General features: G+C 41.2%; 3 protein-coding genes and 1 pseudogene across 3 annotated transcripts; 3 read left to right on the forward strand and 1 right to left on the reverse strand.

Moving 5' to 3' along the window:
- Positions 1–12,593: 12,593 nt before the first annotated feature.
- Positions 12,594–13,145, reverse strand: LOC147436563 (uncharacterized; annotated as a pseudogene).
- Positions 13,146–33,391: 20,246 nt separating this feature from the next.
- On the forward strand, positions 33,392–34,607 carry LOC147436564 (uncharacterized). The gene has a single exon (XM_086489436.1). It carries the CDS (start codon positions 33,407–33,409, stop codon positions 34,586–34,588), a length of 1,182 nt encoding a protein of 393 aa, XP_086345562.1. The 5' UTR covers positions 33,392–33,406; the 3' UTR covers positions 34,589–34,607.
- Positions 34,584–37,701, forward strand: LOC147436565 (uncharacterized). The gene is made up of 2 exons (XM_086489437.1): positions 34,584–35,617; positions 36,366–37,701. Exons 1-2 carry the CDS (start codon positions 34,598–34,600, stop codon positions 36,672–36,674), a joined length of 1,329 nt encoding a protein of 442 aa, XP_086345563.1. The 5' UTR covers positions 34,584–34,597; the 3' UTR covers positions 36,675–37,701.
- A 20,909-nt stretch (positions 37,702–58,610) lies between these two features.
- Positions 58,611–60,654, forward strand: LOC147436566 (uncharacterized). Its single transcript, XM_086488183.1, has one exon. It carries the CDS (start codon positions 58,623–58,625, stop codon positions 60,006–60,008), a length of 1,386 nt encoding a protein of 461 aa, XP_086344309.1. The 5' UTR covers positions 58,611–58,622; the 3' UTR covers positions 60,009–60,654.
- Positions 60,655–72,089: the final 11,435 nt, after the last annotated feature.

The following is a 72,089-nucleotide window of genomic DNA, read 5'->3' on the forward strand; positions in this document are numbered from 1 at the left end:
GTTCCTTGGAGGTTTCCGATTTGTGAAGTGCATGTGCTGAGGGCGGACAAGCTTGCCAACGAGGAGAAGCTCTATGTTGAAGCAAACCAGGATGCAAAAGTGGTAGTAGATGTTGAGGTTTCGGTGCAGGTTAAATAGGTAAAGCCTGTTCTTGTGAAAAATTCGCATGAAATGGTAGCAGAATGCAATAGGGTTGCAGATGCCGAGGGTTCAAAAGTTGATGAAGAAAGTGAGCGAAGCCATGGTGATGGTCAAGCTTTTGTGGAGTAGCAAGCGGATGAAGATGCGGATATGGAGTCTATATATGGTGCCGGTGATGATGAAGATACAAGAACAATTTGCTGGGAGACAAGTGAGGAGGATAGAGCGAATGAGTCCACATAGTATGGCAAGGAGACGGAGTCTGACGAAGCTAAGCTGGTAAAGGTAAAGCTGCCGTATTATGTGTTTGATGATATGGTAGTAGCCAATGTGCGATAAGAGCAGGGAGCAGAACAAGTCAAGATGCATGATGGAGACCAAGTGGAGCGGTCTAGGCCTACAAATGATGGTATTCAGGTAAAGGTGGTATGTGGTGCCATGCTAGTGGCCATGCTGGTGAAAGTGGCGGTGGAATGTGCCATAATGATGCAACAGGTGCATAATTTTGCTAGTAGGGATAGAGAAACCATGCCTAAGGAGGAAGACGAGGGTGATGCAGTAGAGAACGAGTTTCTCTCTTCCATGGTGGAGCATGATGTAGAGGTAGAAGAGGTGATTGAACAGCAGAGGATTGAAGCTGAAGAGCGGACGGTGTTCATCGACCTTGAAGGGCCGGTTGACGAGGAGGAGGAGCTTGATGATGCTAGAATCAAGTGTCGGGCCAAAGAGGAGGTTGTATTGGCAAAGATGGTGGAGACTCCGATGCAACAGACATGTCCACTGGTGGAGAAAGGAGAATCCAAGACAATGGCTTTGCTTCGATTGAAGGTATGTAAGCTATGGTTGATGAATGTGATGGTAGATACAACTATGTGGTGCATGGTTCATAAGGTGCATGGGTCTATGACTGAGACTTCCACTTTATTTGGTTGGGAGGGAGGGTCATACATGTGTTCGAGCTCGGTGTCAGGTAAAAATGTTTTTTTGATGGCGATATGCTTGATGCTGCTTGGTACGGAGTAGACAGTTTGCTAAGGGATGCATGGAGTGTGGAAGGTAGCCTATGGGAAGCCTACATACAGGATGGTATATGTGCCGGGGTTCGGCATTGAAGGCATTGTGTTGTGTTCTAGGTGTGTTCCCCTCTCCATCTTCTGGTGCCTCACTAGTGCATAGGGGAGGGTCTCCCAGCAGACAGCAGGGGATGAGGTGTGTGAGAGAGATATAGCCCGAGGAAGTTCCAAGGCGCTCTAAAGGGCCAGTCCAAAGCCGGTCAAGGGGGGTCGCACGACAAGCGACAGAAAGCAGAGAGAGAGAGAGAGAGAGAGAGAGAGAGAGAGAGAGAGAGAGAGAGAGAGAGAGAGAGAGAGAGAGAGAGAGAGAGAGAGAGAGAGAGAGAGAGAGAGAGGAAAAGGGTCTGAGGGAACTCAAAGGCAAGGGAGTGGGTACATATGAGGCTTAAAGGGCCAATTCAAAGGGCCAAGGGGCCGTATCCCGCGGCAAAGGCCAGTGGAGCAAGGAAGAGAGAGAGAGTTCAAAGAAGGCCAAGAAGGAAAATTCAAGGAGCGAGTGGGCGGCTAAGTCAGGCGGACAAAGGACCAAGGGGTGTACACCATGCAGGAATTGCCAAAAATAAAGTGAACCAAGTGTATGCAATGCAAAGAGATTTCTAAAAAGGTCTCAAGTGAAGTGAATGAGCTAGAGAGCTCACTTTTTTTTCTTTTTTTGGGTCTCCTAGACACCCCTATAAAAGGATAAAACGTGATTTTTTTGGGGCTCTTTGGCCATTATACTTTTGCGAGTTTAAGCTTTTTGGGCCAAGGTAGTTTTTTGCTTGCATAGGCTTTTAGGCCATCGTTTCTTTGCCGAGGTTTGTGCCAGCAACGAATTGATTGTACATAGTTGTATATGCAAGAAGACCATTTATTGTTGCTGTCTCTTGGCATCATTCCCCCTTCCCCCTTCTCTTCTCTGCTTGTGTGCGTGTGTTTTCGGGTGTGTGTCGGCATGTGTGCCACCTCGAGTTTTGTCGTGCAAAGGGAGCTAGAGAGGCTGTGTGCGTGTGGAAGGCTGTTAGCAGCAAGCTAACCCGTATACCATTTTTTGGAGCTCTCATTGTGAAAATATCTATTATTTTAATGATCAAGAATATTGTAACTCCTATTTTCCGGATAAACCTTGTAATTGATGAGCCAGGGCTACAAGCTTCTAGATTGTATCAACTTGTCTTTACCTATCTTTAGTTAGAGCTCCCAGATTATTAGTTTTGACCACCAAAAACCTTGGCTAAGGTATAAAAGCCCATTTCTGTAAGTTATTTTCAAGTTTTGGATAATGAAATACACAGCGTGAGCTAATGGCGCTCACCTCTCTTCTTCTCGCGCTTCCTACTCCCTCCCCAGTTGTCACATTGTAGTCGCGTCTGTTGCGTTGCAACCGCAGGTAAGAGCTCTACGCATTGACGTAAAACTTCACGGTATTTTGTAGCTTTTGGCATCGCCAACCCGCGGCCTATCTCATCATAAGTAGGAATTTACACTTCAAAATCAAAAACTAAGAATAGGCGAGATATTGGGGAATCATTGCTAAGCATTTAGATTGGCATTCTGGGTCAAAAACGACTAGATCAAAAATCCACTGTTGTTAATAATCGTATTATTTGCACTTGACCTAAAGTGGGATTTGAAACCATAAGCATGTGTGCTTAAGTCTTATAAACATGTCCTAGAAGTTTCATGACGTTTGGATGTCATTTGATGGTGTAATGGATGTGATTTGTTTGCCAATGAGCGATTGGCTTTTGGTGATTTCAGCCACTTGAGTGTAGCTTTAGTTAGATGCGAGTTGTTTGTTTTCTTCCAAGAGATTGAAAACATTTTGTAGCCTCTACGCACTAGTTGATTCAGCTTCGTCCCATGGATTGACAATTTAATAGTGGTTCTGGCTACGTCTGCGATAAGATAGGAGTGGGTTAGACACCCGTCCCACATTTGTCGTTGGGATCAAAGAGAACTAAATTAGGAAGTTATCCTTTAACTTCCTCTAAGATCTCCTAGAGTAAAAACTTTCCTTTTAAATCCGCATAGCTTAAGATTGTCGTCTTTTGCTGTGTAGAGGTAGCTTGGAAGTAATTGTACTTGCTGAGTGCCTTTAGGATTTTAGGATGGTAGGATTAGATTAGGATTTTGAGAATGATTGATGGATGAGACAAGTCTTAAAATCAAGGCTCAGAAAACCATAAAAAACAAGAAACAGAGTGTCTGTGGACACTTTCCACAAGCCCATTGCAATAGAACCTAGGAGTAGGATAAGTAGAAACCGAGATGGATTTCAAAATATTGCTCTCTCCGAAAGAATCAATTGTGAGTTGTTATTTGAAGTTGCAAAATTTCAAATCTACGGCCAGAAATAGCATGAAAAGACTGCCAACCACTCAATTCGACTGGAGAGTATGCTTTAAAAGTTATGGTTTGGAGACACAGGAGGAGGAGATGCAAAGTCACGACTTGGGGCTTGGCTCCATAAATGACGTTGATGATTCTCTTGCCCCACAAGAGGCATGTTTTCAAATAGTGCCTTATGTCGAAAGAGATGAAGTAGCATTAGAGACAGGGGAAGAGCACAAACTTTACATGCATAGAGGACAAGATATTCTTCAATGTACTCACATGTTTAGTTGTTTTGATTGTCCACCAATTCCTTTATGTTGATTGATCCCTTATGCAAGGGTGAGAGGCTTACGAGATGATGTTAGTGGATTGAAAGCTTCTTTTGCAAAGGAGGGCTACGTGCAAGAAAAAGGAGATTTTATTGTTTCAGTTTGGAATTGCAAGAAGGAGGAAGCTTATGTGACAGGTATTTGATTTCTCTACTTTGGTCTTTCCTACTCTCTGTTTCTATGGTGTTTTCTGTTGTTCTCATAAATAGTAATTTTCTTTTTTGCAGAGGACCTTCGTACTTCATGGGATCCAATATGGGTTGATATACATAAAGAGTTTGAAATTGAGCTTTTTAAAAGACCAAATCTTCAAGTTCTCTCTAATAAAATGGTCTATGTTTGGGAGGGTAATCATAGAAGGTTGCTTGGATGGCTGCTATTAAAGAGAGATTCTCCGTTGATCAAGAGAAACATTGTAGTGTGCTTTGTACAGTTATTGATCCTACTCGAGTGCCAGAGATAGCTCTGCTTAGCAGATTGCAAAGAATGAATTTGTAAGCTTCATGACTTTCTATATATTTTAGTGAAAAAATTCTATGTTATGTTTCTGACTTTGTATATATTGTATATGACCTTGGAATAGCATGAATACACATGCTCTTGTAGTCACGCATCTTAGGGATGAGCTTGTCAACTGCTCCCACATTTGTGTAGCAGGTCATGAAGCCTATGTAACAGGACTGCCAGAAAAAGATCAAAAGTTGATTGCTGCAGTCCGTAAAAATACTCAAAGGGTGTGGAGCCTTGGTATCCACTTACTCGTCGATACTTGGGAAAGCTCTTATACGATGTGAGTGTCTTTGGCTTGCTTTTTTGGAACGATCTTATATTTTCTTTTTGTAAAAATTACATATATTAAATTGTGTATTGAAGGATAAAATATCCAAGTAATTGAGCCAAAGAGTATGTGCTTGTTTTTTGCAAATTATTTATTTTTAAGTATGTGTTGAAGGTTCAAATGTCCAAGGAATTGAGCCAAAGAATAGAGCAAGCTAGGCACACAATGACAAATGAAGAACTTATAAAAGAGGAAGAGAAAATATTGAATGATTTAGCACTCAAATATGGAGAGCGCGTTGGGAAGGTGGTTGAATTATTTTTGTTTCGGGTGTTTTGCACATAGTGTAATAGCTATTTAAACTTGCTTTTCTATTCGTTGCTCAAAAACTGCAGCTGCTAAATATTGTTGATCCAAATCTTGGACCGGATTGGATGGTTCGAGTTCTTGCACTCAAATGGGGTCTTGATAGTTAGGCTACGCTTGAGAAACTGAACTTGATTGCTATGCATGATGCTCCTGCCTTTAGCAAACTGTTATGGGTTTCCTTGCTTGAGGCAGATAAGATTACTAGATCCTCTTATGTTTTAAAGAAAGGAGATCATGTGTATCGCATGTGAGTAAAGTTTCTTTCGACTTTCAAGAATCTTTGATGTAGAGTTGCTCGTTTTTTGTGATTATTTTAGTTTTTTCTCATCTTCCTTGTTATGTAGTTGGATCCGTAGAGAGGGCCTTCTACAAAGGATTTTTGATAGGTCCACAAAGTTTGTGGAGGACTTGAGCAACATTGCTAGTGGTATTTTGTTGCCTCATGATTGCTCTCTTGCCTCTTACTTTGAGGAGCTCAAGTTTGAAGCACGACCCTATCTTTATCCTTTGGAGACCTCTCTTGAAGCTAAGACAAAAGATGTTGACAAGCAAGCTATGAAGAAAGTGGACACGGTACGCATGGCATCTCAGCAGCTAGCCTACAGGTCAAGCTCGTCATACTTTTATTTCTAGCTTTTCATAATTACGAAGTGTGTAGTGATGTTATTTTGTTATTTTGTTTTAGATTTCTATTATTCTTGGTTGGAAAAGGCTTTCTACCAGGGATTCCATTCTTAGCTAAGCAGTGGGCACAACTATCTACTGGGGAAGGATGCATGTACTCCCCTTCCATGCATAAGCTCACTACTTGGGAGATGGAGGCATGTCCATGGTGGATAGACATGGCTTCTGGACATGTATTGGCGAGAGAGAGAGAGCTTCACGATACTATGAGAGTTGGCGGCACATCCGTCGATGTGCCTCTCCCTCTTAGAGTGGATGAGGTGATATCCGGTAAATGGTTACTCAAAATAGTCTCAAACTTGTCTAAGAGCTTTAAATTATCTTTTTCCTAAAATTATTTGTTATATACACCGGTAATATTGTGTTTTTTTGCTTTTTTCAAGCTACAAATACTTCTCGCAAGGGAAAGGAGGTGATTGTTGAGACTAGGGTGGTGCAAACATGGAGGGAGAGCATGGTGAGCTTTCACTTGTGATGCAATCGTTTGTTTCGTTCATTTATTGGAGTTAAGTCACTTTGTTTAGCCTCTTGTATCGCAGTACCTCTTGGGGAGATTGTTGCAAAGAAAACCATTTCTTTTGTCTACATCGTTGATACTCCCTTGTCTTCTCTGTCCTCATTGCCTGACTCACGATGCATGGCCATTTCTGGGGACTACATAGCCATTGCTGCTGATTTTAGGGCCGGTGTTCGACATCCGGCATGGATTTGTGTTCATGAGCACATGGGATGTGCACACCTTGATGGGACCTTGTGCGTGCGTGGTGGGAGAACAATCGCATGGGCTGCTGATTTTATTTTTTTGGATCTTCCCTTTGGTGGTTCCCCATTAGCCTCCCCTATTGTACCCCTTTGGGACATTTGTAGCAAGGATCATGTTTGTGCAGGCATACAACTTGCATATTCGAGTTTGTCAGATCAGGGTGGTTGTTGATCATGGTCTCTATGGCAGGTTTTTACTTCATTCATAATTTTATACAATACTTGTCGATTTTTGTTGTGTGTTTTCTATTGTGACTTTTGAAACCTCTTGCAGGAGATACCATTGGCTAGGTTGAGAGATTTTGTTGTGCATCAGAGATGGCTATTCATCGTCGCATTGTGGTCCTCCATCATGGAGCTTATGGTTATGGTAATAGCTTTGGTGGTCGGATTGAGGTAATGCTCTTCTACATATTAACTTTGTTTCTCATTTTGGTGTGTTATTATTATTGTGATTGCCCTCTAATTGTCTATGTGGTGGTGTAGTGTCATTGTTCTCTCTTACTTATGGTGCATAGGGCTGGCATGCAACCACCTTGCTTTGTGGTTGAGAGCACCCGCTATTCAATCGGCTTGGCATGCAGCCTTTGGATTCTTACATGATGCACCATCTTCTAGAGTCTTCTCTAGCCTGGTCATCATCTGGGGAGCCATGGCGTGGTGGCTTGCAACGAAGTCACTCTTTTATTGCATGTTTTGTGGAGCTTCTTTGTAGGCCTGAAGGTTTTTGTTTGGAGTTGGGATGTGGTACATCACCCGTATTGGCAGCATGCTTAGGGCAGCAATCGACATTGATGACACTTTGATTTCAGATTATGTGCAACCATTATTTCGCCCTAAAAAGCGAAGCAGAGAGGGAGCCTCCACCTCTCTTGATGTTGATGATGTGGGTGACATGCCTTCGCGTGTCAACCCCTTTGATGACTAGTGAGAGTCCACCTTACACTGCATTTCTCCCACTTATTTTATGTTTCCATCATACTTTTATGCTATTTTGTCACTTTTTTGTATCATTGTTTAGTATTTGAAAATTATGGATAATGATTCAAACAACAATTTGAGATTTCTTGTGCTTTTAGGATGTAGATTTTGTATTGCTTGCATGTGGATTGTGAGACTTATCTTTTTCTTTTTGTATGGAAGTGTGTTGCCAGTTTATGCTGAGGGGATTGCAAAAACCATGGCTGCTGATATACGATACGATTTTGACACCCACAAGAAGTTTCAGAGACGCAATGTCTTTATTGATGATGAGTGTGACTCTTCATAGTCACGAGATAGAACCATAGCATTTCTTGTTGTCATTAGAGTGCAGAGGCACGACATGCTGTTCTCTATATTCCACTAAATATTCCACTTGTTATCTTACAACTCTAAAGAAATCTCTCTTTTTTTTGTATAAGATATGGCAATTCTCTCTTAGTACAGTTTAGAAACTTTGTAGATGTATGAGCATTGTTGACTTGCATTAGATTGCTCCGTAAAATTTAAAGTTAAAATAAAAATTATGGTGTTGAATGTATTTGTGGATCATTACATGGTTTGTAATAGCTTTGCTACTAGCTTGGGTTTCTCATTGCTCGACATCAAGTATCAACTGCGCAAAAGAATCTAGAGTCTAATTTTGTACAAATCATATTGCTACGATTACTTAGGGATTCAAGATCTTACTATTACTAAAGTAGGATCTTCAATCATCTTTCTTATCAAAGCCCATTTGGTTTCTTTATTCATTTGCTCGGATTTTCCTTCGCTCAAAAAGTCTCGCTCGCCACACGGTAAGACTCCCCCTACCTAGACCTCGTCCCCTACCCCTACCTACTTCTCGCCCTCACCCTACATGGGCCTCGCCCTCCAACACCCTAGGCCTCGCCTCCTACCTACCCCTTGCCCTCACCCTACCCTAGGCCTCGCCCTCGCCTTCCCCTTCATAGACCTCGCCCCCTGCCTACCCCTCGTCCTCACCCTACATGGGCCTCGCCCCCTACCTACCCCCTACCTACCCCTCGCCCTCGCCCTCCCCCTACCTAGGCCTCGCCCCCTACCTACTACCTATCCACCCCTCGGCTTTCAAGCATTCACCTGGTTGCCATCCCATTGCTGTTAATGCTTTTCGTTCTGCCATCACGATGGAGCTTAACCTTATTTGTGGTGTTACTCCACCTTATGGTCATCCCTCTTTTCGAGAAGAGTGTTGTGCAGAAAGTGTTGCAAGGTTCATTTGCAAGCATGGACGAGGTCATTTTCCTCTCACTATGGTTATGGAAGATAAAGATGTGCTGGATCCAAACCGAGCATATTTCTTTACTGTGGAGCCTCATTCTGTTTAGCCAATTGGGATTCTTGGACTATGCAATCATACTGGGTTCCTGCCTATTCAAAGGCTTAAGGCGTTTGCAAGCAGTCAGTGTTTTTTACTCCACTTTTTGAGGCATGTAAGGTCATGGTTGGGCCTAGCACCTGCTTCACGAAAGATGTACGAATGCAATACCTAGTGGTTTATTTTCACAGTTTTTCAATATTCCTCTCACCGAGATGGTGAGCGGTCTTGTGGCGGGCAACCTGTAGCAGGCTACAGTGTCACTTTCACAAGACACATAGTTAGTACAGTTGGTCTAGTCTGGTTCACACTGGACAGACTCTCTTGGCTAGGTAGTGACACGTGACAGGGATATGGACGTTGGTCTAGTGGACATTGTGGCCAAGTCACCACCCTCAGTTTGGAGACAGACGTAGATGACTGACATTTATGAGCCATTGGTGGCTCTTTATGGTGGCACATATGAGTAGTAGATGTTGGGTCATGTTTATCATCTTGGGTGTAGTCGTCTAGAGAGAGTCGATACACACAGCACGTCTTCACAATCCCTTCACATCTGAGCCTCGACACCCCTTTGTATCTGAGAGTCTTGAGCTGGAGCTGAGTGTGCTGCCACGTTAGAGTCTGTATTAGTTCTTGGGATAGTCGAGTCATTTGTTGTGGTCTACTGTTGCTTTTCTGTCTGTGTGAGCTCAATTGTTGTCTATTGTTCCCTGTTTTTAGTCTGTTTTGAGTCAGATTGTCATGCATATTGCACTAAGGAGCACCCACTGTAGAGAGCACGACACACTATCCGCGCTACAGCATGCGAGGGCAAATGCCTCTGAGAAATCAAAGATGTTGTCGAGGATACTACGCTCCTTGACAAAACCTGTCCGAGTCCCATGTATAATGCTCTCTAGAAGTGGCTGAATCCTCAAACTCAGACCCTTGGCAAGAATGTTGTAGGCTGAGTTGAGGATGGTGATGGGCCGCCACTATCGAATCTTATCCAAGAAGCCACCCTCCTTGGGAATGAGGTAGATCAAGCCCTCATTGATGTTGTCAGGCATCTCTCCTGTGAGCAGGATGTATTGAAAAGCGCTGCAGAGATTTGAGCCAAACAAGTCCCAATACTCTAAGAAAAAACTAGGAGTCAAACCATCCTCACTGGGATAGCTACCACGGGGAAGTGCTCTGAGGGTCTCGTGGAGCTCCTCAAGCTGAAGAGGCAGCTCAAGCCTTTGGCGCATCTCCTCAATCACAAGACAAGGCATATGTGCCCAAACCAGCTCTCTGCATGTATCCTGACTCCTGACGCTTTGACAAAGGCTCTGCAGACAACAGGTGTTGGTAGAAGTCAGTAGCAACTGCACACATGTCCTTTGGCTCTGAAGCAACTGACCCGTCAAGCCTCCTCAATTGGCTGACACTGGCGTGTGCATGCCGGGGTCCCACTCTCTCAAAGAACGCCCCTCTCACTTTGTCACCCACCTGGGCCCACTGAGATGTCTGTTGATGGAAAGCAAACTCATGGCGCCTATTTTTGAAGTGTAGGGAGGGTTCGTCTGATTCTTGTGGGAATCGGGATTCATCATTTCAATCCATGTGTGTCGCGATAAGAGGATCAAATTTTCAGGTAGAAGAGAAATCAGCTGTGCTCTGATACCACTGTCATAGACTTGGATACCCCAGTCGAGAATCTAGCACGACACATGAGAAAATCACTTAAAATACTTTACAACTTTAAAACTTGAGTCGACACAGCCCGGCGTAGTTCCATGCCTAGAGGTATTGGACCCAAAACCTGGCGTCCCTTTTGGTATTTCTTTATTATATTAATGCTTGAGAAAAGTACAACACTCAAAGGGGTCCTTTGCTCTCAGACTCTGCGTCCAGATGCTCTGAAGAGTGATGCCCCAAGGGTCTTATGTATTCTTACAAGGGATGCCTCAAAAGCGGAGCCCCAAAAGCTATTCAACTAAAAAACAATCAATCCAAAAAGCATCTGGTCTAAAATCTGCCCCAAAACGCAGTTTACGCAATTTGCGGAAATCCATATAGGCTGCCACGTCAGCACCTGTCAACGCAAATCACGGAAGTCCGTATTGTCCGCCACATCAGCCCTGTCCATACTTTCTGCCACATGAGCCTGTGCGTACTCTATCTGTACAGTTTACCCTGGTGGTCATGCCACGTCATCTGTTTGTGACAGAGACCAATCTGATATAGAACCAAAACCCCCAGGAAAGCCACAAATCGAGAAAAATCAGCCATATCGACCCTGTTCAGGATCCAAGTGTATCTCGAAGACATCCGATACAACTACGATGACAAACACTTTCCATTTGGATACATTCCAACAAAAATTTCATCCAACCTTATTCCTGTCGTATTTGGCATTCACATTCCGCTCTTAACTGTACAAACAATAGTAAATGCTTCCCATTGATTGCAAACTTGGCTGGAAACACTATCATTACATCAAATGACATAGATTTCAGCATAACCTTGCTCTTATTGAGCCCATACATAAGCCATTAACTGAACAAAACTCCAAAAACACATCATAAACTTGGTTTTTCACACCGTACTCAAAAAACAGCACGACACCTTGTTTTCTAAGATCTTGACACGTCTTGTAGCCTCCATGCACTAGTCGGATTGATTAATTTTCTTTGAAGTTTTTGCTATATCTACAATAAGACTAATGGAGTTAGGGAACCCTAAACACATGTCAACGAAGGCCAATTATTCTGAATGTTTTATGATATTTCTGGTATCGCTATCAATGGAACTTTAATTTACGATCATCAAACCTCAGTGCTTATCTATTTCACATTGAGACTTTGTAGATGGTAGGCATGTGAGAAGAAGGATCCCATAGAGATGGCAAGGGTATAAGAGCTTAATTTTAAATTTTACATAACAATCATGTGTAGGGATTTCAACTTCACCGTGGTCCCATCATTTTAGTAAGACATATCCTTGCCCAATTTTGGGACTTACTCCCCCCCCCCCCCCCTCCCTGATTGCCTGCATGTTGTTGTGGTTTGACCAAAAGGTTTCAACAGCCACTGCCATGTTGCTTGTTTTGAACATACTTTCGTAAGTTGATACGAAGAATATCAGGTCCGACTTAATAATAACAAAGACCAAAACTACGTTTCTAGTTTCTTCGTCATAAATGCTTTTCTTGAAAACCCAAATAGACTTGGCAAGTGCACAGGCATTGCTGATGAGCAATGGGATTCAATCTGATCAGAAGTCTGACAAAGAATGCGAGCCTTACCCCAGTGATAGGATTTGAAGGGCTACCCCGAATGTCTAATGACAGCCATGTGCAGCTTATGCCCTTCTACAATGAAGGGCAAATTTTACAATTGCCCTTCTAATGAACAAGAGGAAAATTTTGCACCCTTCTTCATCAAAATTCCAAGAAAACTAATATTTCACTTATTGTATACTCCCATACATTAATATTTCACTTATCTCACACTCTTCCATGCATTTTTTAACCATCCTTTTAGTATAACTTTGACAAAGTTCATTATTTAAACAACGTATTCTCAAACCATAGTCCACGGACCACAATTTGGTAAATTTTTGAAAAAACATAGAAATAGAGCAAATGGAACCAATGACATAATGAATATGAAATTCATTTTTATCATTAAAGTACAAAATTGGAGAATAAAAACTGCCTTGAAATAAGATTAAAAGCCCTTCAATACCAATACAATGCAAAAGAGCCCTCGATACAAAATCATATCGCTTGGCTGAATATCTAAGCAAATAAAATTCCATAGTAACAATCAATTTGTTTCCAAGCTTGCTATCCTTCACTTCCTCATAGATTTCCACATATAAAATCATTCTTCCCACAATACATCTTGAGGACATGAAGCCTTCGGAGTATTGAGTCCAACAAACATTGCTAAGCCCAATGATGCAAGAGACAATCTATTACAAGACTTGTTTTTTATCTTATTCGTTTTTGAGAAGCCTGTTTCATAGGCAACTGATGAAAGTGGAAGTAAAAGCAGAGCTCTCCATAATTTCATGGTCCATGGAAAAGAAACCTCCCATTCTTCATGGTTGCAACAATATTGCCAAGCTGAATGCATACTCTTACCTTTGAAGCAGTTACGAATTTGTGTGATAAAAGATTTGCGTTCTCCTTTGCATTCTTCTTCATTAATGAAAGAGTTGGCTCCTTTTCCAAACTGTTTGCACAATACATCCAGCCACCTTATCATAAAGAAATCTAGTTTCTGCAAGTCTTGATCATAATCCTTCGGGATAAAGTACTTTGTCGCTTCAAAGAGATCAAAATCAACCTTAAAACGATTTGACAATGAATCCACTAGGCCTTTGATGTACATAATTGCCATGTAAGCCAGATTATTCACCACCTCGTGCAAAGTTTCATGTGGGTCAAGAACATCCTCGTCACACATAGGGCCGAGATGTAGTTGATGAGAATGTGAATTTCCTGAGGAATCAATGTAATCAATGATGCCATGTTGATTTATCGCCTTTGTCAAAAAAAGTTGAGTGTACATGGCCTCACACCTTGATTTTTAAAAGTTGTGCAAAGAAGTTGATTTTTTGCACCGCCTAAATTCTAACAGTGATCTCCAAACTTCTTGTGTGGGTTCCTTATGCAAAACAGACGCTATTTTGCCTTAAAATCCACTTCAAAATGCAATTTACACAACTAGTTAACTCCTACACTCAATTTTAAGCAACTTTTTCACTTTATGGTACTTGGCCAATTTTATAGTCTCTGCACCAAAACTATGGGTCCGGAATGGCTACCTAACCTAATCTCGACACAAAATGAAATGGTACAATGAAATAAATGATAAAACACAACAAGCAAAAAGAAGTGTGCATTGTTGGGGTGGTTGTAAAATTCCTAAAATGATATGGGTTGGAGACAAGGACAATGCAACATTCACTATCGTACTAACTCTCTACCAAACACCTAACTCCTCTAATGATCTTCCTCACAAATCACCGCTCCTCGACTATCCCAAGAGCCTGGAGGCCCCTCTCCTAGCTCTCACTATTGTAATGGAAATGTAAGTGAATGATCTTTTCAAGTTGAAGAAAGACTATAGACTCTCTCTAATATAAGAACATCGTTCCCCAGCAATGGCACCAATGCTAGCAAAATACCGCAATGGCCGTTAGAGCATAGATAGCAACACTAACATATCAATGTCAATTGGCAAGGGAGGGACCCAATTAGGGCATGCAAGAAAACATAGGCTTGTTAGGAAGAGTCTATGAGTTACACTTCATAGCAATGTACACAACTACAAGACGAGCTTTCAAGCACTTAAGCACACACATTGTAACCTTATCCACATGCAAAATCAAAGTTTTTCAATAAGTAAAATGAATCTGATTATCACAAAAGGACTCACACAACACTAAGGAATAGAACCATGCATTTGAATCACAATTCCATCGTGCCTAAAAAATTGTAATTTTTGGCTTGCCGATGTCAAAAAACAGAGATTCGGGTTCCCCAATAGCATTCGTATCATGTAGGAACGCTTTCCCAACAAGTTTGCATATAATTAACACCTTTTGCTACTCCAAATCACACTGATTAGCTTGCTAATTTTGCAAACAAAGAGGGCATGAAATGATGAAAATTTGGATTCAAATCAATTGAGAAGTTGTTGCATATCATTTACACTTGATTAGAATCACAATAGGTTACAATGGAGTAGCTCCTTAAGCTCAAGAAATACTCTCACAAGAAAATATGGCAGCTCTGCAATTTGTGCTCCTCTTCACCTAGCTTATAAAAAAGATTAATACAAACTAGAAGCTTTTCACTTAAATACTAACGGGGTTGTGGGTTCAAAACTCATATAAATTTGAAGCACATGGACCCATTGTAAATTGCAAGGCTCTTTGTGTGAGAAATTTGAAGCACATGACCCCATTTAATTACAAGTGATGTAAATTACAAGGCTCTTTGTGTGAGAAATTAATTATTGCCACAAAAAATGGAAAAATGGGTGTCTGCTTTCAATTGAGGTCTTCTTTTACTAGTTGGCTCCATGAACAATGGATTGTCTGTTCAATGTTTGGAGCACATGTTGTAGAAGAAATGCTTTAACCTGAGTTGGAGTAAAAACCTGCTCTACCCATGCATCGGTGTATTGTGGCATCTCTACCACCTATCCTTGAAACACTTTGTTAAATACATTTTCGGCACCATGTTTTGATTACTATTTTGGGAATTCTTTTGAGCGTTAGTTATACTTTTGGTAGATTTTAAGGGGTGTATCTGAATGGTCATGTGACTAATCAGGTAGTTTCAAAGTACCCCTATATCTGAATGATGTTAGCATAATTTGAATAGTGAAAATCAGGCATTGTGTTTTAATATACTTTGTTCTTCTATATTTTGTAGTATGTGTAAACAAACTGAATTAGTAATGTTTGTTGAATGGTGGTTAGGATTACTTAATGCTAATTTTAGGACATCTAAAATGATGATTAACTTGGGTAGATGATGTATCCTTGTATTCTTACTTTATGTATAAATGATTGTTTGGTATTTATGTTGTCATTGGGTGATGAAGTATGCAAATGTTGTTAATTAGTGTTGGCTGTTTTTAGGGTTAATGTTTGGCGATCCTACAAATATTCTATGGGCTTTAGGGAGGCATTTCTATAAATGATCATTGACTTTGCTAGATGATGTATCTTTGCATTCTTCAATCAGTAGTTTACTTTATGCAAAATAATGGTTTGTTATTTACTATTGTCATCGTGTGATAAAATACGCAAATGTTATTAGTTAGGGTTGGCCCTTTTTGGGGTTAACATTTGGCAATCCTACAAATAATCTATGGGATATGCAAAGGCATTTGGCAATACTGCAAATAATATATATGGGCTATAGGGAGGTATTTCTATAAATTAGGTTTTAGGATAAATTCTCATGAGAGGAATCATTTCTTCTATATTCAATCATAGCAAGATAGATATCCGGTTGTAAGAATTCAGTAATTGGGAAACATGGGAGGAATTTTAGACCTTATTATAGGAATTTTCTAATTAGGCAACTATAAAAGAAGCATTGGAAACTTGTGATCAAGATTTTCTAGTTAAAACACTTCAAGAGTTGAGCTGGAGTGTGATAAGGACAATTAGTAACAGGATTTGGGTGGATCAAGTAAGAATTTAAAAAGGTAAGGAGGTTAGTACCTTTTGGGTTGGCGAATTCTCTTTGAAGTACAAGAAGTTGGATAAAGGATTATCATGATTACCAATTTAAGCATTGTTAGCATTGTGGATTAGGGAAGCATAGTTATTGAAGACCCTAATTTAGGTTTATATGTGAATGGTGCATTTATAAAGAATCAAGAGGAGAAGCATTAGTGTATTATTATACATGTTTGTAGGCAAATCAGGAGCAAGGAGAGAAATACATACAGCAACATATAGACATTCATATCAGTACACAATTTGACAGTCTGGAATGCCATGTTCATTGTTTATCTGTGCATTACTTATGTATTTTCCTATGTGTTTAGGTAGTTGATGCTCGAGAGTGATTGCTAGTTTTTTGAAGTGATTAACATGTGTTTTCTTAGCTAAAGTAGTGTGGGTTAGGTGTGTAGCCATTTGGCTTGCTTTTGAGCATTGTGCAGTATTGTGTGCATGCGTGAGCTTATGTAGATGAAAGAACACTTAACAATTTCTCTCTCTCTGTCTCTCTCATTGTGTAGATTAAGAATAGGGTTAATGTCTTTAATTAAATTCATTGTGGGTTTAATTAAAGTCATTATGGATTCATTGGTTTCATCATTCTTTATTAATGGGTGAATTCACACCATCTATCAACCCAACGGTTGTGTTAAAGCTAGAAATCCTTCCTTTAGGGGAGAAAATTGGCGAAGATGAATCTGGGGGTAGGATTGCTTTATAGCTAGCTATAATTACAAAAGTTACGTATATGGGAAAATGAAGAAAAAAAGGGACGAAGAAAAATCTTGCCCATTGTTGGGAATTAGACATGCTGGTTTTTAATACCTTTTCAATAGGGAAATGTTTGATCTAATTATAGATTGAGAGGGATAACATAAGAAATAAGAATGGCATCCAATAGAGAAATGTTTGATCTAATTATAGATTAAGAGGGATAACGTAAGGAATAAGAATGGCATCCAATAATGGGATGTGCCTGTCTCTGGTAGAAAATAAGAATGCATTCCAATAATGGGATGTGCTAGTCTCTAGTCCTGAAGTGTGAGGGGTTGAGTTGCCATAGAAGAGTGCTCAAAAATCCAATCAAAAATAAGTTTTTCTTCTCTATGTACGAGCCATTGCATGCACACCCAACATACCTTGCTCCACTTCTTCTATAGTTGCTTGTATATTGTTTACGTGTGTCACATTACTTGATGAGCTCTTTTTTTGTAGGTGGATTTTCGCTCTCTCTTTTCAATAGTCGTAGTAAGAATTGAATTTTTCCTTGTTCCAACAATGCATGTTGAAACGGAAATTTTGGGTTTGTTAGAATGGGTTATTTACCAATTTTGGTCTTAAAATGGTCTTGGTTTGATATATGGCTTATTTTGATCTCTTAAATTTAAGCACCTGAATTCAGGAAAACTACTTGAATTAGAGCAACTTGTCCCACGAGAATGTGTAAATAAGTGGTGGATTATGTTTTAATTGTGAAAGGCTTGTAAAATGGGATCTATGAGTTCCAATTTGTATCCAATATATAATTATGCGGTCTCTAAGGAGTGTCATGTGGTGAAAACTTATATTTCATTAATCACTTTACTTACAGCTTCCAATTAGCCTATTGTTGCTACTTTTGGGAAATCCCTTAAAAGAGGCTAAATCTAAGAGATTAGCGTTAGCTTGTTTATGATGAGATTGCTAGTATATGCACATGGTAAAGAGTCCACCTAGAGTTCCATTCTTGCTACATTCTCCTTGCTTCTCGTTATTGATCACCGTCAAGCTCGGGAGTCAGGGGGCGTGCACTGTGCACCGTCCATCTCCATGACATTCCTACGTAGAAATCAATGTTGCAACCGTCATATTTGCATCACGTCAACATGCAAAATCTAGAGGTTGCTCCTCCAATCAAGTGCTCCCAAGTCAACAATTGGAATGGGCTTAAGGTGGCGACACCTCAGCAATCGTAATACGGTCACATTATGTCGTCAGTGCGCACTACATCTCCTGCAGATTTTCGCATCAAATGGCCCCCCTCCTCTCGACTCTCGATGGCCAAGAAAGGACTTCGAGTGTCCTTTCCCATGAATAATGGCTCCCAACACTGGCTCCCAACTCCCGTCGATCGCCAGTTGGTCGCCATTATTCATGGGAAAGGACATGGCTCCCAGCATTGGCTTTCGACTCCCACCGATCATCCTCGTCGCTATTATTCATGGGAAAGGACACTAGCAGTCCTTTCCCTACACCTTCTCATTTAGTGTATGTAGATCTTCATAAGATTACATGGTTGTGTACGTGTATGCAATGTCTCTCTATTTCTTGCTTGAGTAGGCAAATGTGTGCATGTGTTTGAGTAGATTAAGTTACACACGTGCTTAATGTGATTGCCCACTGATTTCATGTTGTAAATAGAGTGCCAAGGATTGAATAATCACACGATCACCCTTTTCTTTTCTTTATGTGTTTACCTCGTATGAACATGTTATTAACTTGTTCACTCATTCACCTGACGACTCTAAAGCAAGTCACTAGTAACATGGTAACCCACAAAAAGTCTACCGAAGTCCGTGAGGTTATCATAGGGGCACGATTAAAGGGGTGCATTGAAGAGGTCTCTCTTCCCTCTATGGGTGTGTGAGTAGCAGCGCGGGTTTGGTCCAATGCCCTTAATTCGACAAAGTCAGATCATCTCTACAACTAGTGACTAGCATACATGTGGGTGTGGGTGTGTCATGCAAGAAGTCGGCATGTGGCTATTAAATTGACAAACACGTCTCATTTCTATGCATGGCTAGGTGTGTACATAAAGGCCCATATGGTGTTTATCGTTAAGCACTCAACCGTTTTTTTGGCAAGTGTCTGTTTTTCTACAAGTACGTCTTTGTTGGTTCGACACTACATCGTTAATTTGACATTGTAGTGTCATCTTGATCTCGGCACCTTCCTCCCCTTGGGTTTGTGTTGATCTGGTTGTTAATTCAGCTCGATTATTTCGTCACAGGAAGGTTGGGCATCTGGTCATACTTTTTGTCGAGATGATGTCCTCCTTACTCATTCTTCGTTTGTGCACATGTCAGCATCTAGGCCGTATTACTCGACCAAAGGATGTCGTCATCTTGTTTTTTTATGTACATAGTCATATTGTATTGTTTTAATGTTGTGTTGTCACTTGCAATAGTTAAAAAATATAAAAGTAAATAAAAATATGCAAGAGGAAATATTTATTATGATTTATGATTTGTAATTGAACATAGCAGTGTTTTTTTTTAATACGTTTCAAATTTTATTACAATGTCTTCCAAGTTCAGGATACTAAAATGTAGAAGACATAATCAATTTTTTGAAGTCTACTTAGAAGTATATTATCATAATAGTCTGAGACAGTAAAATTGAAATTAATTTTCTAAGCGACAAGTTCTTCTAAATATTTATGCTCGCACTTATAGTAAAAAATTTCAATAGTTCCACAACTACTTTCAAAGGACACTAAAATTTATGAAGACCAAAACAATAGTGTTTAAAAGTGAGTCGCTTGTTTGCATCGTGATTGGTGTCTTCGATCCACAAGAAGTTTTGGACAAATTCTCACAATAATTCCCACATTGTGACTTACCTTAACATCATGAGCTTCTGTGAAGGAGGCACCGCATACCTGGCTAGGTACGATTGGGGGCAAGGGACCGCCAGCCCGGGGACCGCATACCTAGCTAGGTACGATTGGGGGCAGGGGACCACCGGCCCCCCCGGGCTGGCGGTCCCTTGCCCCCAATCATACCTAGCCAAGTATGCGGTGCCTCTCGAGCAGAAGCTCATGATGTTATGCATTGTATGAAAAACACTGAAAAAGACTCCGTTTTCCTACACGAGAAAATTTCTAAATCTTCTTATGATCATGTTATGTACCTTTTTTCCAACAAGATTGGTTTCTTAATTGTGAATTGTTTTGTGAACAGTTTTGCAGCCAAAAGTTTACAAGAGCATAGGTCACAATGGTGATGATGTGTGTGGAATCCCATGAGGATTGTTTGTTTGTGTCTAGTAGAAGCCATAAACACTTTGGACTCTAGTTAGATATCCCATCTCTAAGTGTATTGGATAATGTGCCAAAGATGTTAGATGCTTTGCACAACGATGTGCCAAGGTACGTAGATAGAGAAAAATTTAGCAGCACATGTTGTTCGGCATGAGGGCCCATGAGAACCCCAGAGCAAGGACTGAAGAGTTTATCAAGAATACCCTCAATAGCGACAACACAATGATAAAAACCCTTGAGCGACAATGTGAAAAAGGTGGAGCTGGCTCACTATTGCACAAGAAGTTTTGGACAGATTCTCCCAATAATTCCCACATTGTGAGTTACCTCAACATCATGAGTTTTTGTGAGGGAGGCATGGCATACCTAGCTAGGTACGATTGGGGGCAGGGGACCGCCGGCCCGGTCGGGGGGCCGGTGGTTCCCTGCCCCCAATCGTCCGACCGGGCCGGTGGTTCCCTGCCCCCAATCGTACCTAGCTAGGTATGTGGTGCCTCTCGAACAAAAGCTCATATGTTATGCATTGTATGAAAAAAACTGAAAAAGGCTCCCGTTTCCTACATGAGAAAATTTCTAGATAATGGTTAACAACAGTCTTGGCCTTAAGACTATTCTTGCCGAGGTGATTAAAATGGCTTTCTCCAATGCTAGAAAGAAGAAACTTTTTTACATCTCTCTGTCCAAAAAACCTAGGTGGATTAAAAAGACTCACTCCGTACACTCCTTACACTTCAATGAAGAGAAGCTTTGTCTCTACATCTCATGGCTGCTTAATAATTGTACTATAGTTTCTGGTGGTCTCTACTTCAACTAATGCCTAGGCATCCCCATGTGATTCTCATGCTCTCCACTTATGTGTAATGTTTACCTAGCCTTCTTCGAATACAAATGGTTTCTTCAAACCATGGAGTATAGGAAGGATAAACTCTCATTGTTCACACATACTTACAGATACATGGATGACTTGCTAAGCATCAACAATAAATCATTCATCAATGAAATTGCCCTGATTTACCCTCACTATCTAAAGATTGAACCTACTTCCTTACACAATTTCATAACACCCAACGAGGCTTTTTTTTACCTCAGTACATTTCCTTAACCTGTATATCTCTCTTTATATTCCTTCTGTTGGTGGTTACGACCTTAGATATATGTGGAAAAGAGATCTACTGAAACTGCCACCTCTGGAATTCATCATGAGGAAAAGTAATAGGCCTCACAAAGCGAAAATCAGTACTTGTATCAGCCTACTGTATTTAATCATCTACTCCTCTTCCTCCTTTCTCCTTGCCTGGGCAGATATAAAATTGCTTATTACAAAATATTGCCGCAATGGCTTTGATAGGAAACAAATTGTCTGCTTAGTCTTTCAAAATCTAACTCAGCATGATTTGCCTGGGTTACACTTTAAAAAAGATAATCTCATTTCTCTAATAAGGTAGTAGGCCCATTCACAATGGGCCTAGTAGCGACTCATTGTGTTTGGTGCCTGGGACAGGGCGGGTACACACACACACACACACACACACACACACACACACTATAGTACTTCTAGCTTATATTTTTTTACCTCACCGCAAAAAGTCCACACCATGGGACGGGACGCATATTAAAGGACATAGCAGGGTTGGGTTGTTTTCTGCCCAAGATGATTACCACACACACACACACACACACACTTTATACATCGACCTATTAAACAAACCCGAGTTTACTCTCTTGGGATTCTACTATATTTTTACCGCCTAATACCTCCACCATATGGCATGGCCCTTGTAAGGACTTGAGTGCTGCATTGTATCTTTACCTCGGGCTGTATTATGTTACTAAGACTGCATGGCCTTTCGGACACACACTCCCTAAAATACATTCGGTTGGGTCTTCACCATGGGACGTAGCACCTCTTTAAAAGTTACTATACCCCTTGTCTTGGGTAAATCCGGCATGCTCTTTATTACTGCCGTGTAGGTGCTGGTTTAGGAAAAACTCTCATTACTTGGGCGTGAAGGCGGCCCTGCTTCACAGATGGCGATCTCCTCACTCATGGTGACCCGCTCATGACACAGGACTGGTAGTCCCTCCTCCTTTCCCTATTTAAAGAGGTGAGGGCGCATATCTGCCCCTCACTCCGCTCTGGTTTTTTTTATTTGGTTAACTTAAATTTATAATGCGTGCTTCTACACGGAAATATGGAGCTCACTACACAAGTCTCTCAATTTTTTTTTGCTTTCCCATGCATACTTCCTTACTGTTCTTTGCTTTATGATAAGGTTGTGTATTAAACAACACTTGGTTCAGGCCGTTACAGCAAGGTAAGTATAGTTCATGTCGGATGTTGGCATGGTAATGGTATAAACATTGCTTTAAACCTTTCCTCTGGGTATCGAATGCCTAGTATTACTGAGGTATGGTGGTTTGTTTTTTTAGCAAAGGCTCAAACTGCTGCTGCCATAAAAAACGGGTTTTCTTCTTAAGACATCTTACAGTAAAACTTTGGCCTTCTATGGCCGTTGTGCGAAGCATGACATGGACTCTAATCGAACAGTGGTTTATGGGTTTTTTTACCGAAAGCCTTGGGGACTTTTTTGATACTGTCGCGTCTGCATTATGATGTCGTCTACAGACTTTGTATAGCATTGGATTATTGGTAAATGCGTCTTGTCAGACTGCGGTTTTAAAAAAAAGGGGGGGGGGACTGTTTTTTGGTTTTCAAGCACCAAAACCCTTGGGGATTATTTGATATTGTCGCCCCTGCATAATAATGTCGTCTACAGACTTTGTATAGCATTGGACTATTGGTAATATGTCTTGTCAGACTCGTTAAAAAAGGGGGGTGTGGGACCCCCTAGCACATCATTTCATCCTTTGTTCGGCTATGATCGCAAACTACTTGGGGCAGATGGATGTTCTTATTGTTGCCTCGAGTATTAAGGTGGTATTTTTCCAAAAAACATGCATGGTTTGGCTCTCTAAATGGGCTCCCTATCACTTGGTTGGATAACAGGAAGATAAAGGGTTGAAGTGGGATGATTCAAAAATCATAAATAGACATCTGACCTAAATAAACTAAGCTTGTTACTGTGACTTTTTAAGGATGGATTTAGATACTTGGAAGGTATAATGGCTTTCTAATCAATGTACTAGTCCTCGTACTAAAAACTCAAGTTTCCTGCTTAAAAATTTGAGATTACATCTTTTAAATTTTGGATTAAGCTTGTAAAGGTTTAAAAAGTTTGTAAGACGGACATGGATAACAACTGGTATAGTCCATTGATACCTGTAAAACACATGCAAGGCTAACAGATCTGTTGTCTTGTTTGGATGGATGCAGGTAAGGACTCTATCTTATCTTGGAAGGTTTTTTTACTTTGGCAAGCTGACCTACACTGAATTGCACACGCATTTATTATTCGAGAAGTTCATCTACTATCTGTATACTAGAATGGGACCTCATTCTTACAAACATTGTACAAAAATGATTCTAATACTGAGTTGTTTCTGTACTTATCTTTTCGTTTTTCTAAAACCAGCTGTCTTTTGAATGTAAAAGTTCAATTATGTCTTATTATCTAAGGTAAAACAGCTACACACACACACACACACACACATGCATGCATCATAAAGAGAAGGATGCCCACCACACAAGCCCTAATTCCATAGGGTTCCTATTAAGATAGAGGACATCCTATGGGCCCACGGCCATAGGGTTCCATGAAGTAAAACTTAAAAAATTAATAAATAATTATAAAATTTCAAAATTATTTGTGTATGTGCATGACGAACACTTTGTAGATGAACATTAGAGTGCATGTGCTACAGACGGAAACATGGCTGCCCTGCAAAATACCCAAGATAACACAATATCTAGCATAAACGGACAAATCTACATACCTGGCAATTCCCATATCACATAACCACGACGTATGCAAACAGAGAGAGATAGAGAGTGGGAGAGAGCGAGATAGCACGTGCAGACGCACCTCCTAGAGTGGAGTGTTACGCCGGCACGACGAGAGAGAAGGGAGAGGAGAGGAGAATAACACAGACACTGGGTGCAATCTCCCCCCGTGCAAGAGTGACCATTTTCCTCGTGCACGTATTTCATTTATAGATTTCTTCAATGGTCAAATTGAGTACAAACTGGCCGGCCATACATAAATGGCCAAAGCTCCTAAAGAGCACTTGAATACATAAAATATAATATCCTTTTTGCAATAGCTTAGCTCGGTCAAGCCTTTTCCACCTGTCAGTTGCAATAAATAGTAAAATATGAATTCCATAACATACCTCTCCGTTGGAAAGCAACCGTCCTCAGTTGCGAAGAGAAAAACCTGCAAACAATACTTATGAAAAACAATGATTAGAAAACTGTATCAAATATTAAAAGAAAAATCCATAAAATTAGACACAATTGTTATGCATGCCGTCATCCACATACTACCTATTGTAGTGTCCCATACCACTAGAATAATGTTAAGAAAATAAGACGTAGCTAAATAGATAATTGAGTAGATTACTTAATGGAGAGAGACAGATTTATATACACGAAATTATAGAGTAGAGAGAGAGAGAGAGTACACACGATATACGTGGTTCACCCAATGTGGGCTACGTCCACGTGAAAGCAGCCACTCAATGGCTTTAGTACTTCAAAACAAGAAGTAGTTTACAAAGGGATTATACCCTTAATGGAGCTCCCGCCTTGCTTCACTCTCACCACCTCACACTCACCTTGTTGCATCAACTTCACACTATGAAATGTGTGTAGAAATGGCCTCCTTTTATAGGCCAAAAGGGCTGCCCTCTCTTATGAGAGACAGCCATGTGTAGCCGCCCTTGTGCGAATAAGTCCAAATCGGACCCTCCAATCCGCCCATGTGTGGCCGCCCTTGAGAAGACAAGTGCGCTTTTGAATTCGGCCACCGGCCACCGGCCATTGACTTCCGACCATCGGCCACCGGCCATTGACTTCCGACCACCGGCCATCGGCCATTGACTACCAGCCACCGGCCAACCGACCGGTTATTTTCCGACCACTTTCCGGCTGCCGTCCGGCCATAATATTCCGGCGAAAAAGAATATTCCGGCAAAAAAAAAAGTCTCGGGGCCTCCACCCCCGAGGCCTTTAAAGTTGCCCCTGATTCTTGTTCGTGAAAATTTTGGTTTCTGGTGAGTGATTTTCCTTCACGCACGATGGCTTCTCCTCATAATGGGGGCCTTACAAATGTGCGCTTTTACCACAAAAAATTACAAGGGTAAATCAGGCTCCATACTTAACAAATAAGCAGTATATGTCATACCCTGATGAATCAGGATATCATTGGTCACTCTCATCATCAATCTCATAATGTCAATTCTCATCACATAAACGCTACTAAATAATCACCAGATACCAAATCCCAATCCAATTCCGATTCCACAATATAAGTCCAAATCCAAATCACTTTCATTATGTACCCAGGTAACAAAATCATACCAGTTTCAGTGGTGGCCTGCCACTACAGCATGATTTTGTGATTGGTGTTGCCTAAATCGGTGAGTCTACACCAATAAGACGTGTTGCCTAAATCGGCGAATCTGCACTAATGCTGCCTAAGTCGGCGGATCTGCATTGTTTAAAAAAAATCATGAATCTGTAATTTATCAATGTGCTGCTTAAATCGGCGATCTGCACCAAGATGAGTATCTACACACTGCCTAAATTGGCGAATCTGTGTGCATGTGACCAATGGACTAGACCAGACATAAAAACATAAAAAATGTACTACCTCGTTCACACCACATTGGATAAGGTTGAGTAACAAAGTACTGACAAATTATTATGCATTGGCGGAAGCACCTCGGCTCATGTAAGTAGATGCATAGCGCAATGTGAAATGATCGCAATAGCAGTTTCATTTAATACACGTATTGACACAATGTTAGAGAATGCAGGTAAGTAAAAAGAGCCATACTATCTGCTAAAAAAATAGATGGCAATCAAGGTGAAAAGTAAGGCATGTGCGTTGAGTTTTTGTAACTGTGTTGTTCTTTGTGGAATGGTATATGTGTAGGACTTTGAAAATCATAGAATTTTGAGAGAGTCCTATTAACGTATGATTGCTTGTGTATACGAGAAGATTTTTCAAAACCAAAAATTAAAAATGCGAAGAGAACTCACCTGTGTGCTTTCTGTAAACCATTAGACTCTGGATGATGTACTGCATCTGAAAATATGTACTAGTTTGTGTGTGGGGCGAGAGGTACAAGTAGGAGACAACTATAACTAGCAAACTTAGACCAAAGTATAGGTAACAGATCCAAAATGTGGTAGTGTGGGGTTAATAATTAGTCATGAACTTGACAACTACAAAGGGGATTAGTATACAACGGAGACAAATGTGAGAGAATTGAGTGGAAAAGAAATTTTCTACAGTTTTAACTTAATAGCATAGATAAAGTAGTCACAAGAAAAAAATGTATGAACCACATTTGATTTGAATTTCTAGATTAATGTAAGAGACAAAATTACAATACACGAATTATTTACAAACATCTACTAAATGAAGCAGTCCTCTTGATATGGCAAATTGTTGTCTCAAAAATGCTTAATAAAAGAATTTTTATTTATTTATTTTATTTTATCGTTTAAAGGTCGTTGACTAGTGTTTAGTCATCATGTAAAGGCTATACTACAAACAATAGATAAAAAACACGTAGAATTAATTTGATCGTAGCTACTCTTTTGTAGAAGTCTCCATGTACAACACGCATTTCTAGTTAGACAAAATTATGTGAGATAATCTAGGTTCTTTTTTTTTAAAATGAAGCATAAAGAGAATTCCTAGTAAAACCACATAATTACGCTTGTCATTGGTAGGAAGTATGGGAGTCTATAGCTTATACAAATTACTTAAACTAGAGTATAATTTCTTGAAAGTCAGATAATGCAGACCACGTCACGAGGTGTAGCCCTGTCATTAGGGTGAAGGAAATGTCGAAATAGCTTGAGTAAAAGAAGAGAAAAAGGATCCATCCAATAGAGATGCCAGTTTGTGCATGAACAAGACACTGTGTATGTGTGTGTGTAGCATTCGAATTGACAAGTGAGTGTGTGTGGGTGTCAAAAAGCTATCGGACTTGCGAGGTTGTGGTCAATCAAATACAAAGGTAGTGCCAACCTTGGTTTGATCAGTGATATCGATCATCATCAAAAAGGGAAGGGGACAAGAGAGATTTGATGGTTAAATATGTTTATAAATTCATAATTAACGAATGATAGTATCTTATACTTTTTTGTTATTATACTCTATTTATTCTAGTGAGTAATATACTTTATGACTATCAAATTTGTACATGATAATCAATAACTCTATAATATATATCTTATAGTGCGCCCTACTTAATCATTCATAAATCACTATTCAATGTAATTTGTCCCTTTCAGTATTAATACTATTCACTGTAACACCATAATATATTGGCCTTTAGAATACATATGCCCCCATCTCGAGGTTAGTGATGGCAGATCCTGTAATCGTCAGCTCGGGCCAAACCTATGAGTGCCACTTTAAATTGATTAAAAGAATTGATTAAAAGAAATAAACCAGGGTAGCAACAACACCCACTTCTGAACATCATCATCACTAGGGGCTCAAGGAATCGGAGAGCACTTGCATAGCAGTTAAATATAATGTAACAAGAAAAAGAGACCTTGGTTTTCTCACCCCATAGCATTTCCAGTGATGATAGGCGGCAGAGGAAGTGCTAGGTGATGGAAGGCAGTGGTAAGAAAGTAGGTTTCAAGTCATACATGCACAACAACTACTATCACCACCACATGAGGATGAAGCCCTACAGTAGCACGCAGGACAAGAATGCCAGCTCCTGTGGAGCCCAGAAGAACGCAGGAGTGATTTACAGAGCCACAACAATTTTCGAGAAAATCGGCAGGGACACTGATTGCCTGTATATATATATATATATATATATATATATATATATATAGAGAGAGAGAGAGAGAGAGAGAGAGAGAGAAAGAAATATTTTGAAACATGGCCATCAAGTGCTGCTGGCATCAACCATCAACCTTGTCTCTGGATCCTGCATCTCTCTCCTCCAGACATTGGGTCTTCCAACGAGTCACCTGCTTTTCTCAGGATATGGAGCATAGCAAGTCCTTCAAGGTGCTCTTTGTGGAGATGGGGGTTGGCTACGATCAACACGTGCAAGACATAACTGAGGCAACAACCTGTGTGTGCAAAAAAGCCATCAGATCCAACTCCATCCCAGCTTTCCACACAGGAGCTATTCCAGAGAAAGAGAGAGCGCCATTTTCTTTGGCGGCTGAGGGGGGAGAGAGATCTGGTTGGCGTGACCAAGCTCGTGAAGGTTGCATGTGTAGCTATTGAGCTTATATTTTTAGAACTCAGCTTGTTAGTGTTATAGAGCATATCTAGTTTGAGAGCCAAGACCAAATTGCCATACACCTCTATACGATTCCATGAATAAGCGTGGTGTAGCGTCAACTTCCACAGAGAAAGATAAAAATTGTAGGAGAATAATCTTATACTGAGGGTGTTCCAAAGTACATTTCGAATGGGAAAAGTCTCTCTGTTTATAAATTCAGTCTCATCTGACAAAAACAGTAACCGATAATCTCGTATTTCAAGAGAATGTATGTGATGTGGAAACGCTAGAGTGGCTTGTATACTGCCATTTTCACCATGGAGAGCATGACAAATCTTGTAAGCAACTTCTTACACATCCCAATTCGAAACCAATATACCACACATATATGGCAACATGTAACTTGTATTTGGCTATCTATGATGAAGCGCGCTGAAGTGGAAACGCTTCATGGTAGGTCGATCTCCTCTGACTTGAAGTTAAGAAGCCTTACAAATAAGGTAAAAAAGCATTACCAGCTCATTACATCACTCGAAGAAATTGTTAGCAGAGCTGCGTCATCAGGCTTTTCGGTCGTGTGGTCAAGGATCAACATGCGAGTGATGTTTAGCAGCCAATGCATGGTGGTGACGACTGAAGAGAGCCAGAAAGAAGGATTTCTGGTTGGCAACTGGGAACTGGGGAGACGACTGCGAGAGAGAGAGTGGGTTGGTGGGTGGTATACCACCAAGAGGTGGCTGCCAACTAAAGGGAGAGGGAGAAAGAGACAGCGTCCATGAGAGAGAGAGAGAGAGCGTTGATTGTTGGTAGGCGCCGTTAGCTAAGAAAGGGAGGAATAGAGATGCCCTCACAAGGGATGGTTGGTGACATGCATGCCACCAGAAGGGAGAGAGAAAAAAAATGGCAACTAGCCGCCTACATGCCCTTTGTGGGTGTGTGGTTGTGGGTGCCATGAGCAAAGCAGGGTGCAGACCTCAGTTTGCACAGCCCAGTGTTGGCATCCAGCAACTGAGGAGGGAGAGGGTAACGTGGGGTGCGGGTGTCCAACAACCGAGACAGAGAGAGAATGTAATGTTTACCGCGGCTGAGGACACGACCAAGAGAGAGAGAGTCACCCTTTTGCAACTCTGCATGGCGGCTAAGCATGCGACGGGAGGTCACCACAGAGAACCACTACTTTGGTTGGCGTGTGTGAGTTGTGATGGACAAAGTGTGGAGAGGGAGAGAGTGCGGTTGCGACTGGCGAAACGTGTGGCTGCATGTTATCGCAACTGCAGATATTGAGAGGGAGAGGAAGAGGGTGTGGTTGGCGGGAAAAAGGGGGAGGGGGGTGGTTGCGGATCAAGCAGGGAGAGGGAAGGTTGACGGCCCACTACAGTGGGGAGAGAGAGAAAACCAGATTCTCTAGTGGTTGTGAATGCGATGAGTCGTTATTGGTTGCCACCATCTGGGGGTTGCATGTTGCCGTAGCTACCAAGAGTGTTGCCGTTTCGGCCTGCTGCTGACAGCCCTGCGCCAATGCTCGGAACCCACGGCTACTGCATATCGTCCTCATAATGCTGTGCAGACGGGGCTCGCTCCCATCTTGCATCCTTTATTTTTGAAAATAAGAAGTTCATTATTATTATTAATATTTTCCTTAGGGATGTTTCCCGTTATATATTCTTGAACCTTGGTGTGGGGGGGGGTCCCTTGAGACGAAGCTATGAATTCTCTTGATAATATCCATTGCAAGGTTTCCTATTTTTGCCCCCTACGTTGAGGGAAGAGACGAGAAAGATATATATGTATATATGTATGTGTACACCTATTTCGATTTAAATTTGTGCTCGAGCTCCTCTTGTATGTCTTTGATTCGCCTATGATCTTAAAACATCGATTTTTTTTTTCTTCTTCGTCTACTATACACATCCCCAATAAAACTAAGAGTTTCTCTTAATCAACTACATACACTAGCTACATCGATATTATTAGTATTATTATTAAGAGTGTTAAACACTATGTTAACAATGTTCAGGCTTGTCTTAGGAGATTTGTACTAATCACATATATATAATTTTAAGCGAGAAAAAATAAGTTTAAGAAGCATGACTTATCTTTGTTCATAACAATCTCCATAGCCATCACTGCTGCAAGCCCAAGAGCATAGCCACAGCTCTGATACCACTGCTACAAACGAAAACATGGCTGCCCTGCAAAATACCCAAGATAGCACAATATCTAGCATAAACGGACAAATCTGCATACCTGGCGATTCCCATAGCACATAACCACGACGTATGCAAACAGAGAGAGATAGAGAGTGGGAGAGAGCGAGATAGCACGTGCAGACGCACCTCCTAGAGTGGAGTACTACGTCGGCACGACGAGGGAGAAGGGAGAGGAGAGGAGAATAACACAGACACTGGGTGCAATCTCCCCCCCGTGCAAGAGTGACCATTTTTCTCTTGCACGTATTTCATTTATAGATTTCTTCAATGGTCAAATTGAGTACAAACTGGCCGGCTAGACATAAATGGCCAAAGCTCCTAAAGAGCACTTGAATACATAAATGGCTAAAGCTCCTAAAGAGCACTTGAATACATAAAATATAATATCCTTTTTTGCAATAGCCTAGCTCGTTCAAGCCTTTTCCACCTGTCAGTGCAATAAATAGTAAAATATGAATTCCATAACAGCATGTGTTGTATTTGTCGAGTAATTAGGTGTTATTGCCTACACACACACACACACACACACACACACACACACACATTGTAATGTCTTAGGCTCTAATATAGATATGGGCATACATACATACATATACGTATGTATGTATGTTTATTTGTATGCACATATATATATTTAGAGCCTAATGCATTACAATGTATATTGCAATACCTTAGGCTCTAATACATATATACGTATGTGTGTGTGTGCTGCAATATTAACCCTATCGAAGACAAATTATCATGGGGTTTAAGGTAACAGTAAGGTAGTTTAGACAATGAATTTGAAGAAAGACAAAAAAGGCATAGTTTATATCAACTAAAGTGAAGTACACAGTATCAATCCATTTGCATCATGTAGTTTCGAATAGGCTACAAGTAGGCTTCATCAAAAAGAAATTGGGGGAAAGTAAAAAAAGGAGTTGCACAATTTCAAGCTAGTGCTGAAGAATAGCCCCACCAGGCTATTGCTACCAAATATTCAACCGGAACCATTGCTTACCTACCACCATCAAAACAAAACACATACGAGCACATGATGTCCTAATTTTGAACTTGTTATCAATGTCCATATATTGGTCATACATGTCAAGGGAATCCTATTCTTCGAAATTTGCAAGATTATACTGTATAAATGCAAATGCAAGTGCACTTTTCTTGTTTATTAACTCTATAAAAAACTAAGCTTCCAAAATTGTTATGCAATATTGTAGTTTAGAGAGTTTCTAACAAGAGAAGTGTCCTCTATCATCAGATGTTATGATTCCCACCTGTGCTTGAAGTACCTATAACATTTGAGATTCTTTTACAATATCAATTATCTTATTTGGTAAGATTCCGCTTAAAAAATACTAGGTCAGTAATTACCAAGGATTGACAAAATGTTAAATGTTCAAATGTAAGTAGTTACCAAGGATGGACAAAATGTTAAATGTTCAAATGTAAGTAGGTCATCATATGCTTTTAGGCCCACTACATTTTTCACATACATATGAAAATATGCATATCAAGGGCAATCCTTATCTTGTTACTTAAACCATCTTGTTAGGCAAAATAAATTACTGTTATATGGTTTGAGATCCACTGCGAAGAAGTCAAATTTATGATGACGTAGTAATGCCTTTATATTGTTGTAGTGATATTGGTAAACATCTACTTTATTGTGTGTATTATCATATCATTGTCCTAATATCTAAGGGAATTTAAATTATCTAAGGGAACCAAAAGTTGGGAGTAAGATAATCATTACTTCATAAGGGTAGACCAATCAACAACCCATTCCCATGGGAACAGTAGGCCTATCTATAAGAATCAACCTATAAAGTGTAACAGTCTAATCATATGGTAACAAAGGCACAATTTGGTACCCTTACACCATATAGTTAGTCCAAGATAGTAAAATACAAACTACATTGTCAATGCATTTCTTCTCATATCTAGATTTATAGTAACCAAGTAGAAAGCCCCATCTGCAGTGTGAAATCAAGTAATAAGCTACACTCTTCACCATGCTATATTGACATCACATCATACAACATAAAAAAATGTTGAAGAATCTTGCTTTTAGGGTAGTGATAGTTATAAGTAAGCAAAACACCAAAAAGAGCCAATCATGCCACTTAATTAGCAACAAGTGTCTCTTATTTCTTAACAATACCTATAAAACATACCGAACCCATGCGAGCAGAAGGCTAGTTTTAGCAATAGCAGTAGATAAAGAGGGTAGTAGAAGAACAACACCTATATTATAATAGTTGACCAAGATTTAGCTCTTTGGAGCAATTGAAAACTTACCTAGCATCTAAAGGAATAGTAAAACATCAATTTTAGTAATATTTGCAAAGTAAGTTCCAACCTTTTGATAAGAAATTTTCATATACCTCTAGTGGTCAAATCTGCAACATGCATATGAAGATTTCCTAAAGAAGAGCTGCTATTTTTTTCGCAAACTCTAATCAACAACTGCATTTATTTAAAGTTATGGATCCCTTCAATTCATAAGTTAAAACATCCCTGGTTAACACTTGGGTCAGTATCTTATATATATTATATTATATATATAATATAATGCATTTTAAATTTTTTTTGTGATTGGGTCAGTATCCTTCATTTCCCAAATGCATTTTGCGGAGGAGCACACACACCCGCTCATGCTACTTAGGGCACGAAGAGCGTAACCACTAGCTCAAGTCCCGATTGGTTGATATCTGATAATTTTAACAGATAAACTTAAAATTAAATCCACGAAGAGCGCTTGTAAAAAATTAATGTGAAACTCTCTGGTAGAAATGTGATGGGTTCTCTTTTGCCTGGCTGGAAGGAATCTGATGGGTTCTCCTTGGGCGCTTATTCCTTGTCCCTGCTGGTGAATCTGAAAGAGGAATGTCGAAAGAGGGGTGTCTGCGTTGATGCCGTAATTGACACAGTAACATCGAAAGATACTGATGCTTTCCTTCGTATTCTGTTCGAGGCCAAAACCTGTGGGGATGCTATTCGTCGTATTGAAGCTTTCAGGCTTGGGCCCGTGGCTGTGCGTGAGAATGTGCATCAGGCCATGTGGGATGTGGACATGAAAGCTGCAGCATGCGCCTGGCAGATCGAGTATGTTGTCTCAGAACCAGTGCTTGCCTTTGTTGCAAAGCAGCTGGAGTCTTATGCATCAAATTGGAACAAGCATGAGTGGTACGCGCCGCTTGTTGCTTTGGTGCAAAGCAGTGGATGGGGCAAGTCTCGGCTGATGTGCCAACTCTGGCGCAAGGGATTCTATGTATTCTATTTATCATGTATGGCAGAGAAGCAGACTGGGTTCCCAAGGCGAACTGGGAAGCTAGCCGACATTATGCAGAGCCCGAAACCCAGTGGGGCAACCTTTGTGGCACTTGTTGCTAGCGTCATTGCAGTCCTCAATAAGCATGCTCGCAACATGACATGCGAGCAGTGGATTCAGGCACAGGAAAAAGATGATGGGATCCAGCAAGAAGTTCTAAATGTGTATAACCAGAAGCTGCCGACAATCACACAATACGATAACTTGGAACGATCCAAAGCGGAAGCACAGTTTGAGCTATGCTTCAAGGAAGAAATAGATCAGTGCAAAGTGAAGCTTCTTTTGTGCATAGATGAGGCTGGGGAATTGGGTGATAATATTGTCACATTCAGGAGGTCCCTTAGAAGTATTCCACAGGGTAAGAGCTTTTTCACCGTTGTGCTTGGCACTGACAGGAAGGTTGCAGACCAAGCAGCAGCAGCAGAAGATGATGCAAGTGCGCGTGTGAGACTGGCTAACCCTTATCATGTGTACCATCCCTTATATTTGATCGGGAAGAGTGACATTTTTGCTACACCTGCAACTGATAGCGGCAGTGAGGCTGAAATAAGCACGGCTGCAAAAGATGTGATACGATATGGGAGGCCACTCTGGGCTGCATACTATGATTCAGTGGAAGAAACTAACAAGCTGGAAGCGACCATCTAATTGGCCAAGATGAAGTTGCTGGGCAGGAACATTGATACCACGGAAGCAGGTTGGGTGACTCGGGACATAGCAGTAGCAGTTTTTGCCTCTCTTGTGGGAGTCCAAGTCGTTGCGTGGGGGAGCCTACCGCAGCAACTTGTGGCGAAGCACATGAGAACCATTGTGAATATCTCAAAGGATAGGAGAAGAGTGTACACAGCAGCAGCTGCGGAGCCGGTTCTTGCTGCTGCTGCTGCTAAGCTGCTCCACGCGCACAATGATGCATTCCTGGGTGATTTCCTGACCAAGATGATCGAGGTTTTCGAAGATGGGTTGGTGCTTGAAGGTGTCAGGGGGGAGGTGGTGGCTAGGATTATCATCCTGCTAGCTATGCATGAGTGCACACAGGAGGGAAACTACATACAACCTGTGACCTTGGCCACCTTCTTGAAGACCATGGTTGGGAAGAGTAATGTGGACAAGTTGAATGAGAATTGTTGTAACTTGGAGGGATATTATCTGTTTTTCAACTCTTTCTCCCCAATATCTGTTGAAATCTTCAAGCAATTGGCAGAAGCAGCCTTTGCTAGCTGTACTGCACTTACTGCACAGAGGAACGAGACTATCCTCGACTTAGCCCTCCCTTGTCATTTTACCCTCGGGGCTTCTGCTCGAAGTCGTCCTATGCAGGCTACTGTAATGACGGAGCTGGAGAACCAGCCAACGCAAGGGGTTGCTGTTACAATACAGGTAAAGAATCAGAGAAATGACAACCCCATGCAAAGAGAGATAGAGGAGCTTCAAGATGATGACAGGCTCAGTGCACCAGTACAATTGTTTCTCCAAATTGGACACAGAGGGGAGTCCAAGATTCAAGTTAATCATGAAACTGTGGTAGTCTATGGCATTGATTGCTTTGAGCACCTCAAGTCTCAGAAGATGCAAAACTTGAAGGTGCTTGAAAAACTGAAGCTCCTTTCAAGGACTTGTGAAGATGTATTCAAGCATGCTTCTCAAGAAGAGCGGGATATCTTGAAGGACATGATTCCTGTAGGATTAGCCTCTAAGTCTTTTCTAGAGGACATGACTGTGGATGATGAGCCACAGATCCCAATGAAATGGAGCAGGACTAGCAGTAGGACACCACGAAGACGACTCGAGGATGTGCAAATGGGAGAGGCTGATGCCATGTAAGAGAGACAAATGCGTGATGTCTTGTCTCTTTATTTTGCTCTCTTTCTCTCATGCTATATGCAGGATGTAGGATTTTGTTGTTTTGGAATTGGTCGTTTTTGGGCTTACCACACATACAGTTACAAAATGAAATCTTCTCCCCATACGCAACACATAGCTTGCACTTGCACACAAAACCAGCTTAAGAGCAAAAAAGAGTCTGTGTTTTATCCTTGTTAGCAGACACGAGAAAATGTAATATCGAGGGTGCATTTTGTTGGGTTCATGCCCTTGTCAGTCAGCCTGTGGGAAACTCCCTTTTGAAGCATGCATGCAACCTTAGTTAAAAGCTGAGTGTGCATGGAAAATTTCCTATTTATGTAAGGTTTTTTACAAAGAAAATATACACAAGCGTGCTGTGCCGTGTTGACTATCTCTCTCCTCTTCTCTCTTGCTCTTGTTCTTTTGCCCTTCTGCTCGCCATGGCACCCCACCGGCTTCATCCTCCCTAGCCGCCTTCCCAACATCTGGTATCAGAGCCCAGGCGGGCCGCCAAAGCAAGGAGGAGCTCTTAGCGTTGGCAAGGCAAGGTGATCGTGCATCTTGAAACGTTGCCATAGCCCAGGCAAGAGCGCAGGCGCAGGCAGGTACTTCTGCGTGCATCTCAAGAGGCGTCGTTGAAGTGTTGCAGGCGTCGAGTTGCAGGCGGACAGGCAAGTCATCGCATATCGAAACGCAGCAGGAAATAGACAGTGCCAAGCACTTGCCTGCGGGCATCTCTAAACGCGTTGCAGAGGTGGTTGAAGGCGCATGTCATGAAGTCGGCATCTGCAAAGCCTTAGGCCATTTAGACGCAGTGTCATCCATAGTGCAGTGCAGCGTGGAGACTTTGCGAGCATCTCAACACGTTCACAAAGCTGCAGAAAGGCTATGATCAAGCGCTGCTGGCTGTGAATAAGCTAACTAACTTAAGCAAGAGCCTATTCACGCTCGGCCTCATCCGTGTGTAGCATGCCAAAATCTGCGGTTGATTTTATAGATGAGTTGTTTTGCAATGCAATCATGCCAACAGAATCCAAGCAAAGAAAGAAAATCTCCCCTACTTTCGGTTTGTGTGACTTACGTGTATCGGACATTTGGGTATCGGGGTTTGCCGAAGAGTATGAAGAAAATGTTTCGGAAGAATCAATTGATACACTTTTGATGGTCGAAGCTATGGTGGAGCACTATTTCGATAGGTTGCGTATGCGTGCTGGTGGCTGGCCAGTACAATCAAGTTGTGGTTGGGATGGAGTGGATTCACAATGTGCAAATGAATCGAGCATTGTGGAAGCTGCCTGGAAAATAGATGTCAGTTTCTACTTGAATTTGTTGAAGGAATATCCAAGAATGATGTTCACTAGTATCAGTTTGTCACGGATTTGTCATCTTTTGTCTGTTGTCAGAATGATTATGCACTTTTTCATTCAAAGCCTCTTTTACTTTACCTGTTGTTAGTTACTACCATGATAAAAACTTGTACGGGTTAGACACTACCACAAATACATAAGTGGTAAGACCTCCCACAACATATTTGTTCTCAACCCTTTTCTGTTCTGCTTCTCATGAGGTTACTGGGTACACCTTAATCCCAAGGTTTGGCAGTGAACCAAAAACTCCACTTATTGGTAGCTAATTTTTTGACCTACACCCTATCTGTTCAAAGGGGGGTTTACTATCATAGCACCAGGTTATGGATACACCAGAAATCCTTGGTTGTGAGAGAACCTAAAACTCACGGTCGACGAGTACACGAAAAACTCGAGGTATCATGAGAGTGGCCTGTCTAGTTCGGAGGATTGTTGGGTCCAAGCCCTTGTCGGCACAGCACATGGGAAACTCCCTTTTGAAGCATGCAAGCAACCTTAGTTAAAAACTGAGTGTGCATGGAAAATTTCCTCTATATGTAAGGTTTTTTACAAAGAAAAGATACACAAGCGTGCTTTTTATTATGCCGTGTTTACTATCTCTCTCCTCTTCTCTCTCGCTCTCGTTCTATTGCTCTTATCCTCGCCATGGCACCCCACCGGCTTCATCCTCCCTAGCCGCCTTCCCAACACATTTTGGGGCAATAGCTTCTCATATGTTTTTGGTCGAGTAATGTAGTTCCAATTTTTTCCCATTTGATTTAGCATTCTAGACTTTGGTAAGTTGTTCCTTTCTCCCATGTTGTGTGTTTTTATCTTGAAGCTCTTATGACTGTTGTTGTTGTTGTTGTTGCTGGGGCATCTTTTGCACTTGTTTTTGCTTGCTTGTTCAATTTTGTCTTTGGCCTTATGATAGTATATATGTCCATCATTGCTACAAGGAAATGAAGGCTTTTTTCACATGTATGTTCATCAGACTTATGCTTGAAATTTATCTGAACATATCACATGCTTCCCCTCTTTTCACGTCAGCGTTCTGACTCACTGTTTCAGTGTGCTTTCATTATGGCTTTTTTTTTCGCCGGGGGGGGGGGGGGGGGGGGGGGGGGGGTATCTATGTGAAATATGTTGTGGTCAGGATTTGGGTCAAGTTAAGAGGTTAGGGGTGATTTGAGGATTTGGTGAATGCCGCTTGCTAGTTCACAAACTGGTTACTGGTTCTAAGTATAGCATGATGATCATGTTGTACTACACCGTGTCTTATCTTTGTTGTGCTCGGTCTACCCAGGTTTTGTGTTTGGAAATAATTGCTGCCTTTCTTTAGGAACAAGAATCGTAAGTCATACTTGCATGCATACACATACATTTAGACTACCTGGTTCCACCATAAAATGTAATTAAATGTGTTGCTTTAATTGAGACTGTTGACAATTGAGTATCATGTTTCTTCTGTCCATATGATGGTGTGTTTATGTCACACCTCGCATCCTATCTAGCTGTGAAAGTGATTGATGTCTTTAAGATGTGAGCTACTATGCAATAGATTATTGTTTCTAATGTGAAATTTTTGCAATCTTGAGCGTATTAAGTTGTGTGAGGTTGCTTTACAGCTGAAATGGTATAGAGTTGCAAACTATGGTAGTATCCTCATATTTGAGTCATAGTGTGTGGGATAAGGATGACCATAACAAGGAAAGCTCGGAATATTACAGGCTAATCGAAGAGTCACAATGCAATTGGGATTAAAAGTTATAGGTTCACAAGAGAAGAGACCTTGAAAGTAAGAAAGTCTTGTCATAGCGAGTTCAAGGCAGCAGCATGGGCTATCATGGCATGCAAGATAAGGAGTGGAGGGATGAAGAAAAAGCTATGCATCATTTGAAACCGAGTGCTTGCATTTCATTACCTTTACCCAAATGTCTTCCAGTTTAAGCAAATGTAGAGGCTGATCGCCTATTGTTGGAACTTGGATTTGCCCATTGGTATGTCATTAAATTGAGGTCATGTGATATATTGCAAAAGGGTGTGAAATCCACAACTGTTTTTGATGTGATGCGTGGTCATGTGATCTGCATGATTTGTGCCCATGTTCTAGGGCATTTTCCAGTTCGAGAGTTCGTTGCCGACATAACATTCAATGGTTTCAAACTCTCAGAAAACGTATGTTGTAGCACAAGGGAGTACATGTGTAGCACTCAATCTATGCACGAGAAGTTTTGGGATGTGGGCCCCCCTTTTTCTATGTTTTCGTATAGTGTTCAACATCATGAGCTTCTATAGACGAGGCTCTGCATACCACACGCTCACAAGTAGCACAAGGGGGTACATGTGTAAGGGTCAATGAATGGGTGTATTAGTCAATGCATGGTTTGCTCCAAAAGAATCTCTCACAAGAAGTTTTGGGCATTTTCCCTTGTGGGAAAAGAGTGCCCCTTTCCCTTGCATTCCTGTGTAGTGTTCAACTTCACAGACGAGGCTCCTCAAGAAGGTTCTCTTCTAGCTTGTGCAAGTTCTGACAAATTTGCAAAACAAATTGAGATTCCAAACACACAAAAGGATGTCGAGATTGAAATTTTAGATGTATGAGATTGTTGCAACATGGAATTTATTTGTGAAATGAAATGCTAAGTAGAGTTGACCCTCATGCAATGATATCGACAAGGTAACCACAACACACATACACACACAAGGGAAGTATCATAGCAAAAGTTCTCAAGCAAAGATAGTGCTTACCTTGTCCATCTAGAAGCCAAAATATTCCTCCCATTAGCACCTTCAAAGAGTCCTCTTAGCTCCTCCAAAGTATGGTGTACATGGTGCGAATAGGCACTCACATTTGGAAAGTTCTTGGGTTATGTTTGTGCACCTTTTCACATGAAGTGTAGCTCCCAGGGGACATCAATTACTGTTTCATACAATGGGAGTTGCTTCAAGTATTTTCTCTTAGCACCTTCAACGTGTGGTAAAAATAGCAACTAACCACTTGCATATTTCTTCCTTTCTCTTTCTACTATACTAGCCCTTGAGCTCATATGAAGAAATTCATAGTTGCCTGGATGATTCAATATTTTTCTATTTTGCTTCTAAAATTCATTCATGTAAGCATTTGTAGGGCAAAGAAATTACTAGTGGTGCTGATGTGGAAAGCTTTCGGGGTACAAAGATTAGTGTGTATGATTGTTGTGGTTGTGAATTTTGTTGCACCTCACACCCATAGAAAATTCCCCTTGTCTAGTAGTCATGTAAAGCATGTGTGTGCCTTTATAAAGGCAAGAGTTGTAAGAAAGTAACTTGTGTGTGTGTGTAGCATGTACAACAAGCAAGGTGCATATGAAAAGCTAGCATATAAGAAACTCTTTGTAATCTCTATGGTGTGTAATAACCTATCTATTTTGCATCTACTATATTGTGCAATTGTCTTTCTCTCTCAAGCTCTATACTAACCTCTCCAAGCATGCCATTACCATGAATGACACTCTAATCTATCCACAATTCATAAATTTACTCTTTTAGTTTTAACTTGGTTACTTCTCCACACTTAAGTTTTTAACTTGATTGCTTCTTCACACTTAACATCATACCATGGTATGCAAGCAAAAATGAGCTCTTAACAAGTGTACACTTTTGGAATTTTTAAGAAAATCAAATGTACACTCAATGCTTTCTCACACAAGATATTTATGGAACTAATTGAGGTTTCCATCACTTTGAAGCCTTATGTTATAGGGGATGAAGTGAAAGGGACATCGTGGTCTTCTTTGGGACTGTAGGCTTTCTAGATTCCAAAAGAGTTTCTCATACATGACATTCCTAAAATTAATATAGGTGTATAATCTCTCCTTCACTTTGAAGCCTTATGTTATAGGGTATGAATTGATAACGAGGTCTTCTTTGGGGACATCAAATGTAACTTTCCATCTGATTCTCTCACCACATTAGCACGTGTGTGTGCATGCATGCACAATATTTGACACGAAGGAGAAAATCTCAAAAGGAATCAGTACATGAAGTGGTCACATATATCGTAGGTCGTGTCTAAGCATGCAAATCAACCCTAGTAGGGCCTTCCCACAATTCCTACCCTTGTTGAGAGCAAAATGCAATCCCTTTGAAATGGTGCAACCCTTGTTGAAGACGGGACAATCATGAGACTAATGAGTGCTACAGTCGTCAGAGATATCTTAGAGGAGCCCCAACTCAAGGAGTATTTGCTCAACTTAGCCCAAGTTTAATCGACAAAGCCAGGCCAGTCCTAGGTACTCAATAAACACCCCCCGGTGCTGTTCCAGTACGTTATATAACTCAAGAGAAGGGATTTCTGATTTTTGGAGTGCAAACACCAGATTTAAGCATATAGATAGTGTACATACTGCATAAGAGTGTTGTAGGTGTTATTTGGTGTATGTATGCATATTGTGGTAATTAATAGTGACATATGCATATGTGAGGGTTTTCATATGTAGATACTTGAAGACCCTTGGGTTATTAGGCTTCTTTCCTTGAAGGGTAGACAAGGACCACAAGCTCATCGCAGTCATGGAGTGAATGGAGCTAGAGGAGGTCAAGGTGGAAGGAACAGAAATGGTGGAAATATCCTAAGGCACTCCTTGAATGTGTGACTCATTAATCTCTAAAAGGTAATAGGAGCCTTTTTTAGGCCAAATGGCATGACTCAGGGCATGAATCGATAAAAGAATACTCCCCATTCTGTGAATAATGCTATCTTACGTTGATCTTTCTGGTCGATCGAAACTTGATTGTACCTAGAAAAACCGTCCAAGAAAGTGTAAGCTTTTTTTCCCGATACTCGCTCAAGAACATATTTTGTAATCGGCAATGGATAATGATCTCTCTCTCTCTCTCTCTCTCTCTCTCTCTCTCTTCTCTCTCTCTCTCTCTCTCTCTCTTACCATCTACGCAATATGCACACTTTAAACACACACACATGCACGCCTAACAAAAGTGAAAAATATAGGCAATCAAAATTTCTCTCCCTGTCCCTCATTTGTCTTCCACCAAAAGCAACTTTCAATCCATCATTCTAATTTCCCTTTCATAAAACCATTCAACTTTCAATTTTAAGAACTTTCTCTTCATGCAAACTGTTAAAAAGTCATTAGGGGCATGTAGTATTTGTGGAACAAAACTGCATTATAAAGAGAAGGATGCCCACCGCACAGGCCCTAATTCCATAGGGTTCCTATTAAGATAGAGGACATTCTTTGGGCCAACGGCCATACGGTTCCATGATAGAGGCTCCATAGTGACACCTAGGCCACCCTATGGCCCTAAGGCCATGGTACAACCTTGCTCTCATTCTCCTATGTTGTTGGAGACAAAATCACTGACACTATGTTGAGGCTTGTTGGGTTCTTTGGTGTAGCGGCCTCTGTAGGTTCGAGTAGATAGTCCTTAGGAAAATGCTCCACACTACAACCTAGAAAAGTAAGAAGGAAGGATTGGTTTCCATAGTGCAACATGTGTACACTCTAGAAGATCTTCAGATTCAAGGCCAATGGCCTATATTTATATATACAAATATAAATATAAATACAAATAAATAAATATAAGAGTTGTGTGTGTACGCACGTGCACGTGCATGCACGAGTACATATTCACACAATCTCACTTTTGGTGCTTCCAATAAGAACTTTATCATGGGGGTTAAGCAAAACTTTCCACTCTTAAGAACATTGTTAAAGCTATACAGAAGACAAGTTTCCAGCAATGGAAACCCTCATGCTTGTAGGTAGCAGCAATATAAGCAAGCACAAGGGTACAAGGGGAAGGTCATTCATAGCTCCAAAATTGTCTAGGAAGATTGTAACTTCCTTGATAAACGATTTGAATAAACAACATTATGGAAACCTTCATGCTTATAAGTAGCAGCGTTATAAGCAAGCACAAGGGTACAAGGGGGAAGGTGATTCATAGCTTCAAAATTGTCTCGGAAGAATGTAATTTCCTTGCTAAACGACTTGAATAAACAACATTATGCATGGTAGAAGACCCATTTGTAATATCAAATCTATTCACCAACATGAGCACATGTATCCAAATTCTAGATAGAAGTTTCCATCAAGGTCACACTTCATTGCCCTAATGAAGCTGCATGGAAAGATACTACCCTAATGACAAGCCCGACTGTAAAGCCGCTTAAACTAGATTCGTTCTCATAAAACACAAACTTCATTCTCCCCACATTAATATCTCAGAACAAGATAATAATCGGTTTCATTGGGTAGAATAATGGCTCACAAAATCAGGGTTCAGTTGAAGTTTCAACAAAACTCGAGCTCTACAACCGGCACATTTAAACACTGTAAGGCACATTCATATTCACATCTTAAGGGATGACTGATGCCATTGTTAATTGTATCCTCCCATATAAATAAGCACAGAATATGACATGAGAGGAGAAGATATGCAGACCATGTAATGGAAATGGCCTATGAACTTAGAGAATAGCGGAATTAAGAGAATTAGAGTGAGAAATTTTGAGAGCATAGAGGGTGAACTTAATTGGTAGTAGCAACTCTATCATAACACTTAATTAACTAGGCATGAACAATACTATTACAAGAGAGAGAGTGTAGAGAATATGACAACAGTTGAGGACCGGATTTATGTGGAGCCGGTCCCCCCTCCAAAAGGAATTTGTATTATAGATTCTCTCATTAAGAGAGACTTGGTACAATACAATCTTTGTGTTCCTTGAGACCTCCTTGGCAATATGGAGATGGAAGGTTCACACACCAAGCTTTTGCATAATTTCAACAATCAATCTTAGCTTGAAAACAATCAAGAACTTGTGAACATCATTAATCTTTGTGTTCCCTAAATCATTTGAGTGCATGAAGATGTATACTTTTATGCATCAACTTGTGCTTAAAGCAATAATTAATCTACCTTGCAATACAATTAATCTACTTGCATTAAGTAATTAATCTACTTGCAATAAACCATTAGACTTCTTGCAATAAGCATAACATGCACTTGTAGAAAGCATTAACTATCCCAAGCCTCAATCCCAAGACCTCAAACACCTTCGAAGGTGGAGAGAGCTAGCTGGGAATGAGGATAGGGAAGAGGAAGAAGAAACATTTCATAGGAGAAAGAATTAGTTCCTCACTTATCATACTCTTGTTGCTAGCATACATAATAGCATAGTAATGGAGAAGAAGAAGATGGCAAGCTTAAGAATTGAAGCATAGCTCTTGGTTGGATTTGCATTCCATAGCCAAGAGAGTTGGTGTAGGCTCTCAACTTCTCAAGGAGCTTCGAGAAGGAGATGGAGCTCTTGCACTTTGCATAGCACACCATGAGAGTGTTTGTGAGTGTGTGTGGGTGAGTATACCCCCTAAGCAACCCCCTAGCTTGCTTGGGTCGACCCCCCCTTGTAGCTCATGCTTGAAGCTCATTGGACCCCTCCAGGCCTAGCCAATCACAAGCAGGAGCCATTACAAGCAACAGGGGTAGCCTTGGGACAAGTGTCCCCCTTTTCCCTTTGAGAGAGAGGACTTGATAAATGCAAAATCAATTAATTAAATATCCTAAATTATCATTGGACCCCTTGGGTGGCCAACCAATAGGCTTCAGGCACACCATGAGGGCAACATGAGGAGGAACTTGACAAGTGTCCTTACTGCCTCTTTAAGCTGGGGTTTCCCATGTGTGTGTGTGTGTGTGTGTGTGTGTGTGTGTGTTCTCTCTCATCCCCCCCCTTGTAGGCTCGCCCCCCTCCTTGTAGGGATCTTTTTGAATTTGGATGAGCAAGCCCCTTAGTCATCAAGCATGACAAAGCATTTGAACTAGGGGGTGTTCCCACGAGCATCTCAGGCAAGCATCTCAAGGCACTTCAAGCACCTTAATCATGTAGCAAGTCAAGCACCTCAAGCATGGAGCCAGTCAAGCACCTCAAGCATCTTAATCAAGCACCTCAAGCATGTCAAGCACGTCAAGCACGACAAGCACCTCAAGCAGGACAAACACCTCGAGCTTAGGCCGGGTTTCCACCTCAAGCTCAGCCCTAGCTTGCCTAAGGTCAAAGGACTTTTACACACATTATTGGAGGTCTTCAATGAAGCTAACCCTAAGGTCTTATGCTCCATTGGTTAGCCTTGCTCTTTGATAGACCATCTCTCATTTGGGCCCCTTAACCATTGGCCCCGTGTTGAGATAGATCTATAAGCACATGTCTATATCTTAACCCTTGTTCCCGTGTATTCTCCCACATTAAGTGATCAGTTTAATATGAGAAAATCATTTGGGTTGGATAGATATTAATTTTATGACATTACCTCTCTCTTGAAATCATAGTCGTCCTCGACTATGAGGTAGAGATGGTAAAGTCTCACCCATTAGTCCATTGGTCTTAGCGGGTAGAGGATCCATTTTTACCCTACGACATCATTCCAGAGTGGATGACTAATCCACTTGGTGCTTGAGAGACATTGTCTGCCGCAAGCATGTCTGCTCTTTTTAGTCCATATCATATTTCCAAAGTAGAGTGACAAGGTCTACTTGGTGTTTGGGAGACGTAGTCACCACAAACATGATCCTAAGTATGCATACTTTAAAATTTGTGCACAAAACATAAAAAGAGAGTTTTATAAGACAAAAACATTGATCATTTAAAATGCATTTCTTTTACATTTGCGTACTCTTTTGTGTCATTGTAAGAATCATTAACAAGGTTCATATTATCCTTAAGCCATGTTCTTTGCATGCATTTAGCATCTTTGAAAGGATAATTAAATAAGATACTGGCAGTAATCTTACCATTTCTTAATACCTTGTCTTCTTGTTGAAGGATGAACTTGGGTTGGAGCTCCTCTGCTTCATCCTCGATCTGTGGCGGGTCTTCATTTGTGTGTAATTTGCCTTAGATGAGCCTTGGGAAATTTTAGTAAGACCAACGTTTAAAAAAAAAAAGAAAAAAAGGATAAGGCTCTTTTGTGCCTAACAGCAGGAGCCTCTTTTGCCTAGCTAATAAATGGATATAGCCTGTTTGATCTAGTAAAAAGATTCTTTTTGATCTCGGCTATACTCTTTCGCAATGAAGATCTTCCCAGGTATCTTAAGCTTCAAGGGACTTTCGGATCTTCCGTCTTTAGCCTTGAAAGGTAGTTTCTCCTTAGAAGTATGTTCACGTTATTAGAGACATATTGTTGTTAAGATAAGTACTTCTCTCATTTTGAGCATTGATCTACTTCGAATCACAGGCTTTAGTAGATCAAGGGTTATTAGTTTTGTATCTTTTGGCCATCCATTGGAATAGTAGGCCGACATAAGAGGGTTACTCTAGTTCTGATAGAGATTCTATCAAAAATTAATGGTCATGGTAGGATTTCTATCCAACACTATTAGATGTTGGCAAGCCATGGTCCTTTTTTCATACTTCATTTTTTGGTATACCATACATTTTGAAACATTCTCTTGTATGTTATTGTTTCTTGGTAAGCCAATACAAGTATGCTTTTACTCCTAGCAGAGCAAATTCGAGTTCCTCTTTGCCCCGCATATGGAAGGAGCATGGGAAGCAAGGAAGATATAGCCTATTGAGGTATGGAAGATAACCATCCTTTTACGTGAGTGGTTCTTTTTCTTCCATTTGTAAGGCTATTATCATATCCCTAAAGCCTGGGTTAGAAGCATATTTAACTATCATAAAACATAGCTCATTGTAAGTTGCTATTGATATCCTATCTACCCTTGGCCATTGGGAAAGTGCATCGGCTACATGATTGTGCTTGCCAGCAATGTGAGCAAAGTAGAATTTAAATTGCAAAAAGAAATTTTCCTACCTCATTTGATTGTCCGAGAGCTTGGTTTGCATCATGAATGGAGTCCGCAAGAAGTACTTCCATGTGTCTAGAGCATTTAAAACAGCTCATAGGTCCTTTTGTATATGACCAATATTCGCTCATTGGAGTTGAGTCTTTGAATCTCGTATGCTATGGTATTCCCTTCTTGAAGCAAACTTTTGCTCAAAGGCAATCATCCAGGCATTACATTGGACCTCAAATAGCTTTGAGAGATCCCATAAGTTGAGAAATAAGTTTCTCTTTAAACTTTTTAGAAGTATTTTTCTCTCTTTGCGGTCCATGTATACTTAACGTTCTTTTTTGTTAAGTCATGTATTGGACCTGCTATAAGCATGGATTTTTCCTATGAAGCATCTTTAGTATGCACTCATACCTTTAGAGCTGTGCAACTCATGTAGATTCCTTGGATTAGGCCATCTTTTATTACCTCTACTTTTTGTGGATCCATAGAAATACCACCTTTAGAGATAATGTGACCTAATTATTGAATCTCTCTCGAAACTTATCAGTCCATGTTATTGCCTTTTTGAACTCGTTTGTGGAGCTTGTAAAGCTCAATAAGGAGGCTTATTAGGCAATGAGCTTCATGGTAAAAGCTCCATTGTATGGCCATTGTCCCCTCATTGTGGAGATAGCTCACGGGGGTATCATCATTAAAAACATTTTGGAATCCATTTAAGAATTTAGACAATTCTAATTCCTCTTGATTCCCGTTTTTTTAATTATTATTTATTTAATAATATTGTTATTGGTTGAAACATTAAATTCATTTATAGACTTTCTAACAGAAATCATATATATGAAAATATAAATTTTCATTAACTTGTGAAAGCATACATATTTACAAGGGATAGGATACTACCCGACTCATAAACATGTATGTACATATCTTCTAGCATAGGAAAAACGAAAGCCTTTTTCTATAAGCATCCTCTTTTGGAGTTTCCAACATAGAAACTCAAGGTGGCTTGTTGCGTGCATTTCTTTGGGGACAAGCACGATAGACATGCCCTTGTTGTCCACACTTGTAGCATTTGTTATCCTTACTATAACACTCTAGCTCTATTGCAGAGAGTTTATTCTTACCTTTATAGACTCCTTTCTCCTTAACTTTGTTATCGGTGTTGCTAGAGTTGCCTTTGGAGGAAGTTTGAGCATTAGTCCTCCCTCTAGGCTCATTTTGATCCTTCACTTCCATGGGTTTAGAGTTTTTCTTAACCCCTTGTTGGGAATCGATTTGAGAGGCGACCATAGTATGGTGTATGACCGCCGATATGGTATTAGGCCTTTGTGAGTTAATATACTCGGCCTTCTCTTCAGAAATACCCGCACATAATTGTTGCTCTTGCTCCCCAAAGTCTATCTTTTTGTAGATAGTGGCTTTGAGAAATAAATACCAAAACTTATCTACATACTTTTGGATAGACTCGTAGGGAGAGAGTTTCAAGTTTTGCCATTCTGTGAGGACATTTTCTTGAGCGTTGCTTGCCAGAAACTGTTTTATGATGGAGGCTCTTAAAGCCTTCCATGTCTTTGGAGCTTTTCTTTGGGCTTGTAGGCTATCCCACCATTGTCGAGCGAAACTTTGGTAATGCATAGATACTTGACGCAGTTTAGAGGACTCTATGAAGCCCTCATCACCAAAGGCCGCATCAAGCTGTTGGATGAAGGCCAAGACCTTGTCCATAGCACCAAAGGTGCCAGCATAGGCAAGGAAAGTGGTGTTCTTCCCTCCCTCTTTGAACTTCTTTAGCTTCTTGGACCTTCTCCATACCGAATAGAACTTGTGATGGCCTTTCCTCTTGGGCTCTTTGAGAGAAGAGCCGCTACCTTCATTGGAATATGAGGAAGTTGATGAAGATGGAGAAGAGGGTGACCTCTTTCTCTCCTTTTCCTTTATTTGGTACCTCTCTTCCCTTTTGTGATAACGAGGAGGAGGACTTTGCAGTGATCTTTCCCTCTTGGGGGAAGTTGGAGATCGTTGAGGCTGCCGTCTTCTTGGAGCCATATCTTTGGAAGTATTGGAAGACTCACTTCCTTCTCCTCCTCTTGGTGAAGGCTCTAAAGTAGAGACTTTATCTTTCTTCTTGGATGGAGGTAAGCCCGCTAGTAAACATTTAAGCGCTTCGTATGGGTTCTCCTCTTCTCTCGCCGTAGAGAGCCCTCTCTTGGAAATCTCATGAAGAGAATTCTCAGGTGCTCTCTCTTTTGGGGGAGTTTGGAGAATCCCATAACTATGAAGTTGTTGGAAAACTTCACCTTGTAGGAATGGGTTTTCCATAGCTTGTTGCAGCTTAGAAACAAGACATTTGATAAACATGGGAGCATCATCATTAGCACTTTCATGTGCAAAATCAAAGTTATCAATGTTCATTCTACTCTCTTGATTATTGTCAGCCATGTTAATAGAATTTATGTATGTACTTAGTGTATGCTTTGGCAATTCAAAACCTTAGTTGCCACTCCTCTTAGCCTTTGAAAATCGGCTCTTAAGTATCTACACCCACGGATCAAAGTGGTTAATTATAGAGAGTAGAGGAGTAGGTCTAACATAGCAGAATTGCCAAGGGCTAGCTCCTTTCGGACTTCTTATGGCTCAATAATGGTAAAGCCGTAGGCAAGTCTAAAAAGACTCCATTATTAAGTCCAAAGCTCCCGAGGTGTGCACCATCCCCCACATAGTGGGCTTAACAAAACCGATATTAGATCCCAGTTCCACTTACCCTATTATAATTAACAACATCAACCATTTATAGGCTACTTAAGGACCCCTCTTCTTAAGCAAGAAAAGAGAAACCAAATGCTCTGATACCAATGTAATGGAAATGGCCTATGAACTTAGAGAATAGCGGAATTAAGAGAATTAGAGTGAGAAATTTTGAGAGCATAGAGGGTGAACTTAATTGGTAGTAGCAAATCTATCATAACGCTTAATTAACTAGGCATGAACAATACTATTACAAGAGAGAGAGTGTAGAGAATATGACAACAGTTGAGGACCGGATTTATGTGGAGCCGGTCCCCCCTCCAAAAGGAATTTGTATTATAGATTCTCTCATTAAGAGAGACTTGGTACAATACAATCTTTGTGTTCCTTGAGACCTCCTTGGCAATATGGAGATGGAAGGTTCACACACCAAGCTTTTGCATAATTTCAACAATCAATCTTAGATTGAAAACAATCAAGAACTTGTGAACATCATTAATCTTTGTGTTCCCTAAATCATTTGAGTGCATGAAGATGTATACTTTTATGCATCAACTTGTGCTTAAAACAATAATTAATCTACCTTGCAATACAATTAATCTACTTGCATTAAGTAATTAATCTACTTGCAATAAACCATTAGCCTTCTTGCAATAAGCATAACATGCACTTGTAGAAAGCATTAACTATCCCAAACCTCAATCCCAAGACCTCAAACACCTTCGAAGGTGGAGAGAGCTAGCTGGGAATGAGGATAGGGAAGAGGAAGAAGAAACATTTCATAGGAGAAAGAATTAGTTCCTCACTTATCATACTCTTGTTGCTAGCATACATAATAGCATAGTAATGGAGAAGAAGAAGATGGCAAGCTTAAGAATTGAAGCATAGCTCTTGGTTGGATTTGCATTCCATAGCCAAGAGAGTTGGTGTAGGCTCTCAACTTCTCAAGGAGCTTCGAGAAGGAGATGGAGCTCTTGCACTTTGCATAGCACACCATGAGAGTGTTTGTGAGTGTGTGTGGGTGAGTATACCCCCTAAGCAACCCCCTAGCTTGCTTGGGTCGACCCCCCCTTGTAGCTCATGCTTGAAGCTCATTGGACCCCTCCAGGCCTAGCCAATCACAAGCAGGAGCCATTACAAGCAACAGGGGTAGCCTTGGGACAAGTGTCCCCCTTTTCCCTTTGAGAGAGAGGACTTGATAAATGCAAAATCAATTAATTAAATATCCTAAATTATCATTGGACCCCTTGGGTGGCCAACCAATAGGCTTCAGGCACACCATGAGGGCAACATGAGGAGGAACTTGACAAGTGTCCTTACTGCCTCTTTAAGCTGGGGTTTCCCATGTGTGTGTGTGTGTGTGTGTGTGTGTGTGTGTGTGTGTGTGTTCTCTCTCATCCCCCCCCTTGTAGGCTCCCCCCTCCTTGTAGGGATCTTTTTGAATTTGGATGAGAAGCCCTTAGTCATCAAGCATGACAAAGCACTTGAACTAGGGGGTGTTCCCACAAGCATCTCAGGCAAGCATCTCAAGGCACCTCAAGCACCTTAATCATGTAGCAAGTCAAGCACCTCAAGCATGGAGCCATTCAAGCACCTCAAGCATCTTAATCAAGCACCTCAAGCATGTCAAGCACCTCAAGCAGGACAAGCACCTCGAGCTTAGGCCGGGTTCCCACCTCAAGCTCAGCCCTAGCTTGCCTAAGGTCAAAGGACTTTTACACACATTATTGGAGGTCTTCAATGAAGCTAACCCTAAGGTCTTATGCTCCATTGGTTAGCCTTGCTCTTTGATAGACCATCTCTCATTTGGGCCCCTTAACCATTGGCCCCGTGTTGAGATAGATCTATAAGCACATGTCTATATCTTAACCCTTGTTCCCGTGTATTCTCCCACATTAAGTGATCAGTTTAATATGAGAAAATCATTTGGGTTGGATAGATATTAATTTTTATGACAGACCACATAACTTGTGCACTAGAAGTGAAGGTGGAGGAAATTTTTTTCACATGCTTAGGTGAAGAAGCTGGCTAATATATCAGGTGAGAAGATGTGCATGCAACAGGTTGAGGAGAGGTTTGTCGCATGCCTTGGGTTGGCGAAGAGTGGTCACAGGCCTTTGTACTAGTTGATGGTCTTTCTTTACATCAGGAAGGGAATGGGGTCTAAGGGGGCCTCTTTATTTTCCATGGGATTAAAAAGGAAATTATGGAAGGGGCAAATGGGTGGATGCCATGTGGATTGAAATGGTGGGTATCGCAGGTCCTAAAAGTAAGTGGTCAAACCTGTACTCTTTTATAAAATATAAAGAGAAAATTTATTATAAATTCAAAAAACCAAACCTTTCCCTAAATAGTTGAGTAAAAACCAATCCTTTCTCTCTCTAGTGGCTTTTAGTTTCTCCCCCCTCTCTCCTAAAAGGAGATCCCTCGAAAAACGTGTTGATCATTCCCTCCCTCTCTCTCTACTGTACAATCTCTCACTTCTCTTCACGTCACCTTGCAAGAGTTGCTTCTCTTTCCTTCCTTTCAGTTTTTCCTCCCAAAAGCTCTACATCAGAAGTTTGAACCTCCTTTCCCTCCTCAAACTTACTACATTCTCCTCAAGATGAAGTTCTCCATTTCTCTATGAGCCTCACTAAACACCTCTACTATTAGACAAGGGGAACTAGAACTCAGGAGTCCACCATCCAACCACCCACTATATAGCATGGCCCCTAGCCCTTTGCCCTAGTTGGACTCCCTTTCCACACTGCCTAGCCCGACCTTGCCCTTGTCTAGTCCGGCCTTGCCAGTGTCCTGACATTACTCCCCCCTTAAGAAGAGTTTTCGTCTTCGAAAACAAAAGTGGGAAAATTCTTCTTAAGAACACTAATCTTTTTCCAAGTGGCACTTTGCTCAGGTCGATCTTTCCACTTGATTAAGGCTTGTTGACATACATGATGACGCGTACGTAACTCATGGTAATCGAGAACACGTTTAGGTTCATGCGGTAAGGTAGGAGGTTCAATGAAATCTAGCAAAATCTGTTGGTCTTGACATTGTCGTCCCTCGTAAACGGCTTACATGAAACACCGGATGAATACGAGAATGTGTAGGTAGCAATAATTTGTAGGCACCACCACCTACTCGCTCGAGTATTTTGAAAGGCTCACAATATCGGGGAGATAATTTAGGTTTTGGCCCAGTTTTCAGACTTTCGGAATGTTTTGGCACACATAAAAATACTTCCTCCCCTTCCTCGAAGGTAACTTGCCGACGTTTCTCATCAACATACTTCTTATACTGATCCTGCACTTGTCGGACATTCTGATGAGCGAGTTTCATCATATCCATGTGGTCTTGGAGAAAAACCTTAACCTGTTGGAGCTTTTCGGTTGCCAACCCCACTGTAACAGGTGACCTAGGTTGAAACCCATACATGAGCATGAAAGGACTAAATCCAGTTGTGACATGCTTAGCACTGTTGTAGGCAAAATCGAGAATACGTAAGTATTCTTCCCAGTCTGACTGTTTTTTGCTGACGTATGCTCTTAGCATATCCTCTAGCACTTGGTTAACTCGTTCAGTCTGACCATCTGTTTCTAGATGATCGGCTGTACTGAGGTTTAGTTGTGTACCCAATCGTTTAAACACAGCCCTCCAGAAGTGACTGTTAAATTTGGGATCACGGTCACTAACAATGTTACTTGGCAAACCATACGACTTATATAGATTGTCCACAAATAACTTGGCTAGTTCTGGTGTCTTAACCGTTGATTTGGTTGGAATAAACTTACATAGTTTAGTCAACTGGTGTACGACCACCCATACCAAGTCATGACCTCGTACAATGGTTGGTAAACCCACAATAAAGTCCATAGAGATGCTTTCCCATTTTCCATTTGGAATCTCCAAAGGATGTAATAGTCCTCCTGCTTTCAGGCGCACTGCTTTGTTAACTTGACATTTTTGGCAATGCAAGACATAAGCTTGAACAAAGCCATGTATACCTGGCCAGTAAAATTGTCGTCGTACGAGAGCATAAGTTTTTATAATACACGGGTGCCCTGCACTTGGACTATCATGACATTCATAAAGAATTTGGGACCGAATGTCTGTGTCCGTCGGTACACAAACTCTCCCCTTATGGAGTAGGTACCCATTGTCGACGTTGAAATGCTTCCATCGCTGTAGTTCGTCACTCGATAGAGGAGAACTAGGTGTGGAGGTTAACGTTACACTTCCATCATTGGAGTGAGAAGGATCCCTCATTTGTACATGGATCCACACTTTGGAATATGCTTCATCATGCTCACATTTGCCTTTGGGAGAATCCAAAAATTCACTACCAAGTTCCGTGAACAAGAGAGAATTGATCTCCGGCATATGACTTAGAGCGTCAACCACCACATTGTATCGACCTTTACAATACCTTAGCTTCATATTCCTGAAGAATCTCGGCCCACCTGGCTTTCCGACCCTTCAAATCCGTTTGTTGTGTAAACCATTTGATGCTTTCATGGTCAAACACAATCTCAAACTGAGCACCATACAGATAATGCCACCATGTTTTTAAGGCAGACACTATTGTATAGAGTTCGCGCTCATAAGCAGAGTAGTGCTGCTGAGCGGCATCAAGCTTCTTGCTTTCAAATGCAATTGGCCGTCCGTCTTGTAGCAAGACTGCTCCAATAGCACGGTCTCTGGCATTCCTTTCCAAAACGAATGGTTTCAAAGGATCTACAATAGCTAGTATGGGAGCTGTAGCTAATACATCCTTGAGTGTATCGAAAGTGTGCTGTTGAGCGGGTCCCCACTGAAAAGCTTTGCCTTTGCCTTTCAGTCGATCAGTCATGGGAACATCAATATTAGCATAGCTTTTAACGAACCTGCGGTAAAAACATGTAATCCTAAAAAAAATCTGTAACTCTTCCAGATTTTTAGGAGAAGGCCATTGCCGGATTGTATCCACTTTGGATTGATCCATATATAGCCCAGTAGCTGAAATAACATGCCCGAGATAGTGAATTTCTTCTTTCAGAAAATCACACTTAGATTCCTTGGCATATAATTTGTTGTTTGTAACAACTGGAACACCTGCCTGAGATGTTGTAAGTGTTCTTCTTCAGAAGCACTGTAGATTACAATGTCATCGAGAAAAATGATGACAAATTTGCCCAAGGACGGGTTCAAGACACTATCCATAAGTGTCAGAATGTTGCGGGCGCATTGGTTAACCCGAAGGGCATCACCAAAAACTCGTAGTGTCTAAACCTTGTTCGGAATGCAGTTTTGGGTATATCAGCAAGTGGAATACGGACTTGGTGATAACCTGAACACAAGTCTATTTTCGTAAAAATGCGAGCATGAGTGAGTTTATCGAACAACTCATCCACTCATGGCAATGGGTACTTGTTCTTAACCGTAACCGCATTTAAGCCACGGTAGTCTACGCACATGCGCATACTGCCGTCCTTTTTCTTCACTAATAGGATAGGAGAAGCCCATGGTGAAGAAGTGGGTTGTATAAACCCTATGCTAAGGTAGTCAGCAAGCTGACGTTCCACCTCAGCAGCTTCAGAGTAACTCATACGGTAGGGTGGTTTAGTGATAGGTTTACAGCCTGCAACCACATCGATGCAATGTTGCACCGATTGCATCGGCGGTAATCCTGGTGGAAAATCATTAGGAAAAACATCTTGAAATTCCTGTAATAATTTCTGTAACTCACTAGCAACGTTTGCTTGTTTGGAAGTAGCCATTGGTGGAAGAGATGAGAGAGAAGCATGCGGCGTTGAGGAATGTTTAACAGATTCAATGTTAGAGAGAAAATGAGACAGTGAGTAACACAAGAAAACTTGATCTATTTCATTAGCAAAAACGAACTGCATCAGCTCAGCTGTACAAATCAATGGTGAAGAAGGTACATCCTTCTCTTCTAACAACAACACGTGTGCGCCATGGGATTCAAATATCAAGCTGTTGTGCTCATAGCTACGCTTCAGCGATGGTCCTAGGCTATGAAACCACTCCCTACCAAGGACCATGTCTGCCCTTTCCATGTTCATAATCTGAATATCCAAGCATGTGGAGTAACGTTGTACTTCCAACGGAACAACTCAGCATTGAGTATCTTCGATTTTGGTATCATGTCCATTCATCATTGCTACCTTGTAGCGGTGGATACTCAGAGTTTGAGGCAACTTGAGTTTTTTCACCAATCCGGAATTGATGAAATTGTGAGTAGCACCGTCATCTACCAAGATGCACACCTTGTGCCTTTGCAGCGATCCGTGCATACGTACTAACTCATGGGGTCCAAAGGTTTGTTGCCACATGGAAGGTGTGAGATAGCATTCATGTACCACCTCGGTGTGTGTTACTTCCACTGTAGAGAATCGTGAGGAAGACTCAAGAGGCAACAGTTGCAACATGTGCACTGCTTTCTCCTTGCCATGAGCAACAGATTTCCCCTTTGGACAATACTTTTTGCCATGACCGCTTCTTAAACATTGAAAACATAATTTCTCTTTCTTAGCTTTATCAAAGTCCTCAGGAGAGAGAGGACCTCTGGACCTCTTGGGTTTTTTAGATGCTTCTGAATTGGCTACTATAAATTTTCTTTTATTGTGCCCATACTGAGTGCGTATATTACCATGTGTATTAGCAGGCACGTGAATATTATGTGCTTTCTTTTCATTTGGATCATCGTGAATATGTGCTTTCACTATGGCTTCCTCAAGTGTTTTAGGGTCTTGGGTCTTGACGTACTTCTTAAGCTCTGGTATCAGACCACATATAAAACCCCGTACTTGTTGAAAGCTATCTAAGCCTTCGAACTTGAGGATAACATCCCGATGGTGAGATATATATTCAAGCAATGATAGGTATTGGCGCATGGAACACGTGTCCCAAGCCGTCCAATTCCAATCTGCCTCATTTGTAGGAAAAAATTCTTTTCTAAACATAGCTTCAAAAGCTGCCCAACTCTCTGGTATGATATTCTTCTCCTTGAGAGAGACATCCACCATTTGTAGGCCTTGTCTTCCAGAGTTAAGCTCGTTTGCAGAGCTCTGACTGCGTTTGGAGTACGCCGTAAGGTGTGAATTCCATCCCACTTGCTAAGAAAGATATTCACTGCATCCTTATTGCGGTCTCGATCTTCTCCCTTAAAAATCGATGGTTTGGTGTTTTTCAACAACTCATCCACCTCTTTTGCAGTGAGAGTGTGCAAAGTATCAGCAGTTGGGCCTGGCCCTAGATTAGAAGGGCCTTGCCCTTGTGTAGCAACGTGCTCATGCATGTGCGTGTCAGCAGGACCCTTGGAATGCTGTTGCATTAATTGAATCACTAATGTGGATAGTTTAGTGACATTTTCATTTAAAGCTTTTAAATTTTCATCCATGACTGACATGCGTGTTTGAAGTGCACGAAATTTTTGAATGTCGAGCAATTCAAAAGTGTCATCACCTGCCATAGCGTCGCGGGTACTCTCGTTGAGAGGATACGGCCACGGACCATTATGGACAGGATCATGCGTACTTTGCTCAAAATCAAAAGTCATATTGATATCTGAATCCATGGCAACACAGTGAGGTGCAAGGAATATTCAGAAAAATACCTGAGATTGAGAGCACTTGCAAAGCGTAATTAGCTAATTCCATCAAAGTCGATAGTATCCAGGTGGAAATCGCTCCGAAATGTCCGCCGTATAGGGAATTCCTTAATCCCTTGTAGCCAAATCAATTAAGCGTGCAATCGTTAATTGATTCTGAAATATAATGTCACTTTGAACTCCCCTCGAGATGCTTTTAGTAAATTTCTGAGTTTCTGCCGATAATACGGAGAAAATATGTATGTCGAAGTACTTGTCGGTTGTGTTGATATGGTGAGCCTTGCTGAGCCTTGCCGAATCTGCACACAAGGGAGGGGGGGTACCCCACTGTTGGTACCGTCCCTTGTATTTGAAAAAAAACTTTGGCTACTAACCCCCAAGGGGTTGGGCGCCCGTCGAGTGTGTAAAGAAACAAGCTCACCGGCTATGGCCCCTTGCAGACAGCGCGAGGGGTCGAGCCAAGCTCCCCCCGCCTCGTGTGTTGCTTGTCTCCGCCTGCTACTACAGGCACGGGAAACTCTTCCCCCGCTGGCGCGATGCCGTAGAGCCCGCAAGGGCTGTGTTTGGTGCATGTCCCACCTCGGCAACTTCTCCTTGCAAGGGTAGTTGCCCACGGTTTTTGGCCTGTCGTCCTCCTCACAGGAGGTGTGCTCCACGGTGCCTTGACTCCGACATGCAAAAAAGCATGCAAGTTTGTGTGGCTCCCCTCTTCCACGGCCGTGTCTTTTCCCAAAAAAGAACCAAGCTCTTGATACCAATGTTAGACAAGGGGAACTAGAACTCAGGAGTCCACCACCCAACCACCCACTATATAGCATGGCCCCTGGCCCTTTGCCCTAGTTGGACTCCCTTTCCACACTGCTTAGCCCGGCCTTGCCCTTGTTTAGTCCGGCCTTGCCGTGTCCTAACATCTACATAAAGTTGAAGATCTGCAACATATCCTTCTGCTAGATCATCCCTCTTTCTTTACTCAACAGGTTTTCTGCTCCTTCTTCGTTGTTCTCTCTAGAGAGGATCTACTTCCCTCTCAAGATTTGCAACATTATCTTCCCCATTAAGCCAACAAGCAGGTGGAAGAGTATAGCAGTAAGTGGCATCCTTCGTCGTTGTGTACCATCAAGAATCTTGCTCTATAAGCTAAGAACATGGATGTGCAATGTCTAATCATAAGTGTTTGTCTGCAGGTTGTGTCACTATTCCCCATGTCATCATCAGGTAAACCACGACCTAGGAGTATCATTGACTCCATTTCATGCAGCAACGAAGAGCGCTTGTAAAAAATTAAATGTGGAACTCTCTGTTAGAAATTCCTCTCTGGTAGAAATCTTCTTCTTCGGCATTGGTAAGCATGGCGACTCTTTTGCCTGGGTGGAAGGAATCTGATGGGTTCTCCTTGGGCCCTTCTTCCTTGATGGATGCGAAAGAGGAATGTCGAAAGAGGGGTGTCTGCGTTGATGCCTTATTTGACACAGCAATGTCGAAAGACGATCTTGATGCTATTCTTCGTATTCTGCTCGAGGCCAAAACCTGTGGGGATGTTATTCGTCGTACTAAATCTGTCAGGCTTGTGCCCGTGGATGTGCGTGAGGATGTGCATCAGGCCATGTGGGATGTGGACATGAAAGCTGCAGCATGCGCCTGGCAGATCGAGTATGTTGTCTCAGAACCAGTGCTTGCCTTGGTTGCAAAGCAGCTGGAGTCTTATGCATCAAATTGGAACAAGCATGAGTGGTACTCGCCGCTTGTTGCTTTGGTGCAAAGCAGTGGATGGGGCAAGTCTCGGCTGATGTGCCAGCTCTGGCGCAAGGGATTCTATGTATTCTATTTATCATGTATGGCAGAGAAGCAGACTGGGTTCCCAAGGCGAACTGGGAAGCTAGCCGACATTATGCAGAGCCCGAAACCCAGTGGGGCAACCTTTGTGGCACTTGTTGCTAGCGTCATTGCAGTCCTCAATAAGCATGCTCGCAACATGACATGCGAGCAGTGGATTCAGGCACAGGAAAAAGATGATGGGATCCAGCAAGAAGTTCTAAATGTGTATAACCAGAAGCTGCCGACAATCACACAATACGATAACTTGGAACGATCCAAAGCGGAAGCACAGTTTGAGCTATGCTTCAAGGAAGAAATAGATCAGTGCAAAGTGAAGCTTCTTTTGTGCATAGATGAGGCTGGGGAATTGGGTGATAATATTGTCACATTCAGGAGGTCCCTTAGAAGTATTCCACAGGGTAAGAGCTTTTTCACCGTTGTGCTTGGCACTGACAGGAAGGTTGCAGACCAAGCAGCAGCAGCAGAAGATGATGCAAGTGCGCGTGTGAGACTGGCTAACCCTTATCATGTGTACCATCCCTTATATTTGATCGGGAAGAGTGACATTTTTGCTACGCCTGCAACTGATAGCGGCAGTGAGGCTGAAATAAGCACGGCTGCAAAAGATGTGATACGATATGGGAGGCCACTCTGGGCTGCATACTATGATTCAGTGGAAGAAACTAACAAGCTGGAAGCGACCATCCAATTTGCCAAGATGAAGTTGCTGGGCAGGAACATTGATACCACAGAAGGCGGTTGGGTGACTCGGGACATAGCAGTAGCAGTTTTTGCCTCTCTTGTGGGAGTCCAAGTCGTTGCGTGGGGGAGCCTACCGCAGCAACTTGTGGTGAAGCACATGAGAACCATTGTGAATATCTCAAACAGAAACAAACAAATCCGAATCGCAATTCCATGACGAGACTTTCCACGGTACGTACATGAAAGCCGTGCAACAAGAGTTGGATCATCAGAATGTGAAAGCTCAGTCACACCTAGGTACCAACCATGAGACATTCTCAGTAACTTAGCATACTTGGCTATTTGGAGAAACGACCCTCCGGTAAGGTGGTTTCACAACACTTGTAATCGTAACAAGTTTGTACTTAGTACCGGACAATTTTTGGCCACTGAAATTGTTCCTGATACGGTGTGCTTCAAATGGTCGAATACGCGGATGCGACCAGAACGTAGGGACTTCGTCGCGACACATCATGAGGAATTAGGTGCCAGTGTCAGTCCCCGAGACTCATGTTCTCCACATGTGGAATATGTCTCAAATAAAGATGTCAGGAAAAACGACATCCATCAAGTACGAGATTTTACTTGTGTGTGGAGGTAACTACAAACACTCTACGACGTGACTGAGAGGGACCCTCATTATCATTGCTCCACACTGGCTAAATCGAACTTCTTGAGTTCCTAAACCATGTTGTGTCCCATATGACAACATGTGCCAAAGAGAACCGTACCATGTAGGTCTGTAATTGTTGCAACAAGACTCAAACCCATTACGGTATCTTGATGAACAGGGAAGGGAGAAGATAACAAGATTTTCTCAAAATGCTATAACCTTGTCACTTGGCTAAAGAGCAAGCTAGATGAAAGCCTTCTAGCTCAAACATCCTGGTTACATAACGCAAACAAACTTAATTGGAAAGGAAAATAAATCCAAAAAACATGTACTTACGATGAGGTGGAAATTACCTGATACTTACCCGGAAGTCAAGTACAACCCTCAACCTGTAAGTGTACCATATATAAATTTCTTCGACCTGCTAATCACTAACATTAGAGATTAGTGAAGATAAAGAAAGTGAACTTGTGACCATGGGTGTTGCCTTGGCAATCCAAACCCCTGGGTATATCTTGCCAAACCAACCCCCGTGATGACAGTTTGGAAAGAACATTTTGACTATCCCATGGAAGAAAGTTTGCTTGAAAAACAAAGTGTGAAGATGTCCAAAAAATGAACATCAACACGTATTGTGTGATTTAGTAATTACATATGTGTCCATACCATAAAACTCTGCTCCTATATGCACGCCTAGTGTCATAGAGAAAATGAGAGATCCATGGTGAGCGGGACTCCAAGCTCGTATGGACAGCCGTGCTGTGTAAAATGCGTGCTGCATCTAAATGTCGTGTTATAGATCAGCCTATGTGAATGTAAGTTTATAAAAAACTTAACTCAATCTTTGCGCTAAAACATGTAGTGCTTACAAAATACCCAAAAACATATGTAATGGCAATACTCTTGTTGGGCCATTAACATCGATGGGGAGTCCACTGGGTAGATCTGTCCAAGCTGGAGAACAATCACCCAAGGAATACCAACAGTTGGGTCTTATCCTAGATCTGACAAGGGCTCGTAGCCAGCCTATGTGGCTCATAGCCCTTATGGCAATTAGTGTCCAATCGATGAATCGATGAAGACTAATTTGAATGGCGTCTTGGCCAAGTTCTAGTTGAGAGTGAGAGCACCTTGGCTCAGGTTGACTCACAAGCAAAACGTATTTCATAATCTCATTCAGAACGTTTGCATTATTCTCTTAAAGAATTTAGGAAAGACAAAGAGAGAGCAGGCTGGGTTGAGGAACATTCCATCACTTATCTTGTCCTTGACAGAGTTGCTAGTGTGGTAGCGGAAGCGTAATTCATGAGGCGGTAGAATTGAATCCACCTATCTAGCATGCCTTGCATGCAAAATTGTAAGACCTCGCCAAGAGTGATGGCCTCAAACGTGAGAGCCAAAACAAAAGTGCCTTGCACAGTAGCCTGTACTGCTAGGGAGACATCCTAACGTGATTTTTCCACACATAAAAGGGGAGCAGATATCCGTATTTTACCAGTTCCGCAAACGTGTATACCAATGCCCTTGATTTGAATTCAATGGACTGTATCGGTGTACACGTTAGAAGCCTTGCTTCATGTGAAACTGTCAAAGCACTTTGCTTTGCACAACATACAATATTTTCCAAAATAAATGTGAAAACATGAAAAAACAAGCAAAACTTAAAATATCTAACCTGGTCATCATGCTGTAACCAGTTGGTTGGAATTTCTGAAGGAAAAACTTGCTGGAAGATGGCTCATAGCCATAACTGCTGCGCGCGAGAGAGTTATCGTGTATATTATATACACCCTCTTTGCATGTAATGAAATAACACGCTGACAAATTGACAAATTCCTCCAAGGTTTTATGCTCATAGCATAAGCCAGACGGAAAAATCTAAATGCAAGATGCCGAATTGGAAGCCTTGCTTCCCTTAACAACTTATGGAGTTTTTGAGAGCTCATAGTCAAAGGATATTTATGCTGTCAAATAGATGTCATAGCAAAAGAAAGTCGACCGTGTCGATCATTCACAGATAATCGACCTTGTCAAATTGTACACTGTATTGAAAAACAGAAAATTACTTGCAAGAGATGTACCTCGTACTTGCTTGGATTGATTTGTTATCCTCTGGATTTGTAGATGGAACCTTGCTCCCATGATGTCTGTCACAACGTTGTCAACGTTGTTCAACAAGCTCACTCATGCTCGTATTTTTATGAAAATAGACTTGCGGTCAGGTTATCACCAAGTACGTATTCGACTTGCTGATATACCCAAAACTACATTCCGAACAAGGTTTGGACACTATGAGTTTTTGGTTATGCCTTTTGGGTTTACCAATGCGCCCACAACATTCATGACATTTATGGATAGAGTCTTGAAACCGTACCTGGGCAAATTTGATCGTTTTTCTCGATGACATTCTAGTATACAATGCTTCTGAGGAAGAACACTTACAACATCTGAGGCAGGAGTCCGAATTGTTACGAACAAAGCAATTGTATGCTAAATAATCCAAGTGTGATTTTCTGAAGGAGGAAATTCACTGTCTTGGGCATGTTATCTCACCTATTGGGCTACACCTGGATCAATCCAAAGTGGATACCATTCGGCGGTGGCATTCTCCTAAAAATATGGAAGAGTTACATATTTTCTTGGGATTTGCAGGTTTTTATCGCAGATTCGTTAAAAACTATGCTAATATTGTTGTTCCCATGACGGACCAACTGAAAGGCAAAGGCAAGACCTTTCAGTGGGGGACAGCTCAGCAGCATAGTTTGATACGCTCAAGGATGCATTAGCTACAACTCCTATTCTAGCTATTGTAGATCCTTTGAAACCATTCGTCTTGGAAACGGATGCCAGTGACCGTGCTATTGGAGCAGTCCTGCTACAAGAAGGGAGGCAATTGCATTCGAAAGCAACAAGCTTGATTTAGCACAACAGAATTATTCTGCTTATGAACGCGAACTCTATGCAATAGTGTCTGCTTTGAAGACATGGAGACATTATTTGTATGGCGCTCAATTTGAGATTGTGTTTGACCATGAAAGCATTAAATGGTTTACACAACAAACCGACTTGAAGGGTCAAAAATCCAGGTGGACTGAGGTCTTTCAGCAGTATGACGCAAAGCTCCGGTATCGTAAAGGACGCTACAATGTGGTAGCTGATGCTCTTAGTCTTATGCTTGAGATCAATTCTCTTTTGTTCACGAAACTTCGCAATGAATTTTTGGATTCGTTGAAGGGCAAATATGAGCATGATGACGCATATTCCAAATTGTGGAGCCATGTGCAAATGAGGGATCCTTCTCACTCCAATGCTGATAGTGTTGCGTTAACCTCCACACATAGTTCTCCTCTGTCGAGTGATAAACTACAACGATGGAAGAATTTTACCATCGACAATGGGTATCTACTCCACAAGGGGAGTGTTTGTGTACTGACGGACACAGGGATTCGGCGCCAAATTCTTTATGAATGTCATGACAGTCCAAGTGCAAGGAACCTGGGTATTAAAAAGACTTATGCTCTCGTACGATGACAGTTTTACTGGCCAGGTTTACATGGCTTTGTTCAAAATTATGTTTTGCACTGCCAAAAATATCAAGTTAACAAAGCAGAGCGCCTGAAGGCAGGAGGACTCTTACATCCTTTAGAGATTCCCAATGGGAAATGGGAAAGTATCTCTATGGAATTTATTGTGGGTTTACCAACCACTGTACGAGGTCATGACTCTGTATGGGTGGTCGTAGACCGGTTGACTAAACTATGTAAGTTTATTCCAACCAAATCGACGATTAAAACTCCAGAATTAGCCAAGTTATTTGTGGACAATCTATACAAGTTGTATGGCTTGCCAAGTAACATTGTGAGTGATCCTGATCCCAAGTTTAACAGTCATTTTTGGAGGGTTGTTTTTAAACGATTGGGTACACAACTCAACCTTAGTACAGTCGATCATCCAGAAACGGATGGTCAGACTGAACGAGTTAACCAAGTGCTAGAGGATATGCTACATGCATATGTTCGTAAGAAACAAACAGACTGGGAAGAATATCTACCTCTTCTTGAGTTTGCTTACAACAGTGCTAAGCATGTCACGACTGGATTTAGTCCTTTCATGCTCATGTATGGTTTTCAACCTAGGTCACCCGTTATGGTGGGGTTGGCAACCAAAAAACTCCAACAAGTTAAGGATTTTCTCCAAGACCATATGGATATGCTGAAACTCTCTCGTCAAAATGTCCAACAAGCGCATGATCGATATAAGAAGTACGCTGATGAGAAACGTCGGCAAGTTACCTTTGAGGAAGGGGAGGAAGTATTTTTACGTGTTCCAGAACATTCAAAAAGTCTGAAAACTGGGCCAACACCTAAATTATCTCCAAGATATTGTGGGCCTTTCAAAATACTCAAGCGAGTTGGTGATCGTGCCTACAAAGTATCGTTACCCACACACTCTCGTGTCCATCCGGTGTTTCATGTAAGCCTTTTACGTAAGTGATTACATGGGGACGGCAATGTCATTGACCAACAGATTCTAGTCAATTTTTGTTGAACCTCCTACCCTATCGTATGAACCTGAATGAATTCTTGACTATCATGATTTACGTACGTGTCATCATGTACGTCACCTACATTAGGGGTGAACATGTAGTTCTCTGTCTTCCAAAATGGTCAGAAGTATGACATGAGGACTCTCCCTATTCTATTCCATAGGAGCTATGAGCTTTTTAAGATACTCACGCGAGTTAGAACAATGGCTCACAACTTCATGGACAATTGCGCCTAGGTTTTCTTGCATTATTCCAGTACCTTCAGAAGATCTGAAGCCTGGTTATGCCTTTGGACAACTCTTAGTTGTAGTTACTCCTTTACAGTACTCAAGTGAGTCATACATGGAGTTAGCAATTAAGACCCAAGTGCTTGCAAAAGGACAACAATGTTGAAAATCAAGAGGTTGCTCTTGGTTTCATTGAACCTCCTCACTACATTAAGAAAACATTAGTGTTCTTACGAAGGTACTGCCACTTTTGATTTCGAGGACGAAATCTCTTCTTTAAGGGGGGAGTAATGTCAGGACAAGGGCAAGGCCGGGCTAGGCAGTGTGGAAAGGGAGTCCAACTAGGGCAAAGCGCTAGGAGCCATGCTATATAGTGGGTGGTTGGGAGGTGGACTCCTAGGTTCTAGTTCCCCTTGTCTAACATCGTGCTTAAAAATTGAGATGATAGTACTTCTAGATTATTATTATTTTTTACCTCACCACAAAAAGTCCACACCATGGGACGGGACCCATCTTAAGGGACATAGCAAGGTTGGGTTGTTTTTTGCCCAGGATGATTATCACATACACACACTTTATACACCGACCTAAAACAAACCCGAGTTTACTCTCTTGGGATTCTACTGGAGTTTACCGCCTAATACCTCCACCATATGGCATGGCCCTTGTAAGTACTTGAGTGCTACACCGTATCTTTACCTTAGGCTGTATTGTGTTACTAAGACTGCCTAGCCTTTCGGACACACACTCCCTAAAATACACTCAATTGGGTCTTCACACCTCTTTAAAAGTTACTATAACCCTTGTTTTGGGTAAATCGAGCATGCTCTTTATTACTGCCGTATAGGCGCTGGTTTAGGAAAAACTCTCATTACTTGAGCGTGAAGGCAACCCTGCTTCACAGATGGCGATCTCCTCACTCATGGTGACCCGCAATGACATAGGATTGGCAGTCCCTCCTCCTTCCCCTATTTAAAGAGGTGAGGGTGCATCTCTGCCCCTCACTTAGCTCTGGTTGTTTTGATTTGGTTAACTTAAATTCATGTTGCGTGCTTCTACACGGAAATATGGAGCTCACTACACAAGTCTCTCAGGTTTTTTTCCTTTCCCATTCATATTTCTATATTTTCGTGCTTCTACACGGAAATATGGAGCTCACTACATAAGTCTCTCAGTTTTGTTTTCTTTCCCATGCATATTGCCTTACTACTCTTTGCTTTATGATAAGGTTGTGTATTAAACAACACCTGGTTCATGCCGTTACAGCAAGATAAGTATAGTTCATGTCGGATGTTGGAATGGTAATGGTATAAACATTGTTTTAAACCTTTCCTCTGGGTATCGAATTCCTGTTATTACTGAGGTATGGTGGTTTGTTTTTTTAGCAAAGGCTTAAACTCCTACTGCCGTAAAAAACGGGTTTTTTTCTTAAAACATCTTACTGTAAAACTTCGGCCCTCTATGGCCGCTGTGCGAAGCATGGCATGGACTCACATCAAACAGTGGTTTATGGTTTTTTTTACCAAAAGCCTTATGGACTTTTTTGATACTGTCGCCTTTGCATTATGATGCCTTCTACAGACTTTGTATAGCATTGGATTATTGGTAAATGCGCCTTGTCACACTACGGTTTAAAAACACGGGGGGGATCGTTTTTTGGTTTTTGAGCACCAAAGCCTTGGGGATTATTTGATACTATCGCCCCTGCATAATAATGTCGTCTACAAACTTTGTATAGCATTGGACTATTGGTAATATGTCTTGTCAGACTGGTTAAAAAAGGGGGCGTGGGACCTCTTAGGACATCGTTTCATCCTCTGTTCGGCTATGATCGCAAACTACTTGGGACAAAATGATGTTCTTATTGTTGCCTCGATATTAAGATGGTATTTCCAAACAACATGGATGGTTTGGCTCTCTAAAAGGGCTCCCTATCACTTGGTTGGATAACAGGAAGATAAAGGGTTGAAGTGGGATGATTCAAAAATCATAAATAGACATCTGACCTAAATAAACTAAGCTTGTTATTGTGACCTCTTAAGGATGGATTCAGATACTTGGAAGGTATAATGGATTTCTAATCAATGTACTAGTCCTCGTACTGAAAAATCAGGGTTTCTTGCTTAAAAATTTGAGATTACATCTTTTTAACTTTAGATTAAGCTTGTAAAGGTTAAAAAAGTTTGTAAGACGGACATGGATAACAACTGGTATAGTCCATTGATACCTGTAAAACACATCCAAGGCTAACATATCTGTTGTCTTGTTTGGATGGATGCACGTAAGGACTCTATCTTATCTTGGAAGGTTTTTTGACTACACTAAATTGCACACTCATTTATTATTCGGGAAGTTCATCTCCTATCTGTGTACTGGAATGGGACCTCACTCTTACAAACATTGTACAAAAATGATTCTAATGCTGAGTTGTTTTTGTACTTATCTTTTCGTTTTTCTAAAGACAGGTGTCTTCTGAATGTAAAAGTTCAATTATGTCTTATTATCTAAGGTAAAATAGTTACACACACATCCTATACATAAGGTTTTTCTTTCTAGAGAAACCGGGATGCTAGCTTTGGAAATTAATTCCAAAATTTAGCTCTAGGATGGACCCACATTCTATAATCCCTTGACTGGTTGACTGGTGTTAGGTGGTCCTTCATAGACTCTATTTCTGGTCTCCTGCTCACGGCTATTATAGTCTTTGACTTTGCTGGTTTAAGGTTTGCAGGCCCAAACTATAGTTACTATTTTTATTTATGTTTAAACTGTTCCTTTTTCAGGACCACATACCCTTTAGAAAGACAGCCCACATGAGTACTAAACACAACCTTGAGAATCATGCAAAGATTTTCACCTCTCTATCATTTGTTCTTGGTTGGGTGGCCAAGCTAAGCAAATAGTAATTGTGTAGATTGCCTTTAACATCTTCCGTGGATTAATGCTAGATATCTTGAAGGAAGTAAATTTGAAGAAACTGGGATATACCTTACTACTTATGCTAACTACAAAGGTGTTAAGATCATCACTAGCTTACTTAAACCATGTATTGATAAGGATGATTCCCCTGATCTGAAAAAACCCAACTCTTTGACTACCCCCAACTCCTTTACTTCCTTTTTAACTCCTAGCTCATCCTCTAACTGGGGAAAAGCTCGTAGCTACACTAGGGGAAGAGGCAGGAATTCCCCCACCAGAAATTTCCTTGAATTGTAATACTTTGTGGTTGCTACAAGCCCTTGCGATAGAAGAACTCTCAACAAAGTGGATCCGAACAAAGCTTATATCTACATACACTGTCTCTTCCACAATACTTCTCGATTGGATTCAACCTAAAACCCTTTTTTGTGAGTGCTTTGACCTTCTTTTTGGCAATCAGAAATTACTCGATAATATACTCATTGGATGGAAGTATCAACAACCCGTGAAAAATTTGGTTTACAGTAATGACTTTCTTCGGCGAGATTCTATTCCCGAATGGACATGTTATCAATTTACCACTTTTGGCAGGAACTTCGAGGCACATGGAAAACATGTTTCTACTTGTGATCTTAGCAATATTGAAAATATTAAAGTACGTAGAATCTTGGCCAATGGACTCAATCATATACCTAACTATTCAGAAAAACCTTACCTTGCTCTATTAGCTGTACTAAGCTGCCTCACTGACCTTGTCAGTGCTCTCCAACTGGAGATGACAGTCCTACCGGACTTAACTAAAGTTGCGAAGGAATGATTCCTTCAAACAATATCAGAAATTCCTAGAAAATGGTTATTCTCTGATGAATTCTGGCTTACATCACAACTGGCTTTTGATTTTCAAGATATCTCTGATAAATGGTTTATAGTCGGGCTTGACAAAAGCTCTAACTGTCCCACTCTTATTTGCAAAAACCTTGCTTGGAAGGCTGCTCGCCATTGGGTATTTGGAAAGGAATTCTATAGGATTAACTCTTCACTACAAACAGTTACCAATAACATCTCAAAATGCTTAGGGAATCTAGGTTACTTTGTATAGAACACTAAGCTACCAGTATTGTTTCCCACCTATAAGACTCATAAGCATAAGTTCAAATGGATATTTGATGCTTCCAATGGTATCTTTACTGATATCACCAAGGATATCACGCTTTGCCTTGACCTTATACTAGCTGAGTTTGAGCTTATTTGTGCCACTAAATAGAAAATATGCTAGGACATCCTTCAAATATAGTACAACGCCTTTTGGATTCCAAAAAACTCTACAGAAGTCTCACAACCTCCCGCAACAAATCTTCCACATTTTCACTGCGGATGTTACAAAATGCCACGAAAACATTCCCCTTGATGGGGATCTTGGCCTTAAGACTGCTCTTGCCAAGGTGATTAAAATGGCTTTATCCAATGCTAAAAAGAAGAAACTTTTTTACATCTCTCTATCCACAAAACCTAGGTGGATTAAAAAGACTCACTCCGTACACTCCTTACACTTCAATGAAGAGAAGCTTTGTCTCTACATCTCATGGCTACTTAATAACTGTACTATAGTTTCTGGCGGTCTCTACTTCAACCAATGCCTAGGCATCCCCATGGCATTTTCATAACACCCAACGGGGCTTTTTTTACCTCAGTACAGTTCCTTAACCTGTCTATCTCTCTTCATATTCCTTTTGTTGGTGGTTACGACCTTAGATATATGTGGAAAAGAGATCTTTTGAAACTGCCACCTTTGGAATTCATCGTGAGGAAAATTAATAGGCCTCACAAAGTGCCAATCAGTACTTGTATCAGCCTACTGTATTTAATCATCTACTACTCTTCCTCCTCTCATTTCTCTAATAAGGCAGTAGGCCCATTCACAAATGGGCCTACTAGCGACTCATTGTGTTCGGTGCCTCAGACAGGGCGGGTACACACACACACTGTAGTACTTCTAGTTTATATTTTTTTACCTCACCGCAAAAAGTCCACACCATGGGACGGGACCCATCTTAAGGGACATAGCAGGGTTGGGTTGTTTTCTGCCCATAATGACTATCTCACACACACACACACACAGACACACACACACACACACACACACACACACACACACACACACACACACACACACACACACACACACACACACACACACACACACACTTTATACACTGAACTATTAAACAAACCCGAGTTTACTCTCTTGGGATTCTACTAGATTTTTAGTGCCTAATACCTACACCATATGGCATGGCCCTTGTAAGGACTTAAGTGCTGCATCGTATCTTTACCTCGGGCTGTATTGTGTTACTAAGACTGCCTGGCCTTTCGGACACACACTCCGTAAAATACACTCGGTTGGCTCTTCACCATGGGACTTAGCACCTCTTTAAAAGTTACTATACCCCTGTCTTGCGTAAATCAGGCATGATCTTTATTACTGCCATGTAGGCGCTGGTTTAGGAAAAACTCTCATTACTTGGGCGTGAAGGCAGCCCGCTTCACAGATGGCGATCTCCTCACTCATGGTGACCCGCTCATGACACAGGACTGGCAGTCCCTCCTCCTTCCCCTATTTAAAGAGGTGAAGGCGCATCTCTGCCCCTCACTTAGCTCTCGTTTTTATGATTTAGTTAACTTAAAATCATACAGTAATGACTTTCTTCGGCGAGATTCTATTCCTGAATGGACATGTTATCAATTTACCACTTTTTGCAGGAACTTCGAGGCATATGGAAAACATGTTTCTACTTGTGATCTTAGCAATATTGAAAATATTAAAGTACGTAGAATCTTGGCCAATGGGCTCAATCATATACCTAACTATTCAGAAAACCCTTACCTTGCTCTATTAGCTGTACTAAGCTGCCTCACTGACCTTGTCAGTGCTCTCCAACTAGAGATGACAGTCCTACCGGACTTAATTAAAGTTGCGAAGGAATGATTCCTTCAAAGAATATCAGAAATTCCTAGAAAATGGTTATTCTCTGATGAATCCTTGCTTACATCACAACTGGCTTTTGATTTTCAAGATATCTCTGATAAATGGTTTATAGTCGGGCTTGACAAAAGCTCTAACTGTCCCACTCTTATTTGCAAAAACCTTGCTTGGAAGGCTGCTCACCATTGGGTATTTGGAAAGGAAGTCTATAGAATTAACTCTTCACTACAGACAGTTACCAATAACATCTCAAAATGCTTAGGGAATCTAGGCTACTTTGTATAGAACACTAAGCTACCAGTATTGTTTCCCACCTATAAGACTCATAAGCATAAGTTCAAATGGATATTTGATGCTTCCAATGGTATATTTATTGATATCACCAAGGATATCAGGCTTTGCCTTGACCTTATACTAGCTGAGTTTGAGCTTATTTGTGCCACTAAACAGAAAATATGCTAGGACATCCTTCAAATATAGTACAACCCCTTTTGGCTTCCAAAAAAATCTACGAAAGTCTCTCAACCTCCCACAACAAATCTTCCACATTTTCACTGCGGATATTACACAATGCCACGAAAACATTCCCCTTGATGGGGATCTTGGCCTTAAGACTGCTCTTGGCAAGGTGATTAAAATGGCTTTATCCAATGCTAGAAAGAAGAAACTTTTTTACATCTCTCTGTCCACAAAACCTAGGTGGATTAAAAAGACTCACTCCGTACACTCCTTACACTTCAATGAGGAGAAGCTTTGTCTCTACATCCCATGGCTGCTTAATAACTGTACTATAGTTTCTGGCGGTCTCTACTTCATCCAATGCCTAGGCATCCCGATGGGATTCTCATGCTCTCCACTTATGTGTATTATTTACCTAGCCTTCTTCGAATGCAAATGGTTTCTTCAAACTATGGACTATAGGAAGGATAAACTCTCATTGTTCACACATACTTACAGATACATGGATGACT

Source organism: Adiantum capillus-veneris, chromosome 18 (assembly GCF_014529385.1).
Source record: "Adiantum capillus-veneris isolate H3 chromosome 18, ASM1452938v2, whole genome shotgun sequence".
Classification (NCBI taxonomy): domain Eukaryota; kingdom Viridiplantae; phylum Streptophyta; class Polypodiopsida; order Polypodiales; family Pteridaceae; genus Adiantum; species Adiantum capillus-veneris.

What these genes read in the sequence shown, in the direction of transcription:
- LOC147436564 (XM_086489436.1), top strand. Translation starts at nt 33,407, where the DNA reads ATGGGTTCTCTTTTGCCTGGCTGGAAGGAATCTGATGGGTTCTCCTTG.
- LOC147436565 (XM_086489437.1), top strand. Translation starts at nt 34,598, where the DNA reads ATGAAGTTGCTGGGCAGGAACATTGATACCACGGAAGCAGGTTGGGTG. An exon ending in TCTTGAAGGACATGATTCCT is followed by an intron (nt 35,618 to 36,365) that starts GTAGGATTAGCC and finishes GCCATAGCCCAG; the next exon opens with GCAAGAGCGCAGGCGCAGGC.
- LOC147436566 (XM_086488183.1), top strand. Translation starts at nt 58,623, where the DNA reads ATGGCGACTCTTTTGCCTGGGTGGAAGGAATCTGATGGGTTCTCCTTG.